This window comes from Perca fluviatilis, chromosome 23 (genome assembly GCF_010015445.1).
Source record: "Perca fluviatilis chromosome 23, GENO_Pfluv_1.0, whole genome shotgun sequence".
Taxonomy (NCBI): Eukaryota; Metazoa; Chordata; class Actinopteri; order Perciformes; family Percidae; genus Perca; species Perca fluviatilis.
In genome coordinates, this window is record NC_053134.1 from 15,821,230 (window position 1) to 15,893,318 (window position 72,089).

Sequence of the window (72,089 nt, forward strand, 5' to 3'; positions counted from 1 at the left end):
TACCGCATATACCTGAATTAAAAGGTCACATGCAGTATATCCTGCACCTATTCCCATAGTGAAGATAAGTGCAATATATTTCTTAAAAATCTAGAGACAGTGATGCGACTCACTTTCGTCCTAAACTGAGTAATGCGTTTCCAATGGCCCGTTTAAACTGGCTCAGACTGTGAAAAATCCAGAGGCACAAACTCTTTTCAGCCATTATGGGAACTTTGCAAACAAGACTTCACTCAGTTTAAAGATTCGACGTTTGTATTTTCTGATTGGTGTAAATTATTAATAAATTTGCTGTGATTCGCTAAATAGTAGAGGGTGTAATCATCCATGTTTTCATTTATTTTTTTTCCTAATATCAAACTTATGTTTGTAAAAGGCATAGTTCACTTCATTGAGTTTGTAAAAACGGAACAAAACCCAAAGTGTAAGTGGTTAAATGGGTGATTATATGCAGGGCTATTTCTAAGCTAACCAGCTGCTGGCTATAATTTTTATTTAGCATGCAGACATGAAAGTGGTATTAATCTTCTTATATAACTCTTGTACATAAACATACATAAACATATCAAAGCTGGCTGAAGAACAGCCCCTGTTCTTACACCCATGCAAGGGCATAAAAGTGCTCTTATGACACCTTGTAATGAGTCAATTCATTCAAATAAGGCTATTTTATTCATTAAAAATGTGTGTGCTGATACTCAGCAGTAATGATAGTCAAGGCCACACACACACACAGACACACACACACACACACACACACACACACACACACACACACACACACCAAATTAAGGAGGTCAGAGAGGGACACAGTGTTTAGCCAGTGGCGTCAGTGACACAGACATGGCCTGAGGAAATAACCTTTCAGAGCTGCCCATAGCCAGAAGTACTACATGGGACTCCCTTTGAAGAAAACACATCCAAAAGGACTTGAGAGACAAAAAGGTTAGGATAGGCTTTCAGTGATCTTACGTGGCCTTCTTTCATGAAGGACAAATAAGACAACAAAGGGACTGAGGAGACAGTTGACATCTTACCGGAAGCAAAAAAAGCAGATGTTATCTGGGGTTTTAAAGTCATAGCAGTGAATTAACAGAATAATAATTGTTTTATTATTTCATGATACTGATATCTCACAGTACTGTTAATTTTGGCACCTCATTTTGTTTGTCTTTTGACCAAAATGTAAATTAGTCATATTTCAGTCATTTTGATATATTTTGTTTTAGTCAACAAAAATGTAAGACATCAAGTTTTTGTAAGTAAAAGAATTTTCACTTTAATAAGTTACATTAAAATATCAAGTAAAAGTCATTTTCTTTGAAGAAGAATAACACTGATACTTTAATTTCAATCAAGAAAATGACACCTAAATCATATAATGTTATTTTGCACCAGAAACCATTTAAATTTGTTACTTAAAAAAAAAAAAATTCCAATAGTTAGCGTTATCCACCGTTTTAAAAACAGCTGTGCAGTTGGCTTCATGAGACCGTTTGTGATACATCCCTCCATAGCCTTGGTACAGATTAAAGAAATCTGAGATAAATTAACCATTAAATGCCATCTATTCTCCTAATCATGTTAAAGAGGGATTGCCTTCATAGACGTTTCCTAATCTGATTACATCTGATAGCACTTGCAGAATGGCACTGCCTTTGTTTCCTGTATCTTCATGGGATCTCGTGTAAATGTCAAAAGCTTTTACCTCTGACGCACGCAGACTGCACAACTAGTTTTACCAAAAGCAAAGGAGATAACAAAACAGAAACAGGAATAATATGAACTGTATAATTGAAGGGCTTTGCATTTCATAGCCTGTGCCTATTCCCATATTAAAGATAAGTGCAATATATTTTATTAAAAATGTATATGTGACAGTGACTCACAATAGTTAATCTTTGTCCTAAACTGAGTAATGCGTTTCCAATGGCCCGTTAAAACTGGCTCAGACTGTGAAAAATCCAGAGGCACAAACTCTTTTCAGCCCTTATGGGAACTTTGCAAACAAGACTTCACTCAGTTTAAAGATCAACGTTTGTATTTTTTTGAATGGTGTAAATTATTAATACATTTGTGGTGATTAGCTAAATAGTAGAAGGTGTAATCATTCATGTTTTTTTTTTTTTTAATACCAAATTTATGTTTGTTAAAAGCATAATTTTGGTTAAACATTTATTTTCTTTCTTGATGAGACTTAGATGAGGATATATATATATATATATATATACACTGAATTAAAAATGAAACTATACTTGATGAAAAGCTGTCTGAAGAAGTTATATTATGTTCTTATAACACATTGTAATGTGTCAATACATTCAAATAAGGCTATTTCAATGGTTTTAGTTGCTTCAGTCAAAAAGATTTAAGCGTGTGCTGAGTCACGCACAGTATGTCAAAGTACCTGACGAAGATCTGATCAGTGAGAGTTTAACCTGAGAAGACCCCAACTGTCATAATTCCCCCTTAAACATCAAAGATCATCACCGAACTACTATGTATTTGTTTGTGTGTGTGTGTGTGTGTGTGTGTGTGTGTGTGTGTGTGTGTGTGTGTGTGTTCAGTGAGAGAAAGTTCAGTGATAGAGACTGAACTATGAAAAGTCAGGAGGGAGGGGGAAAAGACCCACAGCTTAGTACAATGATAGAACAGAAGGGGGAAGGGGGGGAAATCAAAGAATTGGAATAATTGGCATAATTCAAGGTAACTGGGCACAGTCAGGGGGAGTGTCAGTGTTGGGCGAATCTTTTGCCATCCTCAAAGAGAGACGGTCTGCACAATTAGCCACACGAACTCTGACCCCGCTCAGAATAATTAATGAATAACAGAGGGAATAAAGACAAAAAGGCGCAGAGCGGTCTGGTTGAGTGGCGAGCAAGGGTAATACATCAAAGAATGCTGTTAATTGGCCCTGTGGCTTTCATTCTTTGCCCTATTTCTTTCAATTCATTGACTCAAAATAATGGGTTCAGGTTCATTATCAACAGTTCGTAAGCCCTGGGAGTGCCAAAATTCAACAGGAGAGCCAGGGGTGTGTGTGAGTATGCTTGCCAGTGCATGTGTACAAAAATGTGTGTGTAATGGCTTAGCTTTCGTCTGGCTCCTGATGACATCAATCCCACACAGGGAAGAGTTGTATAGTTGTGTTGAGAAGAGAGCAACAGGCCACAATTATTAGGATTTGATTGTGCAAGAGCATACAAGTACAGTTTTTAATTGCGCGGTTGTGAATGCTACACGTGCCGTCACGATGCTGGAATATAACTGGTACGGACAGGTAAGTGAAGCTGACACACCTACTCTTGCTTTCAGATGTAAACACAGTGTTAATGTCTGCATACGTACCTGGGTGATAAGGCCTCAGATTTGCTTAAGTCAAATAATAATAAATGCATGTATGAAATAATCACATTTATTTTCAAATATTGCAGATTCATGTGTGTCATGTGCCTGTTTGTATGCCTTAGATAAAGAGCACCCTTGTTTCTGATAGCTGTAAAAAGACTTTGATAACTCCGTTAGATGTGAAATGTAGGGCTGAATTATATAAATTTAAATGACATTAGACTAACTTAAAATAAGTCAACCCTGAAATCTCTATTGGGATGATAATACCAAAAATAAATAGAATCAAAGCACAGCAAAAGGCACTGAGACTGATGACGTGAGCAGAGGAAAAATGACTGTGGCTTTTATATTATATTAGTTAGTCGCCGACTTTTTTGTATGGGTACAGACTCTTAAAAATTAAGTAATAATATTAATAATGACAATATCGTTATACAATTACAAAAACTTTTACAAAAATTAGCCATATCTTTTTGCATCATTGTCATTTCATTATGGGTATGTCGGCTAACATTTTGTCAGGACAGTGATGATTTGTGGAATTATTTACATTTATGATAAAACATGAAATACTGTATTAGACAAAAAGCAAAGCAGACTTGTAAAAAAGGTCAACTTTTCAAATCATACATTTACAAAAAGAAAAAACTGTGAGAACTTTAGGAACAAACATTTCACTTTAGTGTTAATGTTGATAATGATAATTACAAAGAATTGGGCTTTAATTCATTCTTAATGAAGCACAAAGTAGAAAATTCAACAGTAGTGTCTTATAACAGCACATATGAGAGGCTGCTCTTCTTCTTCTTTGTATTTACATTAACCCATTTATTCCAACTACCTTATATGATACCAGGTCGTGGGACCAGGTGCCTTTCATTTTCATTCACCTTTAGTTCACTTCTCTCACCATTATAGTGTCTGTTTAGTTCCATTATAGTGTCTGATTAGTTCCATTATAGTGTCTGTCTAGTTCCATTATAGTGTCTGTTTAGTTCCCTGAATCTTTCTTTATCTGTGTGTGACTCTCATTTGCATTTTTTCCTTGCGTTCACTAACTCTAACAGGCAAAACAAAAGGTGCAGTTTTGGGACGAAAACCCCAGGTCACGTGAAATTACTCCCACTCACGCACAGAACCAGACACACCATAAAAGAGCGATGGGGCAGGAGGGGTGGTTAACTCAATTACTGTAACTTATTTTTACTCACGGCACATGATTTTTTGAGAAATACCTCGCTGTTTGTTACACACTGAAATATTTCAGCCAATCCTCTTGGCCAACCACGGCACAGTTGTTTCCCCTCTCTGCTAGTCTTTTTATTGCCATATGAAAATAGTCCCATACCTGGGTGAGCCATGTCAAGCAATTAATACCCTGAAATACGCCTTTTAAGTAAGTCTTTTGGTCTCTGGGGCTCCCCATTGTGATGAAACGATTGGTGTCGTCTCACGTTAGCCTCGCACAGGTGCCTTCTCTGCCTGCACATCAGATCATTAACATAACCAGAAATGGGGAGAGAGAGGCTGATAGAGATAAAGAGATAGACAGAGAAGGAGTAAGATTGCTTTAAGTCAGAATGCACTCTTGACCTCTGGGTAGTTCAGAGTGCTAAAGACACACACACACACACACACACACACACACACACACACACACACACACACACACACACACACACACACACACACACACACAAACACACACAATGAGGGGTGTTAATGTAGGCTACTGCATTAAACATTACATTATCATCATGTTGTACTGCAGATAAGAGGATGAGTCAGCAGTTTTTTTGTTATTCTTGCTTGGTGGTGTGTTCAAGGATGTTCGCAGATCTAAGATTTCGGTGCATTACATTCAAAAGTTACAGTATGTTATGAGAATATCTTAGCCAGATAAAAAAAATATATAATTTTTTGCATTAATGAATGTTATGCAGAAAGATAATAACAATTTGACATAAATAGACAGAATAGACAGAAATGTAGATAGAAGTTCTGTGTGATGGATTATGTTAACCTAAGTTTGTGTAAGATGATTTCTATTACATGCTGGAACCAACTGAGACCAATGGCTGTTTAGAACGCAGGAAATCAATCTCAAAACGTATGGTATGCTTCAGAAAATGGTCAGCTGTAATGTTAAGTGTATGTAATGGGCTAAAACACGCACAACCACCAGCAAGTTGCTTTAATCCCTAATGCATTTGCACCGATGCAAACTGTGTCCACTTCTATGTGCACAGTTTGGCTCGTGGCACTCAAACACACAGAGATGAAAATGAGCGGACATGATTTTTAATTACAGAATTACAACAAAGTTTCATTGTCATTTTTGGTTCACAGAGTAGATCTGTCATTGTGAAAACTTCACAGACAACGGGGGGAAAAAAACAGTAAAGCAACATTCGTTTTAGTTCATGCTTGCATTATCATCGTGTAAGTGGGATAAATGCAACGCATGAATAAACACTGACTCCGGTGGGAGCAGAGGAGAGTGAGTGGAGTGCAGAGAGGATTTAAAAATACACCTTTTCTTATTTGTAATTTAGAGAACTGAAGTAGGAGACATTGTGTGACCTGCAGTAAAACCTTTGAACATATTTGCATATTTATAGGTTTAGAATTGATAAATCGATTTGAAATTGATCAATGAGGGGAGGAGGAGTAGATGAAATTTTAAGAATGTTGAACTAGTTTACTGAAATTATGAATTTTTATGTTGTAAAACACTGTGTGGATCTTAAAAAAAGATAATGCATTATAAAAGTATAATTGTCCACGTTTTTTTTTTATTTAACAGCTTTACCTAAATCAGCACCTTTTTAACTTTTTTAAGCACGTCCCTGTTTGTGTACCAAGCATAGTGTGCGTGCGCTGTGCACAAGCCTAAAATATTTGCGCTGTTAAAATAACAATGAAATGCTGCGTTATTGACTTTAGACCAGGTTTTTGTTGGTCAATGGTGCGATCACTTTCAGCTCCAAGAATGCACCTGAACACACCTCCCTGTAAGACCATGGGCGCACAGATGGGCGCACAGATGGGCGCAGGTGCATTTGCTATTTAAACGACGTGGGCGTTGGACTGGAAATTGACAACTGCGTCGGTCTTAAATTAGCAAAAACACTTGCTCTGGGCTTTGCGCTGCGCCGGGTGCAAGATAGGGCCCCTCAATGTTAAGAGGATTATGGTCATTTTCTTGACACTGGGGGTGGAGACGGGGGTAAATACAGGGATGGACAGATGAGCAGGGTTTGTGCTTTGTATCTCTAATGCTACTGCCAGAAAAGAACGCAGATTTTGGACAATTCTTCAAAACCCGGGGTTAAATTCAAGGACAGGAAGGAGGATTGAAGCCAATGTTTTTAACATTCTCGCCTTGGCAACGACAGCATGGTTAAGGTTAGGGAAGGTTGTGGTTATGGCAAATAACCTATGGTTAAGGAAATAAAACTCAGATTTAAGTTACGGTTAATGTTGGTCTATGGGAAGCGTATTCCAGTCTCCTGCATGAAAGTTAGACGCACTACACGCCCATCCACCACGCTGACCTCCACATCCTAACTTTGTGCCAACATACTGCTTCCTGCACTGGTACTGAACATTGGCAAACGGATGTAAAACGTGAGGTGCGGATTTGTCCAATATTGACGTTTTTTTTCTTGGTATCCTGGGCTGACATCCCACGTGTTGTTAGGTTTAGGCTAGTCTGGATCAACGGAAGTACATTTCCAGGATAATTGCCTGACAGATGTTCCTCACCTTCCGCTCTCTGCCTGTGGCCGTTCTTAAACTCTGTTCGCTACGGGAAACAACAACAAATTTCGAGCTAGCAAGCTACACGCTGAAAATGGCAGGCTTTGAAGAAAATTTGGATCAGGCAACAAGGCAGGTCTGCTTGGTTCTTTTAGAGAATGATTGTAAAGATTTTACTACAGCATTTACTATCTAACTAGGATGTTTTGGGACCGAAATTAGAGGATTGCTATGGACGAAGTATACACAGCAATACACTGGTAAGCAAATTACGTTTAACCATGTATCCAGCTCATTTAAATAGCTCACGTTACTGTATTGTGTGTGTCATTTTCATTTGCGGGGTGCAAATGTTCCACCAAAACAAGTTCCTTCTCAACGTTATTTTGCAGAACTACTGTTACTGTGACGGAGCTTGGTGCCACCTAAGACGATTGTGACTGGTTTAAAGAAATACAAACAATTTTCCTATCCCAGAATGTATGTGTGGTGTAGCCAGACCTTACTCCACAGCGCTGTGGAGATATGTCTGTCAATGTGAGACTAGGTTTAGGCAATTAAAACACAACAATTTCCTTTATGAATGACATCTAGTTGCTTCCTCTTGGTTGGAGATTAAAACCAAACATGCTGGCTCAATTCTGGGTTCAGGGGGGGTTATTCAAGTCCTGCATGTGAAGTTTGCAAAGGACCAGGTCTGAGATGATGGTGCAGCTGTTTAGTTTTGGCGAACCTTATACGGGGAAAAGAAGTGGCTGGCATGTGCATCTGAGGAGGCACGTGGTAGTCTACACCAGAAGAATTGGCAAAAACTCTGTAACACACTTGGAACTGGCAGCACCTAAATGATGGAAAAAATAAATTGAACTCAGGCACAGCTAATTACCCAATTTACCCAAGACGGCTGACGGAGTAGCATGATCTAATAAAAGAACCGGAAAATAATTAGATATTGATTATATTAACAAAAAGGAAAAAAAAGGAGATTTATGTCCTCTATACTACACTAATTTGGGCAGGATGGAGATTTTTCAGTAAACATTTAGTAACATTTATTAATTTGGAAACTTGGGATTACACATGATCATAATATTGCTGAGAGGGATTCAAGCTAATACACAAGAACTTTGATGTAACAACAACATGACCTGGATGCAGGTCCGTATAAAACTGAACAGACCTGCATGTGATCAAAGCCTGAGCTCTTCTCACTTTCATTGCTGGTCTTCCTCTCATACATCGCTGGGATGAGGAGCACTGGCACTCCTGCATTCGTCACAGCAGCTTACTCATTCAAACGGCAGAGACACAAAGATAGCCAAACAGAGTGAACAAACGGCTCTTTGTCCACAGCACTAACCATTTATGACTAGTTCTGGTAAGGTCAAAGTTGATTTAATTTTCTGCTTAGTTCTCATTAAACAGCTATTGCATTATTTAATTTCCCACAATTAAGTTAACGGAGGAGGGGTAATCAATACATCTCCCCCAAAAGCTTTTGAACAGTGGCTTGCAAATCTAGCCCACAAATGCACTTTATGTTGGTTAGGGAGAGTAGTAGCTTCTTTTTTTTATGCCATGTTGAGCTTCAAAAGGAGCTGCATTGAAATAGTTTAGATTTTTATCTATACTCTTTTCAGCTGAATCTTATTCAATTATAGTATTTCTTGTAGTTCTCTTAAGATTTGCACAAAGATAAGCAAGTTATTAGGAAATATAAACATAACGTTTCCAGTCACTATTCACTGTACTGTACTCTAGTAAAGGGATTCCCATGATTCCCCAGTGATTGTGGACTATCTCAACTAAATAAAAAAAAATCTGATTTATGTTTTGATTATAAAATATAGCCCCATATTGAGTCTGGTGTAACACCTGTACAAAACAGGTTGCGGTTGAGAGTGAACGAAGAAGTCTAAACCGTGACAGATAAACAGTTGAAATAGTCAGCTAGAAGTAATTAATAAAAGGTTGAAATAGAGAGCTAGAAGTAATGAATAAATGGTTGAAATAGTTAGTGGTGAATGTTAATTGGTTAAAAAGCCAAAAATAGTGGATAGCCATTTTGCAGCTTATCCAAATATCTAAAGATAATGATTATATTTAGCCCATAATGAATTGTAAAAAGGGTACATTTAAGGATGACTGTACTAACTGAGAGCTAAATATCTTCATGCAATGCACAGAAAGGGGAAAGGAGAATATTTAAATGACTTCCACTGATGAAAAGAGTGACCTGTGAGTCCCAAAATGCCATCTGATGCACTATTATAAAGTATGATACTATGTAGAATTCCCTTCATATTGTGGAGTGAACAGTGAAATTGTGAATGATTTCAGAAAGAGCTAAAGTATCCTAAAAGCCAGTTATAATGTTCACAAAAACCAGGGGAATAACTCCAGGTACTGTTGACAGCGACTTATCTCAAAGTTTCTTTGATTGTCAAACTCAATGAAGAGTGGTTTGAAGAAGAGTGTTTCGACACTGTAGCAACCCTGACAATGACAATGTACCGGTAGATACACAATGGTTGGTCTTTGGTTGAGAATCTCTCTTCTCCCAGACAGTATTATTGGATATTTTTTCAGTCTGGACCTTCAGATCATCTTCATCTGCTGAAGGAGGAAAACTTCTCTGTGCTCACCTTAAATCTTAGTTTAACACATGTACATGCAAGATCATTTTGTAACATCGGCACTAGTTAGGAGGTCAATCATGCTCCAGTATGCAACTAAACAAGTGTGAGACGGAAACTTGAAACCTCCAGCCTCCTAGCAAAAGAAAGCAAATATAGCTCATTGTCCACAAGACAAACCATATAGGGACTAATTCTTGGAAGGCCAAAGTACATTTCATTTTCTGCTTAGTTCTCATTAAACAGCTCTTGCATTATTTAATTTCCCAGAATCAAGTTAAGGGAGGGGGAACGGGGGAGTAATCAATATATCTCAACTTCATCTCCCTTATTGAGTCTGGACCATTTATTCTTGTTGTTCTTGTTCTGCTACAGTCTGGACAATACCTTCAGATACATAACTACTTTACAATCAATGGTTTAATACAGGATATTACTATGTACTTGTACTATGGGGACACTGGTAAATACACTGGAATGAGACAGTGATACTACTGTATTTAGAGTCAGAAACAATAGTTCTTTTTTTATTTACAAATGAATGATGATGAATAATGCCCATGAATGATATAAGCCCCCTTCATTCCTTTTAATAAAATCTTTACTGACTCTTTCTTCAAAATGTTTGCAAAGTGGACAAATAGTCAAAACACTTGAATCTGGTGTCCCCTTATTTTTATGTCACACTTTGTAAGTTAAAAAGAATTAATGAAAAGTTCAAATGACTTAGTAATTCAACCTTTTTCTTACTTTTTTCTTTTTTTTTTAAGAAACAATAACTAAATTACTCCATCGTGGTATTAACTTGTGTTTCAGGCTATATACACCCTGACGTAACCGGTTTTCTTATGTTAGATGCTGTTATATCTCCTCTTTTTAAAGTTATCATGGACTTTTACTAATGCCTGTTGTCTAGACAGAAAATTCTAAGAAACATTTAAAGCAACAACAACATTTTTTATAAAATCTATTTTTCTAATAAATATCATAATAAAGCATTTAAAATTGAGGCAATTAAGATAAAAAAAAACACACAGCACATTGTTTTTTGAATTATCCCATCATTAAAAGTTCACTTCAAATCAAGAAATGTAAAAGCTTCTTTTCAGAGTGTAACGTAAACTGCTTTCTCTGTGTAGTGAGCATTTTGTCTTTAGGCTGTTGCCCAGGCTTGAAAGGCTTTTACTTTGGTGAGCTGGGACGCAATCAATCATGTGCATAATTTTAATAAGACTTCATCTTCATAGTTATAGTTGGAGCCCACCGGGGGCTTCTTTTCACTGTCTGCCAAAGTGAGAGATTAAAGTTGTCTACAGTACAGCTTTCTGACATCATTCAGAGGGGCAACGCTAAGCACCGGTCTATCCTGTTCTAGCTCACTGGACAGTGAGGGTCAAGGATGAGGTTCCCCTTTCAGGACCGTAACCACTACAGCAGTTTACCCACAATCCTCTGCTCTGTATTGCTCAGCAGCTTTGCAAGCTGTGGCTTGTACTTGTCTTTGAACGGTGAAGATTAGATCCCATTTCCTTTTGTTTGTTTACCTGTATGCCCTTTTATCAACGACTATGTTTTCATACACACAATATTCCAGTGTCTGCCTTAATTCTGATAAAAAACAACATGGCTAATGAAAGTAAATATTCCACTAATATTTCAGTTTACATGCAGACATGTAAAAAGGGAATTTTTCAAAGTTTTCCAGCGGTGGCGGACTTGTTCGACTGTGCAAACTCCCTCCCTCTTTCATTCCTTCAAGCTTCCTGAAAAGGTCTCCGTTGTAATATTTGTGCATATCCAAAAATCTGTTAATATCCAAGTCTTTCATAATGTTTAAAAGTACATGTGTTTCTCCTTCCAACCAGAGATGTGGGCTTTTCTTTTGGGCATGCATCTCTACTGCAGCATTGCAAACTGTTGGCTGGTTGGTCTGTGTACAACAACCATAGCAACGTACACATAGACTGTGAAAAATAGAACGCACAGAGCTGACCATAAGCCATAAACAGGCAAGAGGCCGTAAACCGCCGCAAACGGCGGTAAAAACCCTTATTGAGACGCATTTTCCGAATGCTCTGTATACCTTTCCAAAGAATGTTTCTAAAACACGAATAATACCGACAAATCCAACATGTCTTGAAGCTATAGTGCGTAGTTTCTGCGCATCCACACAATACAAGTCTTTTGTGATTGCGCACCACCCACACCCCTCCACCACGCAGTTGCTTATAACCAAGGAGGACACAGAGGATTAAAAAAACATGATGGACTGTTCAGAAGAGGTAATTATCTTCGCTTGATTTTCTGCCCGTGAAAGTCGCCGGACGACACCATATGTAAGGGACATTAATTAATATAAAAAAAGTAACGGCTTTGTTCGGAAAGTGCTATATTCGGAAAAAGGCCTTATTCGTAATATCCAAACGGAATATGCTGTTTACAGTACCAATATCAAATTCAGGATAGAATCAATAAATTCAGATTTTATATTTTAACTTCAGTTAAAAAATTGTGTGCACCTTTACGTCTTTAGAGTGACAAAAAGTTTGTGTTTTTAGGTTGTCCCAACAAAAATATCGCGGGCACAGAATAGGACTGTAGTATGTGATAAAGGATGCTATAATTAGGTTGCAAAGTTGACTAAAGGCCTAATAAAGGTAAGTTTAGACTTGGTGTAAATTTGTCTCCCTTCCTTTTCTTCATGTCTCTCTACATTTCTGAAATTGATTAAGTAAGCCTTGTAAAAAGTGCACAATTATTTTGCTTTAGTTTAAACATTTTAAGCCTGGTAACATATGATGGTTTAAGTTTGTTTGCTCCCCCTCACATATCTCTACTGACTTTGTATGCAATCATGTTATGTCTAATGGTAAGTTGCACCTAAAATGTGTTTTGATTAGTCTTTTAGTATCTGTAATAGCAAATATTTGGCTTGAATCAGCTGTATAATAAAGCTTTATTGCGGACCCAAGTCCATATAGCACATAATACAGTATACATAGTATAAAAATATTAAAAAAAGATACAATACATAATAATTACATATTAACCTATAGCAATATAACAATAATACATAAAAATTGCATATTAACCTATAAAATATACAGACTATTGCACCAATGCTGTCTTAACCTAGAAGTGTATCTATAACAGCTTTTCACAGGGCTGACTAGAACTTCAATTATGTGGTTCTCTGACTTGTCCAGGCGACACATGAAACTAAACATCAGTTGTCTTAAGAGTGCCTCACAGGTTGGCACTCTAGTTGACACAAACAAATGGCTGGCACTATGCCACCTAGGGACATGGAGCAGCAGCCTCATTGCATCATTATATGCAACCTTGAGCCTCTGCATACTCTTTTTCTTATATTCTTTTTCTGTATGTGTCTTGATGTATATCTTGAGTTATTCCTGAACAAAACCAGTCTAGACTAAGGCACGACATCATGCAACATGTTAGGATGTTGTAATCTGATGTTGACTTTATTATCTTTGCATTAGACAGTCATGGATCCTGGTAATCACGTTATAACAGGAATAAATCAGAAAAACAATTCTGATTGTAATCTACTATGAGTGATTCCAACCGTAACTGATGAAGTATGTTCTAATTTTTTTTAAATTCAGCAAACCTTTCTTGGCTATGTTTGCATTCAGTGTTAAGGTATTGCATGTAAGTTAGTCTCGCATTGCCATACCTTCCTCCACAGCGCTGCGGAGGAGGGTCTGACGAGTCCACACAGCATTCCGGGATGGGAGAAAAACAGGTCTGGTTTATTGCCATTTCTTTAAACCAATCACAATCGTCTTGGCCTGCTCTAAGCGCAGAGTGGCGCAATGGCACCTCTGCAAAATAGCCTTGAGAAGGAAATTGATTTGGTGGAACTTGTACGTTCAAAGGTTTTTTTAGTTGTGCAACAGAAAACTCATTGGCCAGATAGTCTAGCTAGCTGTCCGGATTTACCCTGCAGAGATCTGAGAAAAGGTTAACCATAGTCCTCATAAATCCACCGGAGTTTAAAATGCCAACACAAAGAAAGCCCAAGGCAACGGATATCCGACCTAAATTAGTTAAATCTGGCGGAATTTCTGGAAGTGGAACTTCGTGAATATAGACAGGGCTCCAGACTGTGACCAAATGGTCGCATTTTGTGACCAAAATTTGAGAGTGTGTGACTGAATTTTACATCCAGTCGCACATGTGCGACCAGTAAATTTGCCCCCTCTTTTTACACATTAAATGTTGAAATTTCGGTACCTGAGAGCGCGTAAGTGCAAGCTTATCTGTCCTCTCTGAAAATTGACAGAGAGCATTTTTTCATGTCACATGGGGGGCGGCACGAGAACTTTAAAAAAAATTTAAAAAATCCTCTGAGCCGTGAAGCGTTTTTCTGTTTTCGATCATTTCACTGTGTGGGGAATTGGGAGATCAGCGCCCCCAGCAGCTGCAGGCGCCCTACTTACTGAGAGAGGTCAACACCCCCTACTTTCACAATGAAATGGACTAGTCCGTAACAGTGCGCCGCGGCACGAAAGATAAACACAAAGTACACAGAGACGGAGCAAAACAAGACGAGTCTAAACCTTTCTTTTATGTCAATGGTCTAAACACCAAAATGAAACAAAGTTACCCAAGCGGCACAAATAAAAGAAAAAAGCGAAAAGACGTTTTCGGCAGTAGCAGGACCTTCATCAGCTCCCGTGGCTGATGATAGTGGTGGTGGTGTCAGCGGCAGTGAGGAGGAGAGGGAAAGAGATGAGGGAGTGAGGCTACAACCTGCGGTAAGCACAACTCCCCTTAAAACACTTAACCCCTTGATAAAACTGAGTGGTGGACAAACTGTTGATGATAACACTACAACAATAAAAACGTAGGCATGCTTTACTGTATGACAGCATTAGTAGCCTATATAAATGTTGCACATCATGCAAACTTTCTTAACGAGAATTGATGTTTTTCTATCTGCGTTGACAGACAAAAACTCATGATAGACCTCTTCAAATTATAGCGCAGGGCCTCTTGAAATGATAGATTATATATATATATATATATATATATATATATATATATATATATATATATATATATATATATAGCTTGTTTTATGATTCATTAGGAGTATACAGTTTTAGTGTATTAATAAATGGCACTTTGTTGAAGTATTTAATGTGTCAACTTGCACTGATTCTTGCTTACTCATTACATGGCGTTAGTAGTTTTAGGAGTAGGAGTTGGTATACATATTCAGGGGAGCACAAGGATGGGGACAGCTTTATCAATACTAGTTAAACAGTTGTACAGTTTTATTCCCAACTTGTATATATTTAAAATTATTTGTTCTTATATTCTATCCTATTATTATTTCATGTATATTGTATCCTTTTATTTCATTTATATTCTTTGTGTGCTGTGTGTCTGATATTGTGCTGCTGCAACACTGGTATTTCCCATTTTTTTCTATCTATTTATTTATTTATTTGTGAGCTTATGCGGTGGGCCAGTCTGGGCCAAAATGCCAGGGCAGATTTTTGGTCCCAGTCCGTCCCTGTCAGTCACTGTGGCTCAAGCAGAAAGGAGCTTTTCCAAACTAAAGTTGATCATACCTGAGGTCACCATGTCCCAGGAACGGCTCACTGGCCTTGCCGTCATCAATATCGATCACCCAATAGGGTAGCAGATTTCATACGATGACATCATTGATGATTTTGCATCAAGGAAGGCCAGAAAGGTCAGGTTTTAGTTTTAGTTTGTGGGGGGGCGCTCGGAGGGGGTCTCACCCGGGGCGTCATTCAATGTAGAACCTGAAGGCTACTTTATTTCTACAGCACCTTTCAGCAACAAGGCAATTCAAAGTGCTTTACATAAAACATTAAAGAAGCAATTAAAAACGGTCATGATGAAAACAAAACAGGCAAAAGAATAATACAATAATAAAAAAAGTTTTTTTACTGTCATGACAGCGATGGGGCTGTCAGTTTACCTTATATGTTGCATCTTCAAAAGTGACACTGAATTTGAAACAGCACATTGTAATTTCTGCATATATTATCAAAGTGTTTATTAGTAATACAGTGGAAATTAGTAGAAATGTGAATATTTGGTTAGCATGTTGATTTACGGTGTGTGCCCCTAAATTTTCTGGTTGTGCCCCTAAAATTTTCAGTTGGGGGCCACTGTGCTCCTAGTGAAAAAAGTTAGTCTAGTCTGGAGCCCTGATAGACTACATGTAAGTAAACTAGAGAGGTTAGAGAATAAACCATTAGTGACAATACTGATTGATACACACTCAAACACACTCACTAGTTTAGGTGGCATACTGTACACCATACCACAACCTAATCTGTCAACAGGACATCCAAGAATATGTGTAACCTTCATTATTGTATGTGTCTCTGTTAGGGACTGTGTGCATACAGTAGATACTGTGCACATGCTCATTTTCATTGCTCACAGAGAATTCTGTGCTCTGATTGGTTTAGCTGCATAAATTGTATTATTCCATTTGGACTAATTATATCTCCTTTTCACTGATGTAGAGGACAGGCTGCACTGCATCCTCCTCTCTCCTCCCTCTCTCACCCAACTTTCTGAAGTCTTTCAGTTGACTGAAACTGTTATAATGTAATGTCTGTTATTTGCAAAACTGGAAGAAAAAAGATTATTCAGTAGCAAAGTAGAAATACTTTTTCAGTGTACTTTAGTATGTTATTTAAGGTATGTGTACTCATGTACACACTGCATATTTATCTTTTTGATAACCTTTATTTACATCTACATTTTTAAAGTAAAACTTTTATATACTGTAATAAACTTGCTACAAAATGAATTGGTTTTCTAATCAATAACATACTATTCTGACAGATCTTTCCCTTTGCAACATCAAATTTGTATCCATGAAATGAAATAAAATACCAAAGAAACAGTTGTTTGCTTACAAAGTAGTCAAACTGTTGAGGAGCTTTCCGTCTTTTTTCCTTTAAAGATTTTCTACATAACGATATAATATTGATTGTATTTTGTCTTCGAACAGCACAATCATGCTTGTGCATGCCATAATCACAGCCTTGACACATAAGAACTTGAGAACAGAAATCCAAATCCGCAAGCCGATATAGAAAGTGGTTTGAAAACAACAACAATAAACTGCGCTGCTAATGTTTATTACGATCTGTTCAGCCTCAGAAATATACCTAATATGTTTTGGTGAGAAATGTAAATCAGTAAAATCATGTTTTTTTTTTTTATCCAAACTCCATTGAGTACCTCAGACATTTTCTTTCTTTACTCTAAGTATGAAGTCTGATTATTTTTTACACCACAGTTGAGGCAGCCTATTTTCATAAATTCAATATTTCATCAAGGTAACACGTACACACACACACACACACACGCTCAAACATATTTTCACGTGTAATCCAGTTAAAATTGCTATAATATTTAATTCATATGAGAGTCATTAAAAGTGCAGTGGTGCCGTGTCCATTATGCATTCCTTTTCTAGCAGGATAAAACAGTCCTCAGATGTGGGAGCTGCACTTTGAAGTGTTGTCTCAGAAGCAGGCCAACTCTTACAGGAAGTCCCTGATGTTTAAAACATGCCATGCAGGGGGACTAACAAAGGTGAGCACTTGTGGCCTGCCCCAAGATGAGCCGAAAATGGCCAGCCAGGAATTTGGCTAGATCTGATAAATCACGTACACACAGCGGGCATCAAATAAACAAAAAGCAGACAAATATACACGTGGGTAATGGTGAAGTTGTAAGAAACAACACACAACACACAGTGATGTGCATGTACCAACAGATACATGGACACACACGTGTCGCGATGACACAGCAGACGTGAAGAACAGCTGACATGTTGACCCTCAAACAGGAGCAAAATAATTTGGACACAGCAGCATAAATAATGCTCACCCATCCAGCTGACTGAGACTTTACAGGTTCATAATGGTTGTAATGAGAACTCCCTTTTGCAGATATTACTGTACAGAGAGTAACAAGACAGGCATTCTCTATGTAATGAAATCATCCACCATGGACACGAGTGGGACAAATTGCAATTTACCAGCTGAGAGGAGACATTAGCTTATTGTGCAGTACAGTGTTAAACTGATTCTTTGAATATATCATCTGTACGGGTTTGATTTAACGGAATAATTGTGATTCAATTCGCTTTACATTACATTCAACACCCTCAATTTAGGTTATTATGGGTTTATTAAAATGTATCAAAAAAATATATAAAAACCTCAGTTAATGTTTGCAATATTCTTTGAATCAGCCGTGAGAATAAACTGTTAGTCTTTATTTTTCAGGACACAGGGCCATGCTGGATTTCACTTGAGGCTTAAAATCAGGGACTAATTTGCATAGGCCAGGTGGATGCAGGTAGGATGGCAAACCAGCACTATTGTTAGCTGTATTGCAGATGTACATGGTGCAAGCACAACAAAATGGGTGGCAGTAGTTCAGTCTGTAGGGAGTTGGGTTGGGAACAGGAGGGTTGCTGGTTCAAGTCTCAGGGATCAGCCCCCGCAATCTGACGTCTCTCTATTAGTGCATGTGTGTGTATTTCAGGCCTGTGTGTAATGTGTAGAATAATTGTACTATATAATAATCTCATGACAATTGTGATTGGTTTAAAGAAATGCCAATAAATCAGAGCACGTTTTTCTCCCATCCCGGAATTCTGTGTGGAATAGCCAGACCCTCCTCTGCAGCGCTATGGAGGAAGGTCTGGCAAAGACAAACTCATGTCTTCTTCATCTTAAATAGAGTATTTGCTTCAACAGAAATGTTTTAACTATCTTGATTTGTTTTTCTAACTCTGGAGAACTCTCTAGGATTTAAAAGTTAGACTCAATTTTCCTGTTTTAACCAAGTTATTGGATTCAGATTTATCTGATTGTTTTTATTATATCTAGTAGTTGGGACTACAGTGAGGATTTGCAATGACCTCGGTTCAGTTTTGCTGTGTCCAGGAATTCTTTGAGAGCCATTCTGGGAAGGCATATGTTGGCCTTTGTTGTGGCCTGACAGTGACTGGGACAAGATAACAACTTTGTGTGACTGTACATCTGTGTGTTTTAGTAGCCTATATTTGCACACATACACAGATTGCATTTCGGTGTGCTTCCCTAGTTGAATCTGTGGCTGTAGTTTGATGGTTAAAAAGCCTTCTAAGGGAAGTGGGTGTCATGAAGATAACCTGGGAGAATGTGCTGAGCTGGGCTGGATGTTCTGCAGGAAGGAAAAGTGTGGTGATCCACAAGCAGGAACTCACATTCTGTCAACTTAGTACACCCCTACACACGCACACTCCAACCCCCCTAACTGCCATCTGTATTTCTGCCTCTGTCAGGCCTTTTCCCTGACCAAAAACACACACATATCAACACACACACACACACACACACACACACACAAGGAAACAGAAACTTCTTTTCCGATATTTCTGCAAAAGCTCAGCAAGGAGGCTGTGGCACCTCTCTTCTTTTTCTTCGTCTTCCTTCCCCCGTCGTGAGACACAGCTGTAGCCGTGACAGTCCAGGTTCTTCTGTGAGAATTTGCAGCTTCTGTGGTTGGAGACACTGCCAAATTGGGAGCCATGAGTCGCTGTTGTGTGGTTAAAGTGATCACCATGACAGAGATCCAACTTCTACAGGTAGGGGGAGCGACTCAGCTAACAGGCCAGGCAAATCGGGGCAAGATCAGACGTAGAAAAGTGTATGTGTGTGCAACTATGTGTGCGGTTGTTTGTGTTTGCATGCAAGAGAAATTGTCTGTGCTTCATAAAAGGCATGCATTTACAACCAATAGCCACCGTGGAATGCAGATTTACTGATCGGTTTGCTATCCCAGTCTTATTTTCCCTCACATTTCACAATCTATGGTGTGTGGTTACAGCTATTTACTGGTTAGCAGGCTCAGCAAAAATACAGTAAGCAAGTCTGAGTAGGCTTTTTGTTCCACTTTCATCTTATCTCCATAGATTCAAGATGGGAAAAGATTAATCGAGCATTGCTACTCGCAATATGTTGTAAAATACAACATTTTGCAGAAATGAATCCAAGCCTCCTACTAGGTTTTGTCCATAATGTGTACAGCTAGTTAATGTCACCATCACCCAGTGTTTCATAAGTTGTTGGATTTTTCTGAAGTGAAAGGAGAACTTGGGCAAGACTGAAACTGAGTTAGGCAAGAGTTTTCCTTTTTAGAGGGAACACCTGTGAGTTTGTCTGTTACAATGGCAGTATGAGTGCAGCATTTTCAGTGGGACTAAAGAAATACACCTTTTAACTCCGAGGTAAATCACACCACTATTAAATGCATCTTACAAATAGAGGCTGATGAAATAATGATTTGAAAGAATATATGAAACTGAAGATTTAGCATTGATTGTGTGTGTGTGTGTGTGTGTGTGTGTGTGTGTGTGTGTGTGTGTGTGTGTGTGTGTGTTTTGTAATCTAAAATTGTTTTCATCTCATAGTGAGAATTTGCGATTTTAATTATATATATAAAATTGGGATATAATTGGGAATGTATGTAATGCAGGATGAATGGTTTTCTTTTGAGGGCGATAAGAGTTGTTATTAGAGCATTGCTGTAATATGCTTTATAGTTACAGTTATTGAATTGCGTGAATTAGATATTCTATATAACTGCTGGGGAAAACATGTGTGATGTGACTTCACAGCAGAGCATAAGTAGAGTATGTGTTGGATTTGATCAACTTGCTGCATTGACGTGTGGTTTAAGATCCCTGCAAGTATGCACATTATGTTAGTGAAAGAGTCAGGAGAAGTTTGATTGAGAAAGAAAGAAAGAAATAGGCTGTGTGTGTTGAATGAGGGCGTTGTCTCGTTCTGACATCTTTTTTTTTGTGGTTTGAATGTCTCTAATGAAGATAATGAAGTTAGGGAGGTCCAGCTGATCTCAGTCAAGTTTATATCTTCTGACTGGACGCAGGAAGTACAAACGCAAACCGGACAAATATTATTTTCTGCTTCCAAATGTTAAAACATGAAACATAATAGAGCAAACTGTGCAAAAATATCTGTGTAGAAAAGCAAAAATTAAACAAAGTGAGTGTTAGCTTTGCTTTGATATCAGTGAATTCTTGTCTATAAACTCTGCGAAAGGTTTGCATGTCAGGAATAACTGTGCAAATGTGTGTGAATGGAAAGTGATCCTGTGACCTCTTCTCTAACCGTAACCTGAAACACTGCCTCAATTGTTGTAGCAGGTGCCAGTAGCCATATTGAGAAAAAGTGTCTCAAACATCAGAATAGTCACTACGATCCCAAACTTGAGCCTTGATTGATTCGATTCTTATCTCATTCCTGTCCCATGTGTATGGCGGGCATTGATAATTTTCAGCATGTCCTCTTCACACATACACAGGCCCACCATTGTTGAGGTTGGCCTCTGTGACTGAAGCACCATTACCTCTCAAATCCAATCAGATTCCCTTAAGTGGATAACAAGCATGTCTCCGGCATATACAGTAGTGAGAAAGCTGAAGTGAAACAAGGACAAAAACACTGTCACACAAAGCAGATGTGGTGTGTAGCAGTCCTGGCATCCCTCCTGCTATCCGTAGTGGAAAGAAATGTTGATTGGCTAACAACTGGCATCTTGTTTGGCCTGGAGAAGTCAGATAAGAGCTCTCAGTCAGTACTGACAAGTTGAGTATTGTGGCCAGCCTGTTCTTAGTTAGGTGGATGAGCGGTGAATAGGAAGCTAGTCTAGCTGACAAGGAGAATTTAATGCTGAGTTTCAGTACAATTCCAAAGCTGCCATGGCTAACAGTGCCTACGGTTTAGCAGTGTTGTGCTAGTTGACATTTTAACCATAAAAACATTCATTGCTGCAAGAAGTCTGAAAAGTAGCAAGGGTACTTGCAAGCAAGCTACTCATTTAATCAATTCCAGCAAACAACTCTTTTGAGAGAAGAAATTACTCATTCTTGCTTTAAAAATTAAAAGTTGGTAGATAGCTGTATAATAGGCTATACATTACAGAGGGAGTTAGCTGTTCTTTAATTGTGCTACTTGTGTTACTGTAGCTTAGCATTTTAGCTAAACACTAGGGTTAACTAGGGTAACTGTCAAGTAGCTGCACATGCCGCTGTATAGCAAAGCTACACAGTTTCGCTTTTGATGCTGCCATTATCTTATTTTACTTGATAAATGACACCTGTGGGTGTGGCTGGGGGTATGGTAGTGTAGTCTAAAAGTAACATTATTAGTATGGGAGCAGACATGGTTAAGAGAAGAAAAAAAAATGTCTTCTTTAATAATTACATTATCTTTTACCAATTAGTTACACATATTAGGTTATGTCATACTACATAGTCTACTAAATCTGCTAAAGTAAAACACCGGCATTGTTGCTTATCTGACTGATCTTCTACTGCTAATTGATAAGCTGAGGTCAGTCATGGAGAAGAAGTATTCATGTAGATATAAAAAATAAAAAAGTTCAGGCAAGTCCACAGAGCACGCTATGTTGACCAGTGAATAGAATCATTTTAAGAGGAAGTTTTAAAAAGAAAAGGGTGAAAGAGACAGACAGATGACCATCAACAACTGAAAGACTAACATAATAATACCCTTACAAACAATACACGTATTATTAAGTTCACCTAAAAATACTCTACACGCCATGAACTAATAAATCAAGTTACAACAGGGAGCTTCTTTGTGAGCTACAGACCAGTGCGTAAACTAGACGTTTTTAGGTGATGTTCCTTCTGAAAATAGCCTAGCATAGCTTTATTGCTTTATGCAGTTATTGTTTTGGAAACTGATAATCTTACATTGAAAAAAATGACTGAATGAAAAGGCTTGTTTAAAATGGCATAAAAAGTTATTTAAAACCCCCATTGGGGAACAAGGGTCAGTTGTGCTGCCACAACCCCTGGAGCAGGAAGGACAGGATATTAGGAGCTGACCACTGATTGGTCAGTCGGACAGCAAAGGGCGGTCTACATAAATTAGTGATAGACACTTAAAGCAGATATCCTGCAGTGATCAAACACTGGGTGATCTGACAATCCAGTGTTTGAAGTGATTATCATACTACGCAACATAAAGGCTAACCCCCAGCTTTGGGCCTAATTAGTTCACTTAGGGCCCTTTATAAGACTTTGGTAGGGGACTGGGAAGTACAGACACTTACTGGGAGTCAGCAGCTCAACAGGATAGCAGCAGCAGATCTGGATCCTTAAAGTTGACTTGCTGCTACGCCAAAACAAACCAACTTGAAGATTAGCTGCTTTTCTGAGAATGCCACACTTAACCGACTGCAGTTACTACACGATGCGGGACGCAACCAGAGCTTCAAATGTAAGAATATCGAAATTTAGAAAACTTCTTCGTAATTGTTTTTGTTGAACATTGTGATCATATTTTCAAATGTGACATATTTGTAAGGCTTGTATGACCGGTTTGGCAATCTTGACATCTGGCTGTATCTATATGTATGTACTGTACTACTGCAGATTAACAGAATAAGAAATAGGTTTGTCAACTTAAGTTCTGTTCTGGGGGTAAAAGCATATGCTATGGACCACATTTTTCAGTCAGAAACTGGTAGTGAATTTAAGACTATGGCAATACTTTCCTTGAGAAAGGGCCTTAAGAATGAGTTCTAATTTCTTATTAAGATGCTACACATGTCAAACATGACTTGCTTTAATGTGAGCGTTCTACAAAATACAGTACTGCTGTAAGTCTGTAAATTTGCTCTGCATAAGTGACTAATAATGGGAAATACTGACTCACAACTATTTCTGGGATGAATTAGATCATCTTATCGCAAAGCCGACAGCTGCTGTGAACACCTCTTGTGAACCTGTTCTTAGTCAGCGCGGTTTCAGTGGGATGAGAAACAATGTGTGATGAACTGGTTTTCCATTTAGTCAACTAACTGAACTTGTTTGTTTTTGCTGCAGGTACAAAGCCACCTGGAGAACTCAAAGTTCCACCTCCACCAGACCCAGAATCAACAGGTCAAGCAGTACCTGACGCTGGGCTCAAAGCTGGCCTCTTCGGCCGGGCAAGGCCACGCCGTTCCGCATCCACACGCCCCTGGCCAGCCGCTGGCCACCGTGCCGATCATGAGGAATGGACACATGCCCTCAGTCAGCGACAGCAGCAACCCCAACAGCCCCGTTACCCTCCTCACAATGGCCAATCACGACAGCGAGGTGAGTGGGTTTATGGAAAAAGAAAGAGTCTGAATGTGTATTATGATGTTGCTGAATATATGGAACTGAAATTAAGAAAACTCGGAATCTGTCTAGCAGTGACTGGGAAATTGAAATCGCAACCAAAGACTGGGTAACATAACATAACATAACTGTGGGTCATAACTTTTGTAGATTTCGCAACATTCTTGATATGTTTTCCTGTCAATACTCTTTTTCCTGTCAACATACTTTTTTCTGTTTTTTGTAATAATTCAGAGGGATAAATCATGGCTAACTCTTTGTTTGGACAGACAGTCAACCTGTAATAGAATTTACAAACATTAGTAACCTTCTAAATTGTATGTCTTGATTGGGTTTGGATCTCAGAAAGTATTTCCAAGTAATCATATAAACAAAGTAATGCCATTATTGGTCTCCCTCTCTCTCTATGATGTGTTCATCAATAACTTCAGACATGCAGGCTCTGATGAGAGAACCCTTTCAAAAGAAGGAAACTAGTTTGATAACAGATGTGTTTCCTGCCAACACTGCTAACTAACTCACGACAAGGCCGCTGGAGAACTTGTCTGTTATTGAATTAGTCTCGTGACGATCCCTCCCCTTCCTCGGGTCTATTTTGGTTTGAATGTTACGATTTTTAAAGATCAGACTTGGACAGCATTGCTATTCTGGTACAAACATCATTAGCCTTTCCATAAGTACACTGAAATTACTGTTTTCTTTTAGTTTCCAATGGATGAAGTTATTGATGACCTCATTAGTCTTGAATCCGGTTTCAATGATGGAGGCTTGGATTGCATGGAGTCTAACATCATAATGCAAAACAATGTAAGTATCAATCACAATCACAACAACAGCTACATAGTAACACTGTTTAAAATGTGACAGACTATCAGCAGTTTGAAGGTCTTTTGTATTGATTTCTGCAACATATCCTTTGTTGGTTAACCTGCTCACATTATTGCAGTTATGTTTATGTCAAGTTACGTTCTTTAACTAATGACTTCCACACTTTTTTAAGTTGAATGGGGACTTGAAAGTAAGGTTCCTCCACCCAAACATTTAGGCACAGGCTTGACTTGCTTGGGAAAAAGGGGACCTGTCTTGGTTAGGGGTCAGCTTAAGTCTGGAGATGAGTCAAAGTTCATTGGGGCTTAGCAACATTTCTCACATTACTCAAGAAGACCAACAATGCAGATTAGGTTAAAAGAGAGGATGTTTGTGGACAAATGTACATACTTAATAACAATATGACAATAGAAGTTATAGTAACTGATCCATTCTTGAGAAGACAACCAACTAGAAATAGCACCACAGACAAGTACTATCAGTAGGATTTATGGCCAAGAAGAAATTCAAAAAACTCTGGTCAAAAATGTGGGACAAGGGGAACATAGTGACACCTGATTCAAATACAGGGAGAGTTTGTAGGATGGGAACACTGGGAATGTAGCCTAACTCCTTAAATACAGAGAGCGCCAAATTGGTAGACAAAGAATCATACACACAGATAAAGTGACACGCAGCAAAACACAACAGATACTGTGATAGTGAGGGAATGAGAGGGAGGGGAGGAAAAGATAAGGCGTGGGGGGAGAGGAGGAGGAATGGGAGAGCCAGTGGGTTTCAAATGAGGACAGAAGCGCGACATGAGAAGCGAAGAGTGAAAGATTTTGTTGGAGAGAGTTACTGAGCCATTGGATTGGGCTAATGCATACACTCCCCATGGGCTTGTTCAGAAATGATACCATGCTTAAATGGATCAATTCATCCTAATTAGTCATACAGCACGATGCATCACGTCGTTTCACCGTGTCAACACATCCAGGAACGCAGACGGGAGAGGGACTGAAGTGATTACAATAGGAGTTGTGGAGGAATTGTTGCAATCTTTCATTTTGATAAGCGCTTTTGTCCCCTCCTCCTCCTCCTTCTCTTTTCCCATCATGGTGAGATAACGAAGAAAAAAAAAAAAACGCACATGCAAACTAAACCAACTGCAGATATCTGAAATGTCTGCAGTTTCTTCTGTATTGTCTCTTCTCCTCTTTTCTTCCCTCTTGCCTTCCATTCCTTCCCATCTCTTGACTTGACATGCAGCTGTATCACGTTCACCAGTCTGGCAGTTAGATATGACACACATGTAGTGGATAGAATTGGCTGTGCGCATCGTGGAATGCATGGTGGCCTCTGTAGCATTTTCCCATAAATACATAAATGCGAATTAGACACACATGTGTACACATGCACGCCATATCTTGACATCTCCCCAGTCCGTGAAAAGACGTAATTATCGCAGAAATGATGCACGCTTTCCCAGACAAAAAGAGACCCGTAGGAAAACAGTTTTGCCTCTGTTCAAGCAGTTGACCTAGCTAGCCTTTTCATCTAATGGGATGCTATTTTCAACACAGAGCACATCTCTGTGTTAGGAGCCCTTTAAAGTTGAGGGGTTTGGAAAATGGTGGCATTAGCAGATCAAGGCACTATGTCTATGCAAACCAAATCTAAGATGGCTAAAGCCTGGGTTGAAGGGAAGGCTTTGATGGAGTGACTGGAGGATGACCATTTGTTGACCTGGCTTCAGCGAGGGTAACTTCTTGTTAAGTTGTTTTCACTCTTTGTGATACAAGATAAGCAGGGAATCGGAACATGGCAGCAATTCATGAGCACAGCGCTGGGTTTGCCCTGTCCTGCTGAGGGAGACACGCCAATACTACAACTCCCTGCTGGGAGGCCCAAAGCCAGAGGCCTGGGGCCAGACAACCTTCTCCGGAAGGCTGTGATCGCTATACTCGCCTCTTGTCATTTTTGTCAACGATAAACAAAGCCACACAGCAGCTAAAAACAACAATTTGTGTTGTGGCTTTTGCTAAAGTGTGAAATGCTAATGTTTTGGCATGCTTCCCCCGTGACTGACAATTTCTCTTTCTTTCTCCCCCTTCCCCTCTTTTCTCTCCTTCCTAGGTGTCCCTCAGTGGCAGCATGCTGGACCTCTATGGGGGTGAACAAGGTATGAACGCCCCTAATGGTGGAATGAGCCCCACATCTAACCCCACAAAGCTCACTGTAAAAAGGGAATACACAGGTATGCACTCATACCATAGCACTGATCAAACAACTAACTAGTTAATGAATAATTACATGCTCACATTGCTGTAAAAGTTTAAAATCAAACAAATGCTGCTGGAAGAAAAAAAGGCATTTAGGGGAATTAAAATAAAACAATAAGACATATTTCTTCTAAATTGAAGCTCTTGGTGGGTGCTGCAAAGAAACGAGTGTACAGCGTTTGTTAAAAAAAAGGCAACGTGCGTCAGGCAGGAGACGAACGTCTAAGCTGATTTGTTGTGGTGCTTGTCACTGGTTCCATTAATAGGCCGAAGAAACGTGTAGACTTTTCGTCACAGTGCAAAAAAACAAAAACAAACAAAAGGGCCCTTTAAGACATTTCTTATGAATGTCATGCTTCAAGCAAAGAAGCCCAATTGATTTTGGAAAGAGAAAGGATGCCCGAAGAGCCCTTCACTCTCAATGCGCAAATAAGTAAATTGCCTTCTGTTTCATTTGACTGTGGGCAGAGAGGACAATGGGCTGTTACACAGAGTTTAAATTGTCTTGATTAAATCAACAGAGACAAATTGGGAAATCCAATCTCAGGTCCCCAATTATGCAATTTGGAAGAATGTGAATACAAATATGGATGCAATGGCATTTCTGTCTCTCTCCTGGACAGATTAGCAAATTTGCTAAACTGTCTTAATTACGGTAGTTTAAAAGTGATCCCTATTTTTCCATCCACAATGAGCTTAAGAGATGCCGGAGTGGATAAATTGGGCTCATTCAGTGTTTGAGTGTGTGAGTGTGTGAGTGTGTGTGTGTGTGTGTGTGTGTGTGTGTGTGTGTGTGTGTAAGGAGGTCAAGTTTGTGTCTGTGGTGAGGGCTAATGCACGGAAACTCCACATTATGGCTGACCCCGGCACTGAACTCCCTCAAAACAACTGAATATGTGTCTCCATGACCTGAATGGACCCTTTTGTGGCGTTTTGTGTTGGTTGTCTTACGGTTTCTAAATTAGTGTGCGTTCCTAATCAATTTTTTCCCCCCTTTGTGATTTTTTTTTTTTTTTTTTTTTTGACAGAACATGACACAAGAGTGATGGCCAAAGAGAGACAGAAAAAGGACAACCATAATCTGAGTAAGTGTCTCCCGCTGCCTTTCAACTCCCTCACAGTTTATCATCTGAAAATGACTTATGGCTAGCCTTTGGCACGGCAGCTTGACAATGTCCTAATCATCGCTTGCTCTTTCTTTTTGTTCTGCTTGCTTAGTTGAAAGAAGGCGAAGATACAACATCAACTACAGAATTAAAGAGCTCGGGACGCTCATACCAAAGTCGAATGACCCGTAAGTTGCAAAATCTAAATGTATTTATTGAAACAATGCCGCTGCTTTGCTTCACTTTATGTCACTAAAAACAACCAAGACCTTGTCTGGCAGGGAAGCATATTAAATTCTAAGCACAAAGACACTCTAAACGTTGTTCATTGAATTCAAATGAGTACTCGAGCACATTTCAGTCATATTTCAAGGGTGCACTTGAACTTCCATTGTAGTCTACGCTCCAAGAGCTGTACATCCTCTCCCTGGGTCCCGGCAGTTCAGCTCAAAGCATGAATGATGAGGAAAGGGTCAAATGCAAAGAAGCAGGCCACACCATTTGAATCAAAGTTTGAAGCACAATTGGAACATAGAGATGGAGTGCGGAGCTGAATTGAAATCCACCGGCCATCTTTCGCAATTGAACTTTGCTTTAAATTTAAATGGAAGGTTGGCGTTGTCATCGTGCCATTAACACGAGATAAAAGAGATTATTAGCGCGGATCAGACCGACGTCTCACTCGTGTGGAAAAGGACAATTTTACTACAGCTCCCCTTTACTTAAAAAAAAAGCAATAATATCTGCAAAGGAATGACTTGCACTCTAGCACCTCAAGTCCAATGCTCCATTTTCTCCTCCGTCTTCCTACTTAGCTCATTTTCCCTCACCTATTTTTACACAAGGATTAATTTTACCGAACAAGGAGGTACAAGAATGGACTTTCCACATAGCTACTTAACTATTCTATTAAAATCCCCTTTCAGTGTCCCCATGTAATGTCCAAGGATGAATAATTGCCCCATGTAAATCACCATTTCTTATTCATATCATAAAAAGGGGAGAAAAAAAAACCTGTGTTAAAACTTTCCCCCCCATTTTCTTTTTATTATTATTACGGAGGATATTCTGCCGACATCAGGGGGTTCTGTGTAAAAGGTTATCTTTTACATTTCTCCTTTCTGCAGCGACATGCGCTGGAACAAAGGCACCATCCTGAAGGCCTCGGTGGAGTACATACGGTGGCTGCAGAAAGAGCAGCAGCACGCTCGGGAGCTGGAGAGCCGTCAGAAGAAGCTAGAGCAAGCGAACAGGAGGCTACTGCTGAGGATCCAGGTAATAAAATCTAACCGTCTAAATGCAACAAGGCCAATTGAGGCCTACAAATCAAGATTATTCACTTAGTTTAGATATTTGTAGGACAACACGGTTACATTTGTGAACTACAAATTAATGTTTATAGGCTTGGTAATAAACTATGTCTAGATTTCATATCTTATGTTCCTCTAACACAAAACCAGTGTTCCGCCTCATAAATATGAGTTTACTCACACAAACGGTTGGCCTTTCAACTCACTAATGTCCCACTAATGTCTTAGCACTTAGTCCCAGTGCAAGATCCAAGTAAACTGGCATTTTCACATTATTGATTTATTTAAAAAACAGTCTCCTCCAGGCAGCATCTAACGGGCCTGTTTCATTATGCCAAAGATGAGTTTGGTGAAGACAGAGGGCTCAATCTTTCAACCCTACAGGACCCCCCCCCATTGTTTACATGAGGTCCTTCCACTCTCCCCTTTCTCTGAGAGCTCAGTGCTAATTACCTGATGAATAAAAGCCATAAAGGCCAGCTCCTTCATCGCAAAATAGTGCGCACTTCTACGCACACAGAAATGTGTAGTTTATGCGAGTTGACTCCAATGATGGGAAAAAAACACAATATCTGTAATCATCTTCAAAGATGACAACCATCCAGGAAAATCTGACCACCACTGACGTTAACAAAGGTCAAACAGGCCTTTGTGATGAGACTGATAGGTGATTAGTGCTGATCATTTACTGTGATAAGAGTGTGTGTGTGTGTGTGGGAGAAGAGTGTGTCAACACCCAAACTCCCAGGCCCACTCCAACGCACTCAGCATGTGGAGGAGATATGGAAAAAGTTTAGTGGTGATGTTACTCCACACGATGTTGTCATGGCAAATCTGCTCATAATGGAGGACATCACATTTTTTCTGAATTTAATGAGATATTATCTGCATAGACTGACACTCATGGTTTCTTTTCCAGGAGCTTGAGATCCAGGCACGAGCACATGGCCTCCCAAACATGACTTCAGCCTTGGGGACAGTTGAACTTTCCTCCCATCTCCTCAAACAACAACAACAACAGCAGCAGCAGCAGCAGCAGCAGCATCAGCAGTCTCCCCAGGCCCAGCAAGCCCAGCAGCCGCCCCTCTACCAGGAGGACCCCAACAGCGACTACCGGATAGCCGGAGTGCCGCCGTCCATGCCCACTGCTGCCGGGCCACAGGACCACATGCCAGGCGCCGACGGCTGCACCACGTTCTCCGACCCGCTGTCTCACTTCACAGACTTCTTCAGCGCTACCCTCAAGGAGGAGCACCGGCTGGACGAGATCCTGATGGATGACCCCCTGTCGCCGTTTGGCACCGACCCGCTCCTCTCGGCCAGCTCGCCCGGAGCCGTTTCCAAGGATAGCAGCCGCAGGAGCAGCTTCAGCTCTGCAGAGGGTGACGACCTTTAAGGGTGCCCCCCCCCCTCTCAGGAGCAAACTCTTGTTATCTTCTCGTGACAACACTGTTGTAATTCCCAGTGGGAAAAAGCATACACAGAGCCTCTAAAAGACTGATTGATGGCTCTTGGCATTGCCACTCACAGGGTTGCAAGTAATTTAAATGACAGCTAACACACCTGACAGTGCCCCTCAAAGTGCCACCTGTATATAAAGTGTGTAGTTCTTGCTGATCAGGTGGGTGTTAGAGCTCGATTGGCTACCAAAGCTTGCGTTCTCCAAAGCTCAGCGGGACCACAAACAGCTCATGGACCTTCTGCTCCTCCACCTGCTTTTTTTAACGTTACTATAGACAATGAATATGTTTCTCTGCCTCCCGGACAGAGCAGAAACAGACTCACAAGAAAAAGGGAGACATTTATACATAATGTAAATGATCATGTCTACGGTTTTATTTTTTTTGGTTAAGCCTGTGGTAGCTGTACACTGTAACATATGAAAATAATCACTGGAAACCTGCCAAAACTGTCCTTTTTTAAAATGACAATACCACTACTTCGCAACAGTATTTTTTTTAAAGAGTTGCAGTCGGGATTGTGATTGTGTGATGTGCCTTATTCAAACCCCAAGTGACTGATGTACTCACCGCAATGCCTAACATGTCTTTGTCTGTGTCTTTTAAGTGTTTTTGTTAAATAAGTGTTTATATATTTATGTATGTTTTAATCCATGTATTACTGAAGAAAAAAAAATATATATATATATATATATATATATTATATATATAATTTTTTTCAGTAATACATATATATATTATCAACATAACACGTTACCTTTTCTATTCTTAGTAGGGGTGGGAAAAATATAATAAACCCCTTTTTTTGGTAAACCTGATTTTGGTTTCTTGTTGTCATCTCAAAGACATAATTTCCCCGAGGTCTGCATTCATACACCCCCAAACAATACAAAATACTAGCTTGTGTTGCAACTTCTATTCCTAAGTGCTACATAAACAATGAGATCCCAAAAATGAGAAAATAATAATAATGTATTTCTAGAATTCAAAACAGCCAATGTCTTTAGCGTTTTACTTTCAATGGAAGACTTATGCTACCAACTATCTTTGACAAAATACCATAAATTATCTTTGGATTGTACAAATGTAATATCTCTTATAAAATCACTCACTCTGCTCTGTTGTTAAGTGTACGTGTAGCTCAACACACAGCAGGGGCATGATGGTAGAAACAGGATACAAAAAGTGGGAAAAAGTGGCAAACTGACTGCAAATTCGTCTTGTTGGACAGGGGGCTGAAAAGATTGAACAGAGCCTGAGAAGTTTTATAGTGGAAGGTGAAGGGCCGGCTTACAAGGTGGCTGATTGGCAATGAGTGGCAGATAGGAGGAGAGAGAAGGGAAATTGGATAATAAAGACAAGTAGAGGAGGAGTAATAATTCTGATGAGCCTACTGTGAGCTGATGAGCCCTTGAGGAGGAATAATGGCGAGGAATAAAGAGCTGCTGGGCGAGCTGTTAGCTAAGAAAGATTGCTCTGAGGTAAGCAGCAAGTGTCCTTTCATACTGTAGGAATATGACTACAAACTGTTTGTATCATAAATAAAGTTTGATGAAGAAAGTCTGTTTGTGACACAGCGATCAAAAACTCAAGTCTTACTGTTTAGGGTTCAAAAATCATTCATCAACATGTAGTTTTCTAATCTTGTAGTCATGCATTAATTATACAAGACCAGGCTACATTTTTTTTTTTTTTAAACCATGCCAATACTTCCCAAATGGATTTCTCATCAAAAGCCTCTCTGAATTAATGTTTTAGAGTGTTATTAGTGTTTCTCTGTAATGAAATCGAAACATTCCTCGCTCGCATCTCCTTTTTAGCCGCAAATAAGACCGAACCAATCAATCATTACGGAGTACAGTCACTCCAACTACAAAGTGGTGAGTGATCTTTATGGGTAATTGGTCAAAGCAGTTATGGAAGGTAAATATAGATTTTCATGAAATTTCAAAAGGCTCAATTTGCATTTAGATTTTCAGTGTTTTTTTCTTCTCCTTTCTCATATTACCAAACTTGAGAAAAATACACAAATCCAATTAGTGTGGCGCCTGGAATTGATAAAAGTCAAAGTCAGGGAATACAAATGAATACCCTTTACCTTAATGAAAGTATTGACAGTAGTACCCATAACACATAACTAACTTTTTCAAGGCTTACCTCCAGAGACAAAGCATTCTGCCCTGAAAAAGAAAGTCAGATTAAACTTCCTAACCAATTCATTTCTCTCCATATCAAAGGCTATCATGGACAAAGTTCAAGGCCAGTTATGCACAGGCTTCAAAAGGAAATGTGGTCGGATGAGGCAATGGTGACATCAGAACAAGCGACTTTTTATTTAGAATTTAACAGTTCATCAACCCACGGTTTAAAAAACGCAAAGGGAAGTGTCTACGGTGGACTGAGAAAACAGTGCAGGTATCCGATAACACTGTTATGTTAGAGGCATTAGATTCATATGTCGATAGCAGTATGTACATTTGAACACGTAAAACAAATTTGGGAAAGTTTGTAATCCTATAAATCTCCCCATCTATCTCTCTCTCACTTCCAAGCTTGTTACAATATGTGCCAAAAAAAAGTACATCTCGTAAAACAATCTTTCCATTCCTTTTTGTGTCACGAATGCATGCACAGCAAAATGGTCTCCCTGAAAGAATGACCTCACTAACTCCCAGAATGAAAGGGCTGCTGCTGTGTCACATTTCAAACAGCAGGTGGCAGCAATGGGCTGTGCTTTTTCATCAAACTGTGCAGCATGTCCAAAAAGGCAGGAGTTTGATACAACAGAGAACATTGTGGTGGATTATAAAAAAAATGTAATTAAAATAAAAAAAACAATCATGTCAATCAAAAAGTGTATAGTTGGTAAAACAGTACTTTCACATATGGAATAGTGACATGGTAGTATATGCTAAAGTCCATGGTAGTCCCTATACTTCCCAGTATAAACTGACAAATCTAAAGAAGGCAAGTGATGAAGTGAACCTCACAGCGGAGTCGTTCTGTCACCAAAACAACGTTGTCAGACCTGCTGCCACCCACCAACACTGACACCACCACTGAGCAGGAGAAGCTGTCACCTGTGCAGATGCCACAGCTGCCAGCGTGCTACAACACACTCACCTGTCGAGCCTGCCATTGGCAACTCTTAATCACCTCCCGCTAAGGTGACTCACTTTGGAGCACGGCAAACACACACACACACACACACACACACACACACACACACACACAAACAAGCCTAATCAAATGTGCTTGTGTGCAAACACAAATGTGCACATGCAAGCACAAACACACACACACACACACACACACACACACAACACAACAGATATGCATGCTACACACACATACAGTATGCATGCACAGGTGTGTATCTCATTGCACCCTCGTTGCCACACATTCGAGGAAGCTAAGGGAAAAAAGCCCTCATCAGGATCTGGACTGTGACAAGACTTGTGCACAAATTAGGTGAAATTTGAGTGGGAATAACAATATGACAGCCGGCAGTGAGGCACCAAACATCAAGTGTCATATCTATTTTCAGCCATGATTCAGAGCTGTGTGACAAACAACACCATGCTGCTTCTCAATCAGTCAGCCCGCTCCTGGAAATGTGGCAAACTAGGCCCTGGTTGAGTTTTTCCTTCAGGAAAAATAAGAAATGATCTGAGGTTAAGGTCAGAGTTAGAGGTGAAATTATAAAACTTAGCCAAAATTTGAGCATTAAATTTAATGATTGGGAACTCAAGCAATCAACATTGTCTCCCGGGTGCACTACGGAATTCATCCCATGATTCTTCAGGGCATTAGCCTCCATGCTGCTTTTATTAAGGACCACACCCTGACCAGTGCTTGACAAACTCCCACGTCACTAGACCAGCAAGGCCCCACGTGCATTAACGATGGAACACAAGAGAGATGAAAAAAGAAGAAGAAGTGGCTGGGCCTTCTCGAGATGCTATAAAATTAATGCGATTTCCAGAGATTTTATGAATCGAGCCAGATGCCAAATACATAACTTCAAACAAATTGACTTCCAATTATTGGTGCGGCGCACCACTTCCAGATGTGCAACAGATGGGGCCGGGGCGACCAAAGGTGTCTCAACCCACGCTTTGTGTTATTCCGCAGTAAAACGGCAGTACAGTTGTATGTGTTTTAAATCACCGTGGGCTGTGGGCTGGAGGTGAAGGGAAGGACAGGGGGATATTGGAGGAAAAATGAAAGCACATCATTAGGAAAATGTAAATCTACACAGCACAGACAGTGGAGCTCCATATGTAGCATTAATACAGCCTAATATTATGTAAAGGCAGATGAGATGCTGAGGCTGAAAGCTGGAGCTGTATCAAGGAGGTGGGGGGATTCAGAAATGTAAATGTTAATGTGATCTCTGCTGTATCTTCCAGTGCTGGGATTAAATGGTAAAAAGGAACAATTATGGGGCTCGCTTTTTTTGTGCATATGTTAATAGCTTACAATATCCTTGCATGCATAAAGTACATTAGATATGATTAGAAGATATCCACAATACATAGCTTTATATACTAGAAGGTTTTACAATAGTCATAAGTAGCAGTGCACTCTGTTCAATTGTTAATAAAGTCTCTTCCTGAAAACTTTCAATAATTTGATTAGTCACTGTTAAAGCTACATAAAAGTAAAACAAATGTGATTCCGAGTGAGAAAAGTAGCTGAGCATGGACTTCTTTTCACTGCAGAGGAAACTAATAGAATATCCAATAGTGGTATGGTGTCCTGGGAGGGTCATGGCTCTGATCCCATTATTACCACTGACTTGGGCCCTGGGGGAGCCAAAATGGCTGTGTATTTTTCCCAGAGCCCATAGTGAAGCAGCCTACTGGGGCCCTATCTACTTAACTAGCAGTCTGCCTGAGCACCACAGGTCCCCCCGCCTCTGATCCTGGGGGCCAAAGAGCTTTGACTCGTCGTCTCGCTGGTTTCACGTATCTTAGGCTGTCTATTCAAATACAGCAGAGAACGGGACCATACTGCTTGGCCATCGTACCTCTGTGCTGCCTTTAATTCCCTCGCTCGGTCAGAGTTGTATGCTAATCCAACTAGCGACAGTCCCCCCCCCCCCACCCTCTCTCAGGTCTCTCTGCATGCACACACACTCCAACACACACACTTTAACCTTGTGTAATCTGGGTGACCTTGGGCTGAATGGAAGCTGCTGAAGAGAGCTCCCTGATTGATTTGTAATTCAAAAGAGGAGCGATGGCCACCGTGCCCCCGCTACCCTACCACCAGGAAACCCCTACAAAATAAAATAAAAGAAAAACATTGCAAAACAGTTCACTACTTCAGCTTGTTTCCTCTGTTTCGTTGAGTTAGGGAGCACGACGCACGGCGGGGTGCAGGGGCAGCTGGGTAAATGTCAGATTTAGGCATGGTGGTGCAAGGTGGTGGGGGTGAGGAGCGTGTCGGGGGAGAGCATCATGATGATCATCATTAGCAGGGGAAGATAATTGGCGCTGCATGGGACCCTGCGTTTGGGTGCTCCTGATGGGCATCTCGTCTGCATTATTCATTCATCTTCCCTCTCTCTCTCTCTCTCCTATTCTCCCTCTCCTGTTCCCTCTCTCGACCCGGGCCGTGCGCTGGGCCTTAGGAGCTGGACTCATCTATTATAGATGGGTAATTGTTTATTAAATGCAGGCCTGACCCTATTATGCCTATTACGCACGTGCTGCACACCGGTGTGGGCTGGCAAGCGTCTGTGTTTTTCCATATTCTAGAAGATCTGACAACCCCCTGTCGAGGACGTGAGGCCGCTCTGGCATGAGCAAGTGTCAGCATTTGTGGCCGAGGACGGAGAAAAGGAAGGGAAAAATAGATAGAAATAGGGAAAGAGGAAGACGCCGGCAGGGAGGAGAGGAGAAGAGGATGATGAAAAATAAAGTCAATGCCCGTGCGGCTGCCACTGGCCAGAGAAGTATCTCTCTGCTTCTCCTCAAAGGCTTGGTGGATGGAGGCAAAGACAAAGGGTGAGCTAAAGAGATTCTTTGCTTCTCATTACACTGACTCCTAATCTACCTCTGCCCTATCCTGGGCAATCCCTGCTCCAGGCGTTTGGAGGCTAAAGCTTCAAACTAGGCAGTTTGTCCAAAGCGGATTCATTACCTTAGATAGGACTAACCAGTGAGCCTGCTAAAATGTCACATTTAAAACTCACGCAGCAGCCAGAGCCGGGCCAAACTGACACTAGAGGTCAGTGTTGTAACAGAGTTCAGATGGCCCTCTCTTTCACTACCAGACAACAGTGAGCTTGAAGCAGACACAGACATTACAAAAGATAGGAGAGACCGGCAAAATAATTCAGGTAATGGAAATGAATTGAAATGAAATGATTAAGTTCAGTTAATTACTCGGTAGCTTAGGCAAATCAGCTTAACTTATATCAAAATCATTATTTCAGCCAGAACGGCAGATTCACCGGGAAGATATTTCCCCAACATGTACTTAAAGGAGTGTATGTAAAGTAGGATCAGGCTAATGGATTAGATCTAATACATGTGGCACTCGGTATGGTGACAAAAATAAATGTGGTGTTAGAAATTATAGAGCTCGGGGAAACATAAAGGGTCAATTTAGAGCCACAGATGGTTCGGGTGGTGGTGGTGACATGTTTCTTTGTCACTGTTCAAGTATTCATATCACCACAGTATGACTTTGTGAATGACAGTCCTGCTAAATACCAACTTCCTGTTCAGGAAAACAGTTCAAACTGTTCTCTCTCATATTGTCAAATAAGTCAAAATACTCCCTGAGACGTCTCTACAACACACCACTAAGGAGAAAGGGAAAATACCGCCTGGCTTGGATGTGCTGCTGTGCTGGGGTATGATGTAGTGATCTGCATGGTGGCATGTCACTGGTTATTGGCTGGGCTGAGAGTGATTAACATGGGGTGTTAATTAGTGGGTCGTCAGGAGTGGGTGTGTGGCTAACGACACGGCTCCGAACAGCTCGGTCACACATAAACACAAGGCGCAGCTCAGGCCTCCTTTTACAATTAAAATGAATTCTTACAATTAGTGCTGAGGAGAATAATTTAAATTGCATCTCTTAATATGTTAGGTTTAATCAAAGGCTAAAAAGAAGATACTGGAAATTAAATAATTCCTACAGAAATACAGAACGAGGGGACATACTCAGGAAAATTCAAAGAAACATTAGGAGGAATGATGTCTAAATTATTTCTTTTATGAATATATACTGTAAGCAAATTTCATTTCAGACTTTGTTTGAAATTATGTCAAATTATGTCTCGGTCAGCTCAGTAAAGATGAAGCTGTGGTTGTGAAGAAGCCTCCATTAAGTGTTATTCACTGATGTTATCAACAGCAGCCAAGCAGGTTGTCATTTAGAATCACTGGACAAAAGAATAAGAAATGTTAATGTACTTTTGTATTGATTGGACCACAAAAAACAACCAAACTTCAACATTTCTAAATAATAATAATAATAATAATAATAATAATAAAAATAATATAATAAATACAATAAAATAATGGTTTTAAAAACTGGAATCAAGTGCAAATCAATGGCACTTTATTTATAATCTTTTCTAATTTAATAGCACTCGTACAGAAATAGAAGCAGCCAGCAGGAATTCCAGTAGCAGATTTGCCGTAATGCTGTTGAGTTGATTAGAAGAGTGAGAGGAGGAGAGTGACTGAGAGAGGAGTGAGTGAGTGAGTGAGTGAGCGAGTGAGCGAGCACGAAGAGAGGAGGGAGTGAGTGAGCGCGTCAAGCCATCCCTCTTCCCAAAGCTTATTTATTCCTCCAGCATCCAGCCCACTGATTAGGCAGCTACAGACACTCTTAATGCCTCCCCACAATGAATGAGCTGCTGCAGTTTCAATGGGCTTATCTGTTGTGCTGTGTTCAGTAAATAATGCTGCAGCTGTCAGTGGCCTCCAGCGCATCATCCATGTAGCTAATGCTATGTTGGGATTAGCCGTGTTGAATGAAGTCTTGTCACCGAGCAGGGGAAGCTGTGCCAAGCTCCAAACAGTTTACAGGACCCTCCGCCCCGAGTGGAACAAATAGAATGTAATTAAGGAGAGATGAGAGCACGGAGGCGTCGTTAGACAGGGATGCACACACAAACACATGCTCTCACATTTACTCCTGCACATGCAAATGCCTCTTTGTTAGTTGCCGTGCTTTTTAATACCCAGAGAGAGGAAAATACCTTTTTTTTTTTTTTTTTTCACATTATGGAATTTGTCATGTTCAGTTGGAGCTGTCATAGCTAGAACAGTGTGCGCTAATGTGTGTAATCTGCTTTGCAACACATCAATTATGATGGATATTGCTCCACCGCCATGCTTCCAGGGTTTTTATACAAGCCTGCAGGGGAATCAGTCTTTTCTTGTTAGGCAACCTGTTTAGTAAATAATGATCCACTTTAAGCCCGGCTGATGCCGTATAATGTGATGCGTGCGCGTGTTTGTACATGGGTGCATACAGTGTAGCACGTATGTGTGGGGTGGTGCTTTGGTGCGCAAGGATCAAGCCTACTAGATCAAAAAACACTTACGTGCAGGCTGGAATTCAATCATGCCTGCGCTGTGTGGAAGAAGAAAAATAAAAATAAACGTCACAGAGAAACCTAAAGCGCTACTGAACGTGCTACGAACCCAAATGGAAAAACTATAAATATTATTAGTGACTTGTAAAAGTATTTCCAGAGCTGTGTGAACTAACAAAGAGAAAAAAGATAAATATTCAGATCTTATAGTGTGTCAAACTAAATTGAAATTTTTTCCAAATCAGCTTTCACCATTTTCTTTCTTGCAGGGATGCTCCGGGGTGCACATACACCACCTCTCTTCCTCCTGTCATCTCCTCTCTCCCCTGTCTATTTTACTACCTTTATATCCCTTTACACTCCTTTCTCTTTCTTCATGGCTGTGGGTGAGTCCCACTCTTTCATTCTTAAGCAAGATCGGCTCATGAACTCCCTTCACACGTGTTATATATTATGTTTCTTCCCCTTCTCTACCTTGGACAGGGCAGTAGAAAGCATGGAGAAAGTGGCACAGATTGAATCTTTAACTTGCTCTGAAAACCACTGGGTGCACTCTATTTCTATCTTTTTCTCTCTAGCTCTCAGAAAGTCCTATTTTTTTCAGTCGAGCACAGATTTGAAGAAGGCCAGTTCTCTTCAAACATTCCATAACTTTTGCTTTTGAATCATTCACCTACTGGTTTGCTCTCCTTCACAGGCGCAGCAACATTTAGTGAACTTACCCAGAGCAAACTCCAAAGACCGAAACAGTAGAGGAAATGGTGTTTCTTTCAACGAAGCATATTTTGACAAAACACACACGTTCTTTGGACTTTTTAGTTAAGGGACAAAGCTCTCTAAACTCTGGGCCCACCCTGCATGCTGGCTCCTTTTCAGATGGAATAGTGTTTCGCCAATACGCCTGGGAAGGGCTTTCGCTTTGGGCCCTCTGGGAGCTGCAGCGGATCACATGGAGATCCCTGTCAGATCCACCACTACACTACACTACACTTCTGTCAGTCAGTAAGTCAGTCCGTCGACAAGGCAGAGAGGCAGACAGGGAGAGAGAGAGAGGCCCTTCACTTCTAGATGAACACATTCTTTAGTGTCAGCATAAAACCCTTAGCTGCACTGGGACCCACTCACAGACACTGCTGTGTGTATGTTTTTTTTTTTTTTTTTTATTTTCCTGTGTTGAAAGTGTGTGTGGTGGAAGCATGTGTGACTTCACACACACCTCTGTCAGAGTGAAAAACTGCAGAGATTTTGGTGGCTTAATCTGAGATTGGGACAGACACCACTGGATATTCTATTTACTCCATGCAAGCTGCTCCCCAATGACCCATAAAGCCCCTCGCCTCTGAACTAAGCTGGTCAGGGTTAAAGCTCCCCAGCGAAGGGAGACTGAGTACCTGCCCAGAATGTGTTGTTGTGTGTGTGTTTATGTGTATCTGTCTATGTGAACACGCAGTCCTGTGTGTCCACCCCCCCCCCTGCAGTCTAATGGCTTTATTTATGAAGTGGCACAGGCAGTCAGTAACAGGCAGGCGATAAAAGGAGGCGATAGTGCAGCAAAGCCGCATGCCATGCCGTGGCCTGCAGCCATGCTATCCTTATGGCTTTTAGGAGATTGGTAGTATTTCATGTTGTGTGCTTATCGTGTGAGTGAGGAAAGATGAGGTAAATACTGCTGCTACAAGGGAGCAGGAGAAGGAGGTGATAATTCGCTCCCTGCAGGGATTTGTTTCCCTTAACTACTCATTTTGATGCAGGAAACTATATCCTAAAATTAAAGGGAAAAGTAGCTATTAACTTCTAATATGCTCAATTAACTTAAACAATGACTCATGATGGAATTTTAAAAGAATCTGAATTCTGTGTCTGTGTGAACATGGGCTATGGGCCAGAAAGTGTAAGTATGCCTCACTAATTGCTGTAACATACAGGGAAAAAGGGTTGTTGCTTTCTTCAAATTAAGCAAGAGAGACAGTGTGGAGTGTGAGCTTTTTTCTACACAAAAATATGACATGAAATGGCAAGCGTGTATGATTTATACAGCATTTTTTTTTTTTTTACTTTAGTAATAAATGCATGCTTAGTTCATGAAGGCTTTGTCTTTCATGTATAAGGAATAGGGAATTATTGTGTTTGGACACAACAGATCAGCAAGAAAATACTACATGTAGTAGAGTCACTGTAATTATGTTTACCAGAAAACACGGTGATGAATACTGTTTATTCAAGACAATGGAGCTCGAGTGAAAAAACTCAACTATACTCGTGTACGAATGGTTTTCTAGAAACCCCACCTGCACCTGGTGCGCACGCACGCACGCACGCACGCACGCACGCACACACACACACACACACACACACACACACACACACACATATATATATATAGACAGAGGTGTGCCTCTAAAAACAGAAAATGAGGACATTTCCTCAGTATTCCCCAAGGCAGATGCCTGCTGGCCAATGAGACCGGCAGGTTTCCTAGAGATGCAGAAACCTGTTGGAACACACAGAACTCATTCAAACTCTTCTGCCTGTCCTCTCTTCCTCTCTTTCCAGACTCTCTCTCCCCATTCTGCTCGCTGTACTTAAAGTTTGAGTGAGTGACTGAAAGCATTAACCTCTTTACCGCAAACCTCTGCTTCAACGCACCTGTGCGCCGGGCAAATCCTGTCATTAAAATTAACATATGACTTGCCGTCAAATGAGCACATTCGCCGTGTTTTTCTTTCTCGTTGTGCCATTGCGAGCAAACTGCTGAGTGAACTCAACAGTTCTCTCCGGGGTACCATTCCCGAGTTGTTTACCTGAATAACTAATGTGATTTACTATTTCTTTCAGACCCAACGACAACCAATTGATGGCGTCTGACTGCGACCGACCGAGCGTGGCGGCAAAAACAGAGATGCATTCACATGCACAATGAAAGCATGGTTAAACGTAAACCAAATGCAGACACAAGCGCCGTTACTGACCAAAATAACTTCCTGCAAAGTAGATTTGTGAGGCAAGGCGGCTGTCATCACAACCGCCGAGTGTGTGTATCAGAAATGACAGACGCAGGGTAAAGAGAAGAGGAGGTGAAGACACTTTGTCTCTGCTTCATGACTCCCCAAGACTAAATATAGCGTCTGGCTTTTGTAGCCTCCGTTAGATCCCATATTTCAGTCTGACCCTGATCTGAAGACAAAGCAGGAGCGCGCGGTCTCTCTCTTTTTTTTTTCTTTTTTTTTTTACTCTGTGCCCCCCCCTTTCACTGACTGAGTTATGCCTAAATTTACAGCTAAGACAACAGAGCGTGGGCCTTTCAGATGTGTCATCTCAGTAAACTGCTCGTTTGTTAGCAGAGATGTTATATTCGCTGTCAGTGAGGTCCCATCTTGTTTTGCCAGGTGGACGGGGGGCCCTTCCCGCCCGCTCCAGTTGTTTTGATCCAAAGCAGCTGGTAGGACGCGATACCCGTTTAGTCTGAGAAATCAGCTTGTACAAACAAACACCTCGCTTTCTCTGTAGCCAGCAACAGGCCAGTGCATCTGCCAACCATTATAACCAAATATCTGCCTCGTATCAGCCTTCCTGCAATATATAAGCCAGGTCCTGTTTCCAGGCCAGCAAATAAACAAAACAGGCCTCAGGCATCATTATTCATTATTAAAGATGATATGGTTAAGCAGGGGCAGTTTACAAAGTCCACCTGCAATGCACACAGTGCATTCCCAATCTCTCAAGGGAGATGCCAAGTGCTACTCACTCACAGGTGTGGTGGGTTAACTGACAAGGTTAGGTGAAATGTCTTAAAGATATGCAATTACCTCATATGGAATCCATTCATTTTTATTCATTTATTCATCTTGTCATCAAACACAAATAGGCGATTTAAAGTTAGTCTAAGAACCTGTAAAAACTCTAACTTATGGAAAACTCTTGTAGTCTCCCTGACACATACAACGTACAAACATGCAGCCAATGGCTGTATGTTGTCAGTCATTCCAACGCAAAACTGCCAGGCTGATGAAAAAAAAAAAAAGTGCTGTGTTAAGCAACTCTGGAGTGTCACAGTGGTTGAAGTTAACTTGTAGGGCCTACTGAGCACTTCTCCCCAGAGTACAAACTTGTTACAAAGTGAGGAAGCGCTTTTGTGTTGATGGAGGGAAACTGAAAGCCACTATAGTTGGTTACAAGGACTCGAAGCTCGGAGACACCTTGCTGCACCGTGACAGAGACGGGAAGAAAGACAGAACAAGAAAGTGAAAATAAGGGCAGATTGAAAGGTAAAGAAGAAAAGTGAGGGGAAAGAGGCACGTAACATAGGAAATGGAGATGGAACGAGAGAAGAGCGTGTGTGTTTGTGTGCAAATTAATGTGGATGTGAAAAGGTTGAAAGGGAGGGTGGGTAGTTTTAGCTTGTTTTCCTTGGCGCACCTGCCCGGAGAAGCAGCCACGAACAGGAAGGTCTAAAAGTTAATTACATCAGCTGTCCGAGCCAAAATAAATGTCAGCCTCTGATGGACGCTGCAACACCTCCACCGCCTCTCGCTTGCCTCTCAGCAGGCACTTCATCTGCTTTGAGTTAAAAATTATGAGTGCAAATGACCAAGATACAAATCTATACACTATCTCTGAGATTCACTGAAATATATATTGTATATGTTGCTAGCTTATGCTTACTTTCTACACAATGGGCATGGATATGTTTTGGATAAGAATCATTTTTGAAGGTCTTTTCTGCTTGTTTTGCTTTAAGTTTCTCTGCTTCTGAGTCCCCGCCATGCTCTTTTTCCCCTAGCTGTGTTCATTGAGCAAGCCTTGTTCCAAAGCACTGCTCCAGGTCTTAATCATTTTTTATTTTACAGTGCACCTAAGGGTGCCCTTTCTCGCCCAGTGCTTCTGCCAATCCAGGCCCTCTGGCCTCCCCTCCAACATCGTCCAGCCTCAGCTACTCACACACCACGAAAGAACCGCCGGTACCAATCCAACCGCGAGCCTCCACGCCATTCAACCTCTAAGCAATGTGGACTTAAAAACACCTTATCTCCCTGTACACTCTGATGATTCCTGCAATATTAGCATTACTTAACCCGGCACCTCTGGTCTGCCTTTATGAGTCATTACAGAGAGAGAGAGAGAACTCTTTGACTCTTGAAGAACATAATATGCTCTACTATGGGGTCATAAGTTAAAGAAATATATGAATAAAGCTTATAGAAAAACATATTGATAATAATTTGATGTGTGTTGGGACCAGCAGTTGTGTTAAACCTGATTTTAACCAAAAAGGCTTCAGATTAAACTGACCTCTGGAGAATAGACACACATGTGGCACATGTGGACACAGACAAAGAGATCTGGGCCTAGGTGGAAAACCCACAGCCGTTTTCACCAAACTACCAGGAGGAGAAGAGTCACAAAATGAAACAAAGTGGATTTAATTAAGGGGATCCTGCAAACACACGTCCCCCCGCGGTCTGTGTAGACCGGCGGAGCTGTATTTATCTCCCAAAGAATCAGCTGGTTAGCTTGTATAATGAACGTCCCCTCATTCAGACAAAATTATCAGAGTCTGCTAGCTTCACGTTAGTCCAGACCTGAGTGACTGAGAGGATGGGTCATTACCGATAATCAAGATCCAAAGCGTCTTTTTATTCCTCTAAATGTGCTTCCTAACTCTTTCACTAATCTCTCTCTCTCTCTCTCTCTCTCACACACACACACACACACACACACATATACGAACAACTGTGCTCCTTGGAGCGTCTGTTTGTAAGCATCACGTTAGTTGGAGAGCTAACTGGCTAGCTTAGCCACGTGGAGCTGCAACGTAGCCCACTAAATAGCTTTTGTGCAGCTAACACATAGCCTAGCTTCAACGAGCTAACAGCTAATCTGGGCGTGACCACACAACCCCCGGGTTTCGTCAATCATAATTTGCCAATAATTGAATCTGTACCCTACGAATTCCCGACGTGTGTGTGTGTTGTGTGCATACTAAACAACACACAGAACATCTATCATCCTCTATCCATACTGATATCAACAGTCCAGATGCAGAAGGATCCAGCAAAAAAGTCCCCCCCCCCCCCAACACAATAACGTTGGCAACACACTGCGTTGGCCAATTAAATACATGCATGCAGATCTAGATTACTTTGCAATAATGGTATTATTCTACTCTTTACCCCAGAGTTGTAAAATCGTGTCTCATAGTAAAATAAAACATTGTGCACTGTCATGGCATCTGACAATCCACGAATCTATTGCTCAAACTGGACTTCCTGGACCTTAATTCATCTTCCTACATGTGCCTGTAGCAACACGGACACACCAGCCCTTGTGTCCGATTTTTGGTATAGACACCTGCTACAATAAAATACCTGCAGTACTAGCAGACTCTTTCATATATTTAGATAATTTCCAAGCTCTTTTTTTTCCACTTTAACCTACGATCAACTAGAGCTGGGCGATATAGAGAAAATACAATATCACAATATTTTTTTATGAAAATATCTCGATATCGATATTGCGGCAATATTATAGGGTTGACAATTTTCACAAATGATTTACACAATGAGATTTGTGATAAATAATCATTAGTATGTATCATGACTTAGTGGGTAAAAGTAAATAGTAGAACAGCTAGAACAGTCTGGTAAGTTCAGAAAATGACATCACTTTACTGTAATGCAGCCTGTAAAACCAGGAAAAGACAACACATATATTGATATCAATGTAATATCGATATATTGTCCAGCCCTACCTTCAACTGCAAAATGTTAGTTTGAAAATGCTAGCTCATTGGGAAGCAAGAAACCTGAGCCACTATTAATATCACTGTAGATTCAATTTGATACATTAGCTAGGGTGCTAATCAGAAGTGCTTACAACGAGATTAATTATTACACGTGAAAGCCCTTTGAATGCTTCTTCTTAGGAGGAGGATAGATTTCTGCGATGAAATACAGCGTTGCCTGTGCATCTTTCTTTGCCACGTGGTGAAGGAGGAGTGGGTGGGCAGATGGATGAAAGGGGGCACATCTCGCATCTTCCTCACGCTGTCACTATTAGCATCCTCTCCTCTCTAGTCTCTTCTCCTCCTCTCCCCTTTCCTCTCATGGCGGAAGCAGTGCGTGGGAGTTGCTCAGGAGACATCATCATGAGCCACTTCACTCGAGTGCTGCCTTCAATCAGCCCTCGAATTAATATTAATCATTTCTCCATCCCCCACACAACAACCCTTTCGTCTCCACGCTGGTGCTGATAAATACTGATGTGAAGAGAAGCAGCAAATAAAGGATTTACAGATGTATGTGGACGTATGTCAATGACCAAACCTTGGCGACGGGCATCTCTTTCTTTCCCCTCTACGTCTTTCTGTCCCAGTGGCTTCACGGTTCAAACTGCTGCTCAAGACTTAATTGTCTCTAATCACTGCTGAAGGGCACGGCTACTCAGCAATACGTCTCCCTTCCTCTGCCCTGTCCTTCTCATCTCTCCTATCCTTTCTTTTTCAGCCCCCTCCTTTCCCTAGCAACCACCACGTTACCTTCATGGAAGAAGACACTGAAAGCAACTGTCCATTAGAAATCTTCAAAAGAAATGGGGGGGGAGAAGGAGTGCAATAAGGACCTCCGTTCTCTGACTTTTTACTCTCACAAGAACGAGTTATCAACTTGGAAAAATCTACTGACATGTTGTTACGGGCATGTTGCCTCCGAGAGAGAAAAAAAGAAAAGAATAAGAGATGGGTAGAAAATATGAGCCCTAAAATTAGAAGTGATCATCCAGAGGAATGTTTGCTTGCGTGCGTGCGTGCATGTAAAAGCAAAAGCGCTGAAGATGGCTGAAGGTCAGGGAGACATTGAGGCAATCACACTAATGAAAACAAACGAGGGATACAGTTGGAGGGAGAGAAGGAAAGAAAGGAAGGGACAGAGACAAAAAAAAGAGTGGGTAGTGTGAAAAAAGTAGTGTGTGTGTGTGTGTGGGGGTGGGAGAGAGATAGTCTGCCTTGCCTCAGACTAATCAAACACAACACAGTGCTATAAAAGGCTGGTGAGAATGTACAGATACATAAGCGAGCGCTACAGCCTGTCGTGTACTGTTCTTTTATTTACATGCCCTCCTAACCTTTAGTGAGACTTGAGGCACACTTGCACACACATGCTGTACTGTACATACGCAGGCAAACACACACAAACACACACATGTACACATGGTGGTAGCAATATGTGAAGGTTATTCCTGCAGAGGGATGACAGTGTTTATTCAGGGCTAGCAGGCAGACTCTGTGACATTCAGCCTGGAGAAAATGATTAATGCTACAATATACATAGGCACGAGGAAAAAAAGAAGAAGAAAGTGTTGCACTGATCCTTCACAGAGAGCAGAGGCCTTTGTAGCCACATATCCAACCAGCTGTTTTGCTTTAGCTCACTGGGCCACATTTGTGTGTCTGCAAAAACAGGTTGAAATTACAGTGATCATGACTCCGATATCTGATGCTTTGTCAGTTTTCATATCAAAAAGCCCTAATTTGTTCGAACATGTTATAATAAAAAGAAACGAGAAAAACCTTCCAACAACGGCAGCAGTTTTATCAGTGGATGCGGAAAAGGCTTTCGACCGCCTAGAGTGGAACTACTGTACTTGTGGCAAGTAATGGAGAGGCTTGGTTTGGGCGCCAAATTCATTTGGCCCATTTTCACTTTATATGCGAATCCCACGGCCATAGTCTCAACCAATGCAATGCACTCGCAGCCGTTTCCCATTAAGTGTGGCTCATGACAGGGATGCCCGCTTTCCCCCATGCTATTGCAATCTCTCTTGAACCGTTAGCCCAAGCCATAAGGCAAAATAAAATCTGTAATATCCAGATTAAATCCAGTAGTAGCTCAATATCATTATATGCAGACGATATTTTGTTGTACATTGCTGATCTTGAGGACTCTATCCCGAAAATTCTTAAGATTTTCAACGAATTTGGCTCAATCTCAGGCTATAAAATTAACTGGAATAAATCTAACCTTCTTTTATTGAACAACAGGCATGTGGCATCAACCATTAGTGTTACAATCCCAACCCAAAGCAAAATTACATATTTGGGCATCACCATACATGCATCCCTACAGCGAGTTGTCCAGGACAACTATGAAACTATACTAAGTAACGTTCAAAGGGATCTGGCTAATTGGTCTGCACTGACGGCATCACTACGCTCCAGGATTGCTGTTGTTAAAATGAACATAGTTCCTCGTGTGAATTTCTTAAGTACAATGATCCCCTTACCCCCACCAAAACATTTCTGGAAGAAACTTGATACGGCAATATATTTGGAATAATAAACCACCTACCCTAAAATACTCTACCCTGCAACCTACCTCAAACACGGGAGGCTTGTCCCTCCCCAACTTTAAAGTGTATCACAGACCCTTTCAGCTACAGGCCCTCAGAGTGTGGATGGACCCCTCGTCTACAGACCCATGGAGAGAAATAGAGCAAAACCTCACTGTAAGTCTAAAACTGCAAGACCTGGCCTTTGCAGGTGTGAAAGAAACAAGGAGAGAGAGAAATAAGGAAGGACACAAAAGTTGGATTCTGAAGAAAAGAGAGTGCGGGCGGGAAGGAGAGTCGTACATGAGATGTAAGTGAATAAAACCTCCATTACCACGCTGAATGTAAAGGAAGTGGGTTTTTAATTAACATCGCTGCTAATTAACAAGTAGTTATAGATCAAAAAGAGATAGAGAGGCACGTGGAGATGTACAGTACGCACACACTCACACTCACACACACAGCGTATTCACGCTCTGCACCTAAGCACACTCTATCCGAACCAATCAGTAAGCATGCAGACCCAACAGCTTCCCACCGATAACATGAGACATTAGGAGTGATCAATAAGCAGAGAGCCAACCACTGCATATAAACCTTCCCACAGGAGAGGCACTGCCTCGGGCAGAGTGGAGAGTGAGGAGCTGTGTGGAAGCATACATTGCAAAACAATACAAAAATCATAATTTTCTTGAAAGTGGGGAAACATTGTAGGATTCTGGTGCAAATCGAAGCATCTTTTATAGATAATGTTCAGATAAAATGGTGGATTCAAAATGTGAATAAGCTTTCATTAACCACCCACTGCTCTGCCTGCGGGATGCTAACATTATGTACCACTTTAACAGCCTGCTAGTACTACAAAACGTTACATTAATATCAACGTGGTATATATGTATTATTTGGATGGACTCTTTTGGTTGATTGTGGCTGTTTTACAAAACAACATCCTGTTGTTAAAATAATCTAACATTGGGAGAGTTAGCGTAGAGTAGCGTTATCAGCTGAATAGCTTAGCGCAGGGGCTAATGGACCCATGTTTGTATCTCGTAAATGACCCCACTAATAATGCCCGAAATGATACCAAACGTCTACACTAGTACAAATAGGTTATGCACTCATTAAATGATGGATTGGAAAGTTTGTAAGTACACCAGAAGTTTATGTAAATAACACTTGCCTGCTCTCTTGCTCTCTGCTGTTGTTGTTGCTGCAAGAGAGTGCTTAGGGCCGTCTACAATTTACAACACCGAAAAGTGGCAACAAAATATTTACAAAAAATATCTTTTTTTTAAGTAAGTGCTGTAGTATAACTAGCAGGAGACAAGTAATAATTGAGGTAAGTTTGGAGACATTACCTTATTTAATCATTAAATTAATAAATATTTTTGTTGTATCTCTTTCGGTGTTGTAATTTGTAGGACCGGCCCTAAGCATCGTCTAACTGCAGGTAGCAGCAGCAGCAGCAGCAGCAGAGAGCAGAAGAGAGCAGGCAAGTGTTCATAAACTTCTGGTGTACTTACAAACTTTCCAATCCATTGTTTTATGAGTGCATAACCTATTTGTACTAGTGTAGAAGTTTGGTATCATTTCAGGCATTATTAGTGGGGTCATTTACGAGATACAAACGTGGGTCCATTAGCCCCTGCGCTAAGCTATTCAGCTGATACATACAACGACAACAGCAGAGAGCAGAAGAGAGCAGGCAAGTGTTATTTACATAAACTTCTGGTGTACTTACAAACTTTCCAATCCACCATTTTATGAGTGCATAACCTATTTGTACTAGTGTAAACGTTTGGTATCGGGCATTATTAGTTTACGAGATACAAACGTGGGTCCATTAGCCCCTGCGCTAAGCTATTCAGCTGATAACGCTACTCTACGCTAACTCTCCCAATGTTAGACCCAGGTGAAAAAAGCTTCTGGTGGGGGGGGTGTTTGGCTCGAAGTCATGGTGCAAAGGACCCTCGGATGAAATTACTCCGAACCATCACTTTAAAATGTGAGAGACAAACTGAGTTAGTCTAGCAGTTATAATATTACAAACCTACCATGTGCGACCTTTGTTATTGTGAAGCAGCCACCTTGATCAGCCTGCTATCTATTTAGATGAAATGCAAAAGATCTTTATTCTATTATATTTACTGTCTTTCACAGAGAAAGAACAGTTTCACTAGATTTTGGGATATTATACAAAACAAGTGCCAATAGCCAAAAACATAACTAACGACTTCATTACTTCATTGGCAAGAGGACAGTCACTCTCCAATCAGAGAAAAGTTCAAATTTAAGGCCCTAAATATATCATTTTAGGTGATTAATGCAAGATTTATTTGGCTGATTGCCCCAGTCAACTAACCAACCCATCCGTTGGCCAGTCAATCCATCAGTCAGCAAACTGTTAAATCATCCACCGAGCCAGTTACCCGGGGGCAGCCTAACAAACTGACTCAGCAGCTCTCAGACAGCATCCTGGCTGAGCTGAGCTGCTCTGCGCCGGCCTATTCCACTTCAGAAGAAGCCCAGTTTATTTTTCATTGGAAGGGGGATTTGGCTGCTATCAAGTGGTAGCAGCCCAGTATCAAACGCACGTCTGGCTTGTAAACAGGCAGCTGGCAGCTCTCCAAGCTCCCCACAGCGTGCGGCACGGCCGAGCTGAGCGAAGTGGAGTTGTGACACTGATCCCAACCCTATCACTCCCCGACAGCCTGCGCTAATAGACCCTTCAAACACTCTCACCTCTATCTATATTTTATTTGAGACATGCCAAGTCTGTTGTGTGTACACATGTTTATGTGTGTGTTTGCATCGTGCAACCACTCTGGATGTGCATCATGTTGTGTGTGCGCATGTCTCTCTGGATGAGGTATCTTCTTTATTGCTTGTTATTGACATGGATCCCTTTAGCCCTTAATAGGAGTCAGCGGGAGGGCTAAGCTGCTAACCAGCCACTCTACACACTACACACACACACACACACACACACAACACTACACTACACACACACACACACACACACACACCTTCACCAGTCGAAAAGCATTATTCAGCAGGTCAACAGCCACTCTCACAGCTTGGTTGTGTGTGTGTGTGTGTGTGTGTGTGTGTGTGTGTGCGCGCGCGCGTGCATGTGTGTGTGTGTATCCAGTATGTGTCTGGTGTGTGTGTGTGTGTGTGTGTGTGTGTGTGTGTGTGTGTGTGTGCTTGCGCTCAGTGCTTCAGGCTAAGGCACTCAGAGTGAAATTATGTTCTCAGACTGGCTCCGTGTTGCCCTCTTTATCCTGACAGGCGAGGAAACAGCCACAAATAAATAAGCAGAGAGCTCTCCCCCCAGACGTGACCGCCATGGCATACTAGCACTACAGAAGGCGGCGTGAAGAAAACAGAATTGTATTTTATTGTCGGGGTGGCAGGGGACTGTGACTCGATAAGCATGGTGTATTTGTTGTATTTGTGCCACTCAAAGTAAAGCTGCTTCTGCGGGGATGGATATTAAAGGGGCGTGTGAGGACACAACAAGCATGGAGAAATTTGTTTCTGGGGCAAAGTGCCACTTACAGTTCCAGGAAGTATTTATTTAAATGCAAAAAACACACACAATAAAAATATATAATATATATTAAATATGAGGTTTCAATTATTTTGTTTTCAAAAATACTACTAATTTTTTTCAAAAAAAAGGCCATTTTAGGCCTTTATTTGTATAGGACAGTTTTGACTTGAAAGTGGAGAGAGAAGGGGAATGGCATGCAGCAAAGGGCCGCAAACCCACAGCCGCTGTGTCGAGGAGTAAACCTCTGTATCTGGGTGCCCGCTTTACCAGGTGAGCTAACCAGGCGCCCAAAATACTAACTTTTGCAGAAATATTGTCTCATTTACAGCTAAAATGTATAATGCTTTTTAAGTAACACATACTTAAAAAGCATATACTAACAGGGCTGAACTGGCCATCTGGCATACCGGGCATTTTCCCGGTGGGCCGACGCACTTTTGGGCCGAACCGCAAATATAAATAGGCCTTTTTTATTTTTTGGCCGGGCCGGCCCATAAAGAACTCACAGCGGCCCATTGGTTCATTTTCTTTATTGGCACTGGCCTGACCCAATCAAATCCAGGAACCCCCCTCCCCACTCCAGGCTGCAAATTTACGAATCCCACTATGGCCACGCCTCCCGGCCCTGAAACATGAGCTGTAATAGTTATACTGGAAGTTTAGCATTCACGTTAAAATGGACAAACAACCACCAACGTGCAAGGGAGGTGCAGAGAAATTACAGGAGTAATGTGCCAAAATTTCGGACATGTTTGGGGCTGTAGTAGCTGCTTCAACATAAGCATTACCTGAAGCCGAGGAGGAGGAGAGGTTGCTGGCTATACAGAGAAGCAGAAACAACATGAGGAGAGTGACCATGTGAGCAAGTGAGGAAAAGATGGAAGAGAGAGTAGAGGACTATGTGGTAAGGAGTAAGCAAATTAACAGGGACTCTCAGGAAGGGAGGGAGGCAGTGTGTGCGTATGTGTGTGTGTGTGTGTGTGTGTGTGTGTGTGTGTGCGTGTGTGTGTGTGTGTGTCACTTCATAACGATAACAAAGGGTTTGGCTGTAACATTAAAGTTAGTGGCTGTCACGTAACCTAACTGTTTAAGCTTACATTGAAAATGCTAGCGGTTAGCCTGTTAGGTAGCTGAAAAGCCTGTGTGATCTATAAAATCAGTGTTGATACAAGCATCAGTGTTCCTTGAATGGCTTAATTAGCTTCTCTTGTATTGGTGCTCTTTTTCAGGGCATATACTACTCTCAGCTTTATTGTAGCTTTTGGATTATAGTTATGGTTATAGTATTTAGCAGACACTTGTGTACAAAGCGACAAAATATGAATCTTAAAATTAAAATTAACAGTAAACTGTTTTTAAAGGTGCTAAGCCAATATTAACAAAATAGTAATAATAACAATAATGGCAATACAATATCAAATATCAAAAATAAAAAATAATAAATATACCATAAATATACAAATCATAACTCTAAGAATGAATTAATTATTTAAGTGTAAGATCAACAGATAAGTCTTGAGACCCCTCTTGAAGGATCCAAAACGATCACATGAACGCTGAACACTAGGCAACTCATTTAATAGAATGCACGCATATTTTAAGAGGACTGCAGGGAATGTGTCTGACCAATCACGGTGGGTGTGGGCCGCATGGGCCAAAAATGCCAGGGCCAATTTTTTGTCCCAGGCAATTTTTTGTCCCAGTCCAGCCCTGTATACTAACCCATATACACTACAACACATTAACCGTGGCCCACACCCCCACAGATCCTTTCACTCATGGGCTAATTAAACCTCTCCCAGGTTGAAGTTGAGTGGAGTTGTTCTTGGAATTATGTGAGGTGACCACACTACATGAACCAATAAGGATGATAACAGTAGCTTCTATCTGTCTATCTGTCTAACTGTCATATATCCATAGCCAGAGGCTGAGATGAGATTTTTTTTTTTTTATCTGATGACGGCATTTTTGGATTGATAAGCATGACACTTTACAGTTGCAAAATGATCTAGTCAGGGCTCTTTGACACAGTTTCTAAATGACCTCAAACTAATCTTGACAAATTTCTTGTTTCTTATCGGACAACGTATTTGCTGATACAATATATATCTATGATAAGTTAATATCGGATAATATTTATCAGCCAGGCTCTGGTAATATCCACATGTCATACTTATCATGAAAACATCTGGATCATATACTGTGTGAACATGAGCAACAAAAAGTCCAATCAGTCATCAGATGTCAAAACAAAAGCGTGTTAATGTTAATGTCGTATGCAATTGCCTCCCATCATGAACCTCCAGAAAACAGTATATTCAAATCCAGCCTCCGAAATGCTAAATTAAAAAGTCAAAGCTTCATCCTTAACCAAAGGTTTCCAAACTCATCATCACTCTAAACAGCAGTCAGCTAACGTGATGGCTGACCTTAGCGGTTATTCGGTTCATACAAACAAGGTCTGTTGGAGAGACTTATTGAGCACACAAAGGCAGAGGCCAGGTTGTGCAGTTTTGTAATGAGCCATTTTGTTTTTGCTTTTATAGCCAGAGGCAAGCTAATAGAATTTTTTGTGTTGACAGCGGTTTTATTTAAATGTCCACAGCTAGAGACAAAAAAAAGGAAAAAGTGAGTGTTCAAATGGTGGCTGATGATAATGAAAAGAAAACCCCTCCCCAGCTGGCCTATAAAAGACTTGCAGAGAGACATCTTTGAAGGTTCTCCTTCAAAGCCCCGGCTTGCCTCCACCGCCGCATCAGGGGATTTCTGTTATTAATTGAAGTTAATTTTCTGGGATATCAGTTTGCTGGGCACGTGGGAAAGATTGATAGCCCCCACGCGTCTCCTGAGTGTTGGGATGTGGAGGGGGACGGGCGAGAGGACAGAGAAATGACACTGTTCCCTCACCATCCCAGAACCCGGCTTTCACTTTTATCATCCCCAAATCAAATTACAAACATCGGAGGCCAACCTTGGCTGGAGGAGATTTCCATAAGATTAATTAGGCCGGCTAGCCAAAGACAGAGTGGGCAGGGAAAATATAAAATAATAAATATAGGAGGGGGTGGGGGGGTTAGTGATGGATATGGGGGTTGGTAGAGTTAAGGGATGAAATGTGTGTGTATATGTGTGTGTGAGAATGGGCAAGTCAAATGGACAATGGGTAATTAGTGCAAGCAGCAGATTCTCAAAGGCATGGGGAGGACAGCTGAGCGGGGGCTCTCCGTTGGCCCCGTGATGTGGAGGGCCGTACGGCGGGGCCCACATTTAATTAGCGCCACTTTGATACCCACAGGAGTGCCAGGGGCCCGGGGGCAACCTAAACAGTGACTGACAACCCCACACCTCCGGACGCTCCCTGCTCTCCAATTATAGATGCACCAAGCTGAGAGGGCCCAGTGTAAACCCTCATACAGAGGAAATCAACATGTGCATGCACGCACACACATGCAAAAGATATACACACCTTTGTACTGTATGTGCACAAAATGCCCAAACAACCCAGCCAACCAGGCAGCTGGCTCCAGCCTCATGCTATTTGTGTGCTACAAATTGGCATTTGGATTAAATGGAGCTTGAGATGCCCTGAAGGCGGGAAGAGAAGACAATCTCTCACCTGGCCTGATCCGCTACCAGAGCAGACGTTTAAAATGAGGATTAATTTGGGGGAGGGGGAAGGAGGAAAGAAGCATCAGAGAAATCCTCTGCCTCTGTTTTCTGAGACAAGGCGCATTAGCAAACAGGGGGTAAAAACAGGCACATGCAAGCATGCAAACACACACACACACACACACACACACACACACAAAGCCTTGGCGTGCCAGTGTACAATCTGCAATATTAATGTGTGGAAGCGAGTATGAATAAGTGACTGGAAAGCAGGAGCTTTTGCTGTGTTGCACTAGTCTATTTTTAATGTGCAGGGATGTGCCTGACACCACAACATTTTACAGCGCTTGAGTTACGTGAACAAACAATGCCTGGCTCTATGAATTATGCAACCACGGCGTTTTCATCCAACCCCAAAACACATATTTAGTAAACAAACTGCTTACTCCTCAGATAACAAGATGTTTGTGTAAATAATAGATATTCAAATCTGTTCTCCCGACAGAGAGAAGGGAAGTTGCAGTGTAATTTATTGTATTATTTAGCACATTCTCTGTTCTTCTCGCGCTCTCTGACTCCCTCGTTGCCAATTCACGGCGCCTCGTTGGCACATAAACACATAAATGAAAACATCAACAGCAACACACAGGCTGTTGTTCTTTCTCAACATGCCCTATGAAAACACTTCTTTTTTTTTCCCCCCGGTAGCAACCGCCGCCTGTCATAAATGAATTACCAGACTTTGAAATATTAATCCACATGACACACATCCCTCACAAAAGAAGGGAAACGTGAAGCTTGCTTAGATTTTAAATCAAAAGAAATCGATAGGATAAATGTTGTACATAAAAGATGGCAGCGCCAACAATATGGCATCTAATCACATGCATGTGCTGTCAAAAGATAATTCCTCTGCACATCTCATGTGGGAAACCACAGCGGTGCGTTCAGTCGTGATGAAATGTGGAGACTCTTCCAGAACAGATTGGTGCCGTGGCCCCCAACGACGACAGCGTACACAACAGGCCGCGTTGTGTTTATCCAGGGAGCGGGAGGTTGTGCTGTTTCATCAATAAAGCTTGTTTGATTGGGGATTGCCTTTAATCGATAGAGGAAATCAAACAAACAGAGACTGCTAATGGGTGGATAATCTGTGACAGAGATGGGAAATCCACTAAAAGCCTAGGGGTTCGCTCCACCTCACACCCCTGTGGGCAAAGGGAGAGACGTGGAAAAGACGAGTTTTGCTATTGCACATAAACGCAACACAACAACAACACATCAATGCATGGGCAAGGAAAACAAACAGCCTGATATAAATTAAATCAACAGATGAGAAAACTCTGAGGTACTGTAATTTTAGTTAGTAAATTTAGTTAAGGTAACGTTTTATTCTTGGTTAAAGATTAAGATGTTGTTTGCAAGTCACTCTGTTCACTTTAGGTCGACAAAAAAAACTTGAGATGACGCACTCATGATTGGAGTGATTATGAACAAAAAAATGATCCTTTTTCTCAAAACTTACTCACTCCCATTAAAGGTCTAATATTGTTATAATGTTAGATTTACATGTTTTTTTTTAAGGTCTAGGTGCTATATAAATACTATGAAAGTATCAAAACGCTCAATCGACAAAGAAATGCACACAACCCATATTCATAAACTGTTCCTTTGAACAAGCAGTCAATACGGTTGTGATGTTACAACTATACTACATATAAAGGGCCGCAACAGTGCCATTACAGACATCGCCCGGTTGCGATGGCGAGAGACGCTAAGAGCGCAGATGCAGAAGAACTGTAAACGCTGATTAATCAGAGCAGACGGGGCTTTTTCAGGAGGCTTAAAGAGACAGATGCTAAAATGGAGCGTTTTCAGAAAGAGGGTAAATACAGGTATATTTAGGTAGTATGAGAAAGAAATGTGTTTTCTGAACATTAAAGCAAGTAAACATGTTCTATTTAAAACCCCAAATCCAAGTATGAACCTGAAAATGAGCATATGTCCCCTTTAAAAAACAGAAAGTGAATACACAAGCTATAACATTGACAAACGGTAGCAGCTGAAAGAGTACAATATAAAGCCTACAGCATACATATAGCATACATGTTCTATCATCACAGGCCTTTGTTGGAGCAGACATTTAAGCTGTGTTCGAATCACGAAAATAGCGCACTATATAGTATGTTCGCCATTTTGTAGTGGTGTTCGAATCCTCCGCGGTAAATTTCATTCAATATATAGTCCACTATAAAATACCCACAATGCACTGCTAATTTGAGTGCACATACGATGAACCCTACATTTTACATTTACATTTTCCCGTATACCACAATGCAACGTGGCCGCGTTTTCCCGGGGGAGAAGAAGAAGCAGAAGTCACAGCGAAAACTGAAAAGGAAAAATGGAGCGGACTTTCATTTCGAAACAGTGGAAATGTAACATGCAACATATACTGAACAAAATTATAAAACGCAAAACTTTTGTTTTTGCCCCCATTTTTCATGAGCTGAACTCAAAGATCTAAAACTTTTTCTATGCTCACAAAAGGCTTATTTCTCTCAAATATTGTTCACAAATCTGTCTAAATCTGTTAGTGAGCACTTCTCCTTAGCTGAGAAAATCCATCCACCTCACAGGTGTGGCATATCAAGATGCTGATTAGACCGCATGATTATTGCACAGGTGTGCCTTAGGCTGGCCACAATAAAAGGCCACTCTAAAATGTACAGTTTTACTGTATTGGGGGGGGGGTCCTTATCTGTATCTGCTGTTAGGGTTCGGGTTCATCTGTGAAGAGAACGCCTCTCCAAAGTGCCAGACGCCATCGAATGTGATTATTTGCCCACCATTAGAAGTATTTTAGTTTCGGTTTGTTTACATGATGCTGGCGGCGCCTGCCTCCGTCATGCAAACAACGGGCGCAATCATGTGTTTTCAGTGAGTGACGGAAATCTTGTTTGGTCGTTCCCTATATAGTTCACTATTTAATGAACACTATATAGGGAATAGTGAGTGAGTGAGTGAATGAGGGAGCGTTTTCGAACACAGCTTTAGTCAAAGCAGGAAAAGCACAGGTGCAATTAATCAAACAAATTATGACTGTGTTCCATTCAGGTGTGCCAGTTAAAGGGGTCTGGTATGGTGCATGGTTGGCTTACAAAGACAACGAAATGTGACAAGGCCATCGTTAGTGTTATTAGTTACACCGGTGCTTGTCCTGCTATCACAAATCAACATGTCTACGAGTGTTACACTTGGTAACACACCGTCAGTAAATGAAAACATTGATGAATGGTTTGATGTTTGTGGTTTTTGTATCGCTATATATAGCTATTCTGAGATATATATATAGATATATATATATCTATATATATATCATTGCTTTGTTCAGAAACACATTTCTTTCACTTTTTGTACACAGGCCATGTTATTTGCATCTCAGGACATCATGCTCATTTCACACAACTTCAGACCAGGCGCTCCCCACACACACACACAGTATTTATTCACTAAACCCATCCTACAGGGCATGGCCACCCATCTCCACCACTACCACATTAGCCCATTTGTCACACTCCAGGCCCCCAAGGTAGTCCATAGAGTCGACCCTCCTGACCCAGACACTCTCTCACCCAACTGCCTCCAGAGCCTGGGGTGTCCCTTCTGTAACCACCAACACTCCCACCTACCCTATCCTCCAACCTCACATATTACAACCCCCCGCCAACCTCTTCTCTGTCTACACATGCAGCCCGGGGAACCTAAAGCAGCACCAGATGGGGCCTCTTGTTGCCACTTGTGCATTTGTTGCAAAGCAGCCTCTCTTGGTCTCGCTCTCCTTTGCCCTCTCAGCCTCTCTGTTCTCCTTATACATATTGATGTACAGAAACTTGGCTTGACACATAGAAGTTGACTCAATTCGTGTAGACCCCCGACAGCTGTCAGACATTACATCCAATCAGTTTGGCACTAACCAGCCATTGGGCAATGAGCCCAGACTGTTGAGCACCAATGGCCTTTATTGGAGACGACAAATTGGGCCCTCTCAAAAACTCGACCATTTGCTCTGTATTGCAATTTGTCACTACTTCGCCTCCATTTTTGGGTGGTCACTGACAGTGTATCGCCTTTCCCAGAGGACAGGTTTCCACACACTGCATTAGAGGAGCGGTCACAATTTCCCCCTACTCTGAACTCCTCTTCTCTGTTGCAGTCTTTACCCTCTATCAAAACACCTTCTCATCCAGTGATTGACAAAGAAAGTTTCCGACATCTGCCATTTATCCCTCCTTTACATACAGATATCTCGCCTTCTTCGAGGTGACAACAGATGGGAAGGAGCTGTCACATCACAACGAACATCTGATTGGATCCATTGTGATTTGTTGTTAAAAAACAGTTGTATACGCATACCAATCAGTGATCATCAGGTTACCAGCAGTTCAGTCCAAAGGTATCGGCAGTCATCTAAGAAATGCTCCATTTGTTGTGATGTGACACACTCGTAGGTATAATCAAGGCTGTGGGCTTTCCAAAATCAATCTCTCTGAGCATAGATGTGCAAGATCAAATCAATATAGGAAATAAGCTAAAAGGTGAGAAAATGTGATTCAATATGACATTGCATTCTTCATTTAGGTAGCATAACTGAATCATTTCCTTTTCTACACCCTTTTCCAAGACATTGTTTACTTCCCTTATCATCAATTTTAACATCAACGGTGGATTGATTGGACTTTACAGTTCCTGATTGCTGAGCTTCTCTGAGCTCCTTCACACTCAACACTGTTAACACATTAACATTGCAATTTGAAATCCCCCATCTGCCAGTTTTCCATAACTGCACAAAATAAAGAATTCATAAACTTCCCAGTATTGTTGGGCAGGGAGCAACATTAGGACCGGGCATGCAACTCATGTTGAAGCCATCGACCGACATCGCTCCTCATCCATGCCACAGCTGCGATCCATTATCATTTGTTACAGAATCTGTATATCAAAAAGGAAAACATTACATAAAGGCTTCCATATGGTCCAGAAACACCATTTTTGTGCGTTGGACACTAAACCGTTTCGAGTAATTTAACATGATCCCTTTGGAGAAAGAATCTTGCCCCCTTCCAGCGGAATTTCGAACAAAAGACACAGAAAACATGTGGTGTTGATGCATGCGAGTGCAATAACATTTACTCTGCAAATCACTACCACATTGGGCTGCATTGTATCAGGTAATGTAACAATAACTGTTCATACAGTAAATTGTACCTTATGTTTCTACTAATGGAGTAGCTACAATGATCCACACATTTTTTTAAAGCAATTAATAGGAAAAAGGTTGCAGACATTTCCTGTTAGAGCACATTCAGTCAATAATAAATCTATATCAATTTGACATTTAAGGAGTCAAATCTGCCCATATGTACAATATACTGTACATGCATGACTCGTGACGTAAATTGTGCTTGTTGAGTAAATGTGTCTGCATGTATTTGTTTGTTGGCAGGACTGCGTGTCTCAGACCTGTTGAATCTTAGCTGCTGGTGTTGGCTGTGGCCCAGGACTTCCAATTAAGGCGGTATGCCAACAACACACTGGCTGCTGTATCATCATGTGTGCCAGGCAAAACAAGGCAGTATTTGCTCTGCGACGCTGTGCTACATTAACGTTTTAATGGCTATCAGCTCGTCACTTAACTGTTGTAAACACCCCCGTCGGTGAACTGTGAGCGGTGCACGGCAATCTGTTGGTAAATTAATGAGGAGGTGGTGGGGGGGGGGGGGTACCATGTGCTGGCACCATGCCAGGCCCAGGCTGTAGAGGCAACAGGCTGGGATAAAAATGGAAGGATAGAGAGCGACCACAGCAGGCACAGTGAGGGGACACGTGTGGGAAGAAAGGAAAGGAAGACTGGAAAGGAGAAACTGATGGAAAGACAATGTGGAATCAAGTGAATGAGGGAAGTGGCCGGGTTGGCTCATTTGGTAGAACAGGGGCATATACACACACACACACACATACATATATATATAGAGGTTTATGCCTCGACGCAGAGGTCCAGGGTTCGAGTCCGACCTGTGACAATTTCCTGCATGTCTTCCCCCTTTCTCACCTAGCTGTCCTGTCCATTAAAGGCGGAAAAGCCCCAAAAAAAGAATCTTTAAAAAAAATAATGTGAATGAGGGGAAATCAAGTTGAAGAAGCAAGGCTTTCTCTACATCAAATACCTCTGCAGCCGACAGCCCCCACTTCATTGTGCTGTTGATGTAAAACTTCCCTGCTCAAAACATTTAAAAACAGCCAAAATAAAAATCTGAACAAAAGTAGCAAACAAAAGCTAACCAACATTTTATAAGAATTGCTCTTATGCTATGCCGAGGATCAACATCGCCGTACGAGGGTGGCTCAGATTTCACATTGAACAGGGTTCCAAGCCTTCACCAGCGACGCATCGGCTGAGCTAATTCACTAAATAGTCTGTGTGAACAACCCCTGGCCCCACTCCACCCTTTTTCCTCACTTCAAAGTAACTTTATTAGGGGAGAGATTAGACTGCACTTAACCTCTAATGATGCCATATGAGAGGCTGAAGAAAGAGGTTTCTGCACGAAGCTGTTTTATTTGATAGTTTCAATATGAAGAAAGGAAGGAGAGCAGCAGGGGGAGAGGAGGGAGTGTGAGGCATGACAGCTCCATATCTAAAAGCAACGTTCTGTTGCCGGCAGCCCGCCACCACTCCTACCCCACCCTCTCTGACGATGTACAGCTGTTTTCCCCTCCCTTTTTCCTTCCCCTTCACCCTTTTCTTTATCTCTAACCTCACACAATCCCTATTTCTCCTTCAGTCAAACTCCCTCCCCCTCCCCCTGGCTGTCCACACCCCCTTCACAAAAAAAAAAAAATAGGCCAAGGTAACTTGCCAGCACCCCCCCCCCGCCTCCCCCTCCCCAGGGGTTTGTGTGATATTTAACTACGGCTACAGTGGCATTTACTAATTTTATATGTGCAGAATTTATGTCAGATTCTTATTCAGCGAGAACAGGGGAGAGGAGCAAAGGTGGCTGGCTCCGTGTCCACTGTGTATACACTGGTATTATGTGAACTATTCACAACACGTCCAATGACACGAGCATCGCTATTTTGTCTATAACGCCGCTGCTTTCTAACCCAGGTGCCACAATTAAAGCCTAACCTTAGCATTTGGAGGGGCAGACATGAAGGAGCCAATTTGTTGTCCACCACACACCGCAACTTTGTTACAGAGTGGCCAATAGAGATATTCTTTTTTTTCTTTTCATTTTGTCACAGCTCACAGCCCAGGGGGCCACATCTTGTTGACAGGGGTGTGAGGTCAATCAGATACTACAGACACAGCGATACAGGCAAAAGATAAAGTCATGCAGGCACATACACAGAGGCATGCGCATGTGCACACATACAGTATGTGCAGGCCTGCTTGTGCATGCATGCTTCCACACACACTTCATTACTTTTCCCCAAATAGTAACTCTTTACCTCACTGAATGAATCCTCAATGATTAAATGGACACATATGGAATACTGCTAAAGCTTTTATAAATGCATCTGGTTACATCATATTGAAGTCAGACATACTCGTTTTTGAGAAATAATTACACGAAAGTTATTTACTTTGACAACAGTCTTGGACATGTATGCTTCTACTCTGGCTAGTTAGTTTTTTTATTTCAACTGTCAACTATACTGTACACAAGTAAATGATTGTATGGATGTTTTTTTACCACCAAAACTCAATCAAACTGGAAACAAAACATAAAATAATGAATTGCGAGTTATGGATAGTAACTCATTGCTGGTTACCTATGCAAAAACAAATGCATTAGTAATCAGAGGAACATGTTACATCCATTGCTGATCGCCCTGGAAACAGGAATGAAATGTAAGCAAAACATTCCCAGTCTAAAGTTTCGATTGAATCGCAACCCTCCAAAGACAAGTAGCTCTGAGAAGAATAAAATCACAGTAACAGTTCAGCACAGAGCAAAAGACAGAGACAGTGAGTGAGAGAAAGCAAAAGAGAAATGAAAGAGCGAGAGAGAGCGGCAGAGACTCAGAAAGATGAAAGTTGAAGCATGGGGGAAAAGAATGATAAAAAGGAACCGCCTGAAAAGGGGGTTCAGGAGATTGACCTGTGGGGCTTAAAATCAAATTGCAACGGCATTGTATTCCCTCCCATTTCCAGTACGGCTAGTAAGCTCCTTATTGATAGACGAGAGATGAGACCACCCATACCTGGGGCTCATCCTGCTGTCACCGTGCAGGACGGGCACCAGGAGGAGGGAGAAATCACACAACACATGTGGGGCCCTTTTCTATTTTGCAGCCAAAGCCAAAGCCAAAGCCAAATCCCCAAGGTGGGATCCTGCCTCGTCCCCCAACTCAATAAAATAATTAGCTTTTGGACGGCCCGGCCGTTAATCAAGCTGCTCTAACATATGCAAAGGCGAAAAGAGGAAGGGGAAAAAAAAGATATTCTTTTTTTATCCGCCTTTTCACTTGGCGAGCTGTGGCACTTTTATCTGTAAAACTCGCTGACGTGAGTTCTTTTTTTTTCCTTCCTTTTTTTGATTTCTATAAAACATACGGCACAGCCAGATCGCCTTTTAATTTTATGTTTAGTCTACAGGAAGTCAGATTATTGCTCCCCGGTCTGAAGGAGGTTGAGAAGTAAATGAGAGAATCAGCACAAACTGTTTCGTTTCAAATAAATCTGCTAGGTGCTGGAGAGAGGACACGTCATGTGAAGATTTTTGTTTAAATAAACTCCTGCTTTTCCCCCTCTCCCCAAGATCCCTCTGTGTGTAATTGTTAGTTGTAAATGAAACATCTGTTTGGCTGAGGCGCTGCAGTCAAAGAATGCCCCAACAACTACAGCAGCCCGCAGACAAATAAGCAACCACGAATGGGAAGCATTAAAAAAGCTCAAAAACAGATTTTCTAGTAGCACATTTACAAAGGCCTGCTAAATAATCAAATTGCTATACAAACAGTAGCATTAACCTGCTAGTTCTATATTACTTTTAAACACTATTGGTAATTCAAAAAAGAAAAAAAAAAAGAAAAAAGAAGATGCAACCTCAAAACAGAAGAAATATGGGGGGGGGGGGATATTCCAAGCCAAAACTCAATGGCTCTCACGGAAACAAAATTGTATGCAAATGCATGAAAAGTGATGCAGAGGTGATAGGAGGCTGTCTGACAACAAGTGAGATGCCTCTTGTCTTTGGAGGCCTTTGCAACGTGGCACTGTTGAAAATGGCACTAAAATATGGAGCGCTAATTTAAGGCCTGACATATTTCACGGTTACATTTTTCCTATTGCTACACTTTACAATCAGGAAGTAGCAAATATCTGTTTTACACTTACACTTTTGGGGGATTAATCAGTATATTCGCACCTACTGTATATGAAGGGCAATGGGGCTTAACCCAAGATATGCAAATAGCCCCTTTCTATACACACTATACTCACACATGTATTTCAGTTGAAAGCAAAAGGTCCCTTAGATGACTCATAAAGTCAGCAGTTACCAACACTGTCCGGGTTTTATTTATGCTGGACGAAAACGTCGTGACAAGATAAAGCAACAGTTTGGAAAAGAGAGGTGGAGAGTAAAACTAACTGTCAGACTCTCTCTTGGTGGTCAAATACCTCACACTGTCTTAACTGAGTCCAGATTCAAGGAATGCCTTGAAAAAACAATACCATAGATACACCTGCTGAAAGAAAAAAAAACAAATCAATGTGCAACAGTCAGATACACCGAGGATGAGAGCACCGATTGAGCTCTTATCCTTAAGAGAGAATCTGTGAGAGCGCTCATAGATTTTCCTTTGCAACGAGCATGAACTCACAGTGAAATGCTAAATAACAACGACTTCTGTACGGTCCACCAAAACAGAGAGAAAACACACCCCGGCCCCCTCATCTTTTATATTTTCTTTCCATCCTCCTCCGGCCCCCGTCCAAAGCTCACATCTCTAATGCATGAACCCATCGCCAGGCATTGTGGAGGAACCCGGCATCAACCAACAAAGTGTTCAATAAAATATGGAGCCATGGCGTTCAAAGCCATGCTAAACGCACCTGACATGGGGGAGAGAGAGCAGGACGTGCAGCTTTTGTCAGATAGAGGGGAAGAGAGCGAGGAGCACATGAGAGAGGAGAGGCCGAGAGGAACTGTTGGGAGGAATATTGTAACTTTCAGATCAGAACACTTCCACTGTGGCTTGGGAGCGATGATGGTAGACTGTTGGTGGCTTACACAGATATTGCCTGTGTGTGCGTGTGTGTGTGTTGTTGATTTTTGGGATGGCATGTGGTGTGATTTAATGCGCCAGTTATCCTGATTAGTATTCTCATCAATAAACTGTGCTACAGATTTAACACAGTTTAGTTTAGCTAATTGAAATGTGATACTTAGGAAAACCAGAACTTAATCTGTGCAACCGTTGTTTAAAGGAATAGTTGGACATTTCGGAAAATGCACTAATTCATGTATGAACAGTAAATGTGTAGCTGGTGCTCGCAGTCTGTTTGCTAAGTTTAGCACACAGACTAGAAACAGAGGGAAACAGCTAGCCTCGCTCTGTCCAAAGGAAACAAAATCCACCTACCAGCACATACCCCCCCGAGTAAAACAGCAAACTGTAATTTTTACACTTTGTTTTTTTTTTGTACAGATTAAACAAGCAACATATAATGTATATAATTTATGTTAATTAGTGAGCTTTAGCGGTGCTTGTGGGTGGGTTTTGTTACCTTTGGACAGAGCCAGCTAGCTGTTTCCCCCCGTTTCCGATCTTAATGCTAAGATAAGCTAACCAGCTGCTACATATTTAGCGTGCAGATATGAGAGTGGTATCCATCTACTTCCATCTAACTCTTGGCAAGTAAGCAAATAAGCTTATTTCCCAAAATGTACTATTACTTAATAAAAGACCTGAGTGATTAAAAAAGAGCAATTAGTTCACTGGAGAACAAATAGAAATTACAGAGGGTTTCCATAGCTGAATTACGACGCCTCGCTGCTTTTCGACGCAACTAGTTTGTATGAAAGTGTGTGTCTGCCTGTGTGTGTGTGTGTGTGTGTGTGTGTGTGTGTGTGTATGTATGTATGTGTGTGTGTGTGTTCGTGAGTTATTTAGGTAGAGAGAGAACAAGAGAGACAGCTCGAGCAGGGGGAGATTGAGCACAGCGGACTGTGTGGCCAATGATGTCTGCAGATCATCATGTATCATAATTACCCGCAGCAGAAATTAGAGTAGGGATGTTGAAATTTCCATCATGTCTGTTTTCTTTGGGCCTCGCGCACCTAATCACCTCCAACGGAATGCGGCTGTCAATCATCGCATGACTCCTGTCCTCAATCCATAATTCCAGGGTCCCTCGAGTGGGTGCTGCCTGCTGGACCAAGCCCCCCCCCCCACCCACCCACACACACACACACACACACACACACACACACACACACAAAAGGTAATTTCTAGTATTTACACACACAAACACACCTGTACAGTGCACACACTCAGCAAGATTAGTTGAGAACAAGAGGCTGAATGCAAGCAGCCAAATGAAATAAATAAATAAATAGATAAATAAAATACAAGCTGGTGTTCTCATACATTTTAGATGACAGGCTTATATTGATTGGGGTGTGTTTGAAACTAAACAAGTTATATCCATGGCCCAGAGCACTGAACATGCACTCTGTAATAATTATTTATGATATATTTGGAGAAGGGCCCAGTGATGTTCTGGCATAATAAGCTGGAGCAGACTACAGACTGTAATCACCTGGGTTATCTTTCAGTGCCAAGGCCAGATAGAAACCTTGCTTTATGAGCAATACAAACTTTTAGTTTTTTCTTAGGAGCTGACAGAAATAATCAAAATTGCCTTCCCTTATGGGGAGTTTGAGCATTGAATCAAACTATTTTCACAAAGGACAAGATATTATACTATAAATGATAGAGCGTATTCACTAGATTGAAATGACTTGACAGGAATTTTAATCTATACAAGAGATCTTGACTCGTGTTCTTAGAATACGGACAGTAGATCCAATCTGTAACCAGACACCATCTGTACATACATAATAATGCTCCAAAAAAAGAAACTTCTGCTACGTCTATCAGAGGGCCTAAAGAAGAATGACAGGTGGATGAACATCCTATTTAGTCTGTTTTGTGTCATCCACCAACCATGCTTTCAAACCTGATCTCTGCCAGATATCATAGATGGGACCCGGATACAACCAGCCTTATCAGAGGATGCTGCAGCGCATGCAATATCTATGTCCGATTTGCAAAATGGCCAGATTCCACTCTGTGTGTGTGTGTGTGTTTATGTGCTGATAAGCCCCAAGAAGATGAAACGGGGACCTGCAGGTGACAGCTGATGCACTTCACATTTAACAGGCTTACACTCCAGTGTGTCCGTACATACAAACAGGGCGTAAGTAGCTTGGAAATCAATGGCCTCTGAGGGGGAAGAACAGTGTCGTCCCCCGCCCGCACTCCTTCATGTCTGGCCAACGAGAGCTTAGACACTGCTAATCCATGTTTAATATCAAGGAACTGTGGCATATGATGAGGAGGGGGGGAGGGAGGGAAGGGGAGGGGAGGGATAAAAACACAGAACCCTCAGATTTCCAATTTGGAACAAATAAAAAATTGAACAGTAATGTAACACTAATCAGGAGCTGTTGTTTAAATAGCCGTGATCTCTGACTCGATGTGTGATGATGTTTTCCCATGGGGCCTTGGTGTGTGTGGATGTTTGTGTACACGTGTGTGTGTGTGTGTGTCTAGTTTACACTGGGCAGGCGCAGGCAGGCGCACGCACGCACACACACACACACAGACACACACACACTGGGCAGTTTGTTTCCTCCATCCAAACCCAGTCACCACAGATCACACGTAGTAAAACAGACGGTCGTGCTTTTAACTTGTCTGGCATGGAAAATGGATACAGAAGAGATAACTTGCCACCTGTTTCGTGTTTGCAGGCAGCGATGTCATTTCCCGAGTCATCTAAATTATGTGAGATTATGTTGAACAAATTTTGGATGACTCTGCCATTATAAATCACACACAACAGACAATATTTTCCACATGTGGGAAGACATATTAGCCTGATCACCGTGTCTGAACATCTGACAATGTGATCAGTTTCTGATCTTAAAGAATAAGGCAGGTGACTCAAATCCCGTAAAAAGACTCAATACTTTCTTTGTTCTGCAGCTTGTCTGAGGCCCACTTGTTTCTACTGAAGATGTACATCTTTAAAAACCGGCAGCAGAATGGTGGATGTGGTAATGACTCAAAATAAGCTACAGTCTCCATTTTTGTAATGAAGGAACATGTCGCCCAGTGCAACAACGTGGCTCATAAATGTGTTTTTATTTTAAAATTGAACCAGACTTCTAATAGTTCCTGTCACGTGGCCGGGTTGGATCAGTGGGTAGAGCAGGTGCACATATATTTAGAGGTTTATGCCTCGACGCGGAGGTCCAGGGTTCGACTCCGACCTGCATGTCTTCCCCCTCTCTTCCTATCACTAACTTTGACGTTCATTTTTAACCTGTAAATTCTGACTCACCTGCATCAACACCAAAATTCCACCAACCAGTAACACACACACACAGACACACAGACAGACACACAGACACACACACACACACACACACACACACACACACACACACACACACACACACACACACAAGAGAGCTGGGGGAGGATCCTGCAGAGGTCAGTATAGCAACACCAAAGATCAAAGACTTCTTTGACTTCACAGCATGTGTATGTGTGTGTGTGTGTGTGTGTGCGTGTGTGTGTGTGTGATGGTAGACAAGATTTCTGTGCTGCCCCACCGCAGTAAAACCACTTGTCTGAACAGACATGTTGTCTACAAGAGTTAAATCAGTTGGGCAGCAGAAGAGAAAGGACTCTCTAACTTACTTTTTTAATATCTTTTTTTTTTTTTTACCTTTCTTGTTATTGTGTTTGCCTAATCCGCATCTACCTGCCATCATAAGAGCAGAAACTAAAAAGCTGACACTGTCTACCTCAACTGAAAGCCTAGGTGAGATTTCCTTTGTTAATTAATTCCATGCTTGCCATTCCCATAAACTCTGGATTTCTAACACATACCATGTACATATGTATCACACTGTGTTGCAGAAAGGAGAGCGGTGGATGCTGGAGGAGGAGGAAGAGGAGGAGGAGGAGTGGGAGGGAAGTATAAGAGTATTATTTTCCTCCGCCTCTCCTCTGGTTTTAATTGCAAGGTGCAAAAGTGAAATGGCTGTGGTACATGATAGTGTTAGAGGAAACAGGGGTGTCAATGGGTGAGGGAGGTGGCGGAGGGGTAGAGAGGGGATGATGGGCAGACGGCAGAGTGGTGTTGAGAGGTGGGGTTGTGTGTGTGTGTGTGTGTGTGTGTGTGTGTGTGTGTGTGTGTGTGTGTGTGTGTGTGTATAGGTGACAGACAGGAGAGCAAGTCCCCAAGGTGCTCTCCGAGGAGCAATAGATAAAGATTCTCTGGGGAAATTTCTCTCATTAGTCCTCAGACACAGTTCAGCAATTCAGCCGTGTCACGTTACCGTTTGTCATGAGACAAAAAAAAAAAAAAAAAAAAAAAGGTAAATAAATCAGTTTGAGAAATAATTTGAAAAGCACCTCTCTGCTTCGTGTATTTGGATATGTCACCTCAAAGCTCCATCTGATTTCAAACTCCCATCCAACTGCCATCAATTGTAGTCAGCGCTTCCATGGAAGGCCATTATGAGCAGAAGCAAACTGCGCGAGATACTTATCACCCCACTCCCCTGATAAGTCAACCTTTAATGATTAAATGAGGTTACTCTCTCGCAGTGGAGTATTTCAAAACCTGATGGCAGCAGTATCATTTGCCACTAAAGTAGGCTACAGCAAGATAAATATGCTATCTGTCGGGACACAGCGGTGTTTACCGTTTCAGTAGAATGAGTGCAATCAAGGGGCTGAATTCAAAGTGAGAAGATACAAAGGAAGAACTATGATGTTGACACCAGAGATATAGCCGGAGTAAGAAAACACACTGGTCCTACTGGGTAACATATTAATCTTGCCGCCAACACAGCCTGCAGTTATCTCCTCTGTACAAGAGCTTCTGCAGGAACAAAAGAAGCTCTTCCTCAAACAGCGTTGCAAGTTTTGGACATTTTTATTACACTGTTAGCGGCATCAATTTTGAGCAACAAAAGGAGCCCCCGCTTGTGTGTCACCTCCGAGACAAAGCCAAACCAAGACAAATGAATTCCTCGGGCATGTGATTGTTTAAAACGTGGGGAGAAGGGATCTATTCTTTCGCACATCTTCTTGACACAACAGCACGGATACAACGAATGTGCCCTTTCGGAGACAGAGACACCGGGGCGAGACAGACACACAGTTGTGACAGACGGGAAGGGTGGGGACGGTTGGGAGGGGGCACCAAATGTATGAGGAAAACTCAATCCTCATTTCTAGTTCATTATATTTTCAGCATTGTAATCAATAATCACAGACGCCTGCCTGCTTCTTCCTCCTTCTCGTTCTCTACTTCTGTCTGGGAATTAATGAATAATAGAAACATCACGAAATTCATTTTCCAGATCATAATTCTAAAACCTGTGAGGACCATTAGTCTGAAAATAGATGCTGCTTGCTGTTGGCCTTTGTCACCCTTTCCTGCTTCCTGTAACTCTCTGGCCGTCTCCATGCCTAAGCAAGGAGGCCAAGGCCTTTTAACTCCATTGTCAAATGGAAATGGAATTCTGTTTCTCTCTGTAATTGCTCCTCTGTGTCGGCATCATCTTTACCAACGAGGAAAAGGCAAAGACGAAAGATAGAGAGAGAGACACAGCATGAGAGGCCTGCCTGCCCTCTGCTATACGATCAACCTCAACAGTCTATTATACCTGACGCGCCTCATCTCGCTCATTATCCTCGTGGGTTAAAGGTCAGACTGTACCCATCCCGAGTGGTCATTTAACTCTTCTTAACACAA

General features: G+C 41.3%; 1 protein-coding gene across 5 annotated transcripts; it reads left to right on the forward strand.

The window, feature by feature from the left end:
• Positions 1-3,114: 3,114 nt before the first annotated feature.
• On the forward strand, positions 3,115-31,615 carry tfec (transcription factor EC). Of its 5 annotated transcripts, none has more exons than XM_039791840.1 (8): positions 3,115-3,280; positions 23,713-23,967; positions 24,697-24,798; positions 26,938-27,058; positions 28,112-28,168; positions 28,302-28,377; positions 29,317-29,464; positions 30,419-31,615. In XM_039791840.1, the coding sequence occupies exons 1-8, from the start codon at positions 3,254-3,256 to the stop codon at positions 30,893-30,895; spliced, it is 1,263 nt and encodes a 420-aa protein (XP_039647774.1). In that variant the 5' UTR covers positions 3,115-3,253; the 3' UTR covers positions 30,896-31,615. The 5 variants fall into 5 exon arrangements, with proteins under 5 accessions (XP_039647774.1, XP_039647773.1, XP_039647776.1 ...); XM_039791839.1 differs by lacking the exon at positions 3,115-3,280 and adding an exon at positions 19,276-19,419; XM_039791842.1 differs by lacking the exon at positions 3,115-3,280 and adding an exon at positions 19,881-20,061.
• The last annotated feature ends 40,474 nt before the right edge of the window (positions 31,616-72,089 follow it).

Coding starts and splice junctions, on each gene's coding strand:
- tfec (XM_039791837.1), top strand. CDS start 23,045: ATGCCACACTTAACCGACTGCAGTTACTACACGATGCGGGACGCAACC. Junction 24,799..26,937: donor ACATCATAATGCAAAACAAT/GTAAGTATCAAT, acceptor TCTCCTTCCTAG/GTGTCCCTCAGTGGCAGCAT. Junction 28,169..28,301: donor AAAGGACAACCATAATCTGA/GTAAGTGTCTCC, acceptor CTGCTTGCTTAG/TTGAAAGAAGGCGAAGATAC.